This window comes from Hemitrygon akajei, unplaced genomic scaffold, assembly GCF_048418815.1.
Source record: "Hemitrygon akajei unplaced genomic scaffold, sHemAka1.3 Scf000146, whole genome shotgun sequence".
NCBI lineage: Eukaryota > Metazoa > Chordata > Chondrichthyes > Myliobatiformes > Dasyatidae > Hemitrygon > Hemitrygon akajei.
In genome coordinates, this window is record NW_027332032.1 from 1,162,076 (window position 1) to 1,234,164 (window position 72,089).

Here is a 72,089-nt window from a genome sequence, read left to right on the forward strand (position 1 = left end):
TGTTGAAGACTTTGTTCAGAGATTTGCAGACAATATGAAGGTCGCTGGAGGGTGAGTTAGATTTGTGGTGGTGATAGGCCACAGAATTACAAATATAGCTTAGGAGAGTGGACAAAAAATGGCAGATGCATTACAGTTTTGGTTAGTATGTGGTCATGCCCTTTGGTAGAAAAAAAGGAAATGTTTGTTTCCTAACTGGAGAGAAAATTGAAAATCAATCAATCAATCAATCAATCAATCAATCAATAGATGGATGGATGGATGGATGGACGGATGGATGAATAAATAAATTAATATATGAAGCGCAAAGGTTCTTGGGAGCCCTTGCGCAGGTTTTTCCAATCGATAGTTCACGGGTGCAAGTCGATGGATAATAAGGCAAATGCAATAGATGTAATTTTGAAATTATATGAAGCTCTAGTGAGACCTCACTAGTAATACTCTGCGCAGTTTTGAACCACTTATCTCAGAATGGATCTGCTGAAAATGGAGTGGGTCAAAGGAGGTTCACTAGAAGGTATTTTCATAAGAAGAGCGTTTGATGGCTCCGGGTTGTGTTCACCAGAATTCTGAAGAATGAGGGTTGACCTAATCGAAACCCATCGGATGATGAAAGGTTTTGACAGAGTGGATATGCAGAGCATGTTTCCCATGTTGTTCGAGTCTGAGACCAAAGGATACTGCTTGAGAATATAGGACAATACAGTTGTGTCATTGTTGATTATCAGCGAGGAGTAGATTTTTTGTTCATTCTAACTGTGGTCCTCAAAGAGGAAGTCAATAATCCAGTTTCAGAGGGAGGAACAGAGACCCAGGTTATTGATCTTGTTTATTAGTTCTGCGTTTTCAGTGCAAAATAAATCCATTATCAAGGTACGTATATGTTCCCAAAAACGACGCTGAAATTCGCATATTTAGTAAATTGCTTTTCACTTCGTTTTGTAGGATTTCCCTTCAATAGAATTGAAGTTTCCATACTAAGCTGTGATATAGCTTGTTAATATACTTTCTAACTTTCTTTCGAAGTTTGCTAAATACCATACCGAATCTTCGAAATCACCTAAGTAACTCGGGACTCTGCTGCAGTTTCACTGTAATTGCAGTTATGTGTTGCACCTACGACAGGTTCGCCGAAATTAGAACAGGAGGTAATTGAAATTGCTGACCTTCTCCGCATCTGCTGCTCCGTTCAGGCCTGACTCATGGACTGGTGGTTTCCTCCTCCTGAACTCAATACCTACTATTTGTCATGCTGATTTGAGAAGGAGGTTGGTGCTGTGGCATCACTCCTCCTGATTTTTAATATCCATTCACAATGCAGTTGTGTCACCAACTTTGATTCGGCTTTCGTCAGTGGTGTGGTCAGCAAATTTGAGTATGGCAGAGGTGTCGTTTAAAGCGAATCACCAGTGCTGACGGAGATTTTAGGGTAGACCGTGTTGTCATTCAGAACATATTGCCGGGGTCTGCAGTGCAGGATACAATTGTATAAATAGTTATTGGGGTACCGACTTCAACTTTCTGATCAGTTGTAAGGGGATGGTGGCATTTTATGCTGAGCTGCAGTGAGGAAGCAACCCTGTAATGTGTGTATCTTTGCTGTCCAGATGTCCCTGGATAGTATGAAGAGCCAATGAAATGATATCTTTAGTGGAACTATTGCTCTGGTAGGCAAATTTGAGATGCCATGGTCCCTTCTGTCAATTCCCCACGTAGCTATTTACCTCCGGAATTGGGCCTCAGTCCCCTCGTTTAACTTCCAATCATTCCCAGGTTTCACTAACAACACACTCCTACTGTCCATCAGAAAATGCAGGATAAAGACAACGAAAGCGCTTGCAATTCGTTGGTCGACTCCGGTGTGACCTCGTTTTGCTGTTCATAGGACTGACAGTTCTAAGCCTAACATCGCTCCTGGATTCTCTCCAAGCCCTGGACTCCGGGTAAAGACTCTCTTGGATACTGAATTCACGCTCGCTACGTCAATAACGCCTCCCAAATCTGCCTCTGCGCCCGTGTTCTGCACTTGGTTTCGTCCACCGCCACGCCTGTGTAACACGGACTTGTCTCCTCTGAGGCAGAGGTTGATATGTTCCATTAACAAATTCTCAAAACACTTCCTCATTGTTGTTGCCATTGTAACTGACCGATAGATCTTCAGGCAGATCATCAGGTTCTCATAAGAAATCGGTATGTGAAGTTTACTTGTGGCTCTATCAGACTGCAGAAGCAAGATGCTGACGATCCCCCTGAGCACGCCAGGCAGTTGATCAGCTCAGGTCTGAACTACTTGGCCAGATATCCCTTCTAGTCCGGATGCTTTTGGTGACTTTGCCCTCATGAATGCTAATTGCATGTCAGCCTCTCAGACTCAAATCACAGAATTAAGGGGGGTTTCGGGAATTCTTGATGTCTCGTCCAGATTTTGACAGTCAAAGCGGGCATAAAATGGATTGAGACCATCTGGAAGCGAAGCTTTTTGTCCCCTACGTCGCTTGATTTTACTTTGTTCAAACCTTGCCTAACTTGTCAAGCTTCCTTCATGGATTTCAGCAAGGCATTTAGAAAGGTACACTAAGCAAGGCTTAATGAGAAAATAAGGAGACAGGAAATCCAAGGGGACATTGCTTTGTGGATTCAGAACTGGCTTGCCCACAGAAGGCAAAGACCGGCTGTGGACGAGACCTATTCTGCATGGAGGTCGGTGACCAGTGGTGTGGCCGAAGGAACTGTTCTTGGACCTATACTCTTCGTGATTTTTATAAATGCTCTGGGGAGGAAGTGGAGAGATGGGTTAATAGTTTGCTGATGGCACAAAGGTTGGGAGTGTTGTAGATAGTGTGGAGGGCTGTCAGAGGGCACAGCCCGACACTGATAGGATGCAAAATTGGGCTGAGGATTGGCAGATGGGGTTCAATCTAGATAAATATGAGATGGTTCATTTCGGTACGTAGATCAAATACAATAGCAGGATATAGTATTAATGGTAAGACTCTTGGCAGGGCAGAGGATTGCAGGGATCTTCGGGTCCATATCCATTCAACAATCAAGCTGCTGGACAGTTTGACTCTGTGGTTAAGTAAGATTACGGTGCATTTGGCGTTCATAAATCGTGGGACTGAGTTTAGGAGCCGGCAGGTAATGTTGCATCTACATAGGAAGCTGGTCATACCCCACTTGGAGGACATTTCTCAGCTCTGGTCGCCTCGCTACAGGAAGGATGTGAAAGCCATAGATGTTGCCTGGATTGGGGAGCATCCCTTATGAGAACAGGTTGACTGTTCTCGGTCTTTTTCCGTTGAAGAGCCGAAGGATGAGTGGTCACATGATTGAGGTGTATAAGATTATGAGAGGCTTTTTTTCCCAGAACTGAAATGGCTAGCACGGGAGGGCACACTTTTAAGGGACTTCTAAGTCGGTAAGAGGAGATGACATGTGTATTTCTTTTTAACGGAGAGAGTGCTGAGTGTGTGGAATGGGCTGCCGGTGACGGTGGTAGAGGAGGATACGTTAGCGTCTTTCAACAGACTACTGGACAGGTACATGGAGCTCAGAGAATTAGAGAGCTATAGGTAGCCCTAGGTAATTTCTAGGGCACTGCTTTGTGGGCCGAAGAGGCTGCATTATGCCCTAGCTTTTCGATGTTTCTGTGATTCGTGCTTAATATCCTGCTCACCGGTCTTGTTTTCCTCTTATCTGGCCCTCGCCAAATTGCGAATCTCATCTTTCATCTAATGTTTCGTTTTGCGAAAGATTCTGTGTGATCTTGTACGTCCACACTGGTCTATAATTAATTATATGAAGTATGTAAGAACCATGGTGTTATCATTCAGATCCACAGATAAGTTCCTGAACTCAGCTCAGTCCTCCGAAGAGAAGCATCCCGTAGCCGTCGCTCCTGCCTCCCTCGACGTCCCCTTTGCTGTCCAATTAGATAGCGCTTATCTACTTGTCTGAAAGTAGGAGAAGGGCGACCACTAAATCAGATTTACCGAAATCCGGTCTGGTCATGGAAAGATATTTTCCACAGTTATATATGCGAATATACAAGCTACACGTACGACACATTAGGAATTGCTCAGGTAGATCGCAGGAAGATTCTGGCAGCAGACCGCAGATGAGTAAAGGCTGAAATTTCTGGGCAGTATAGGTAGGATAGATATGTCCCTCAAATGAAGAAATACTCAAATGGCAGGGGTAGGCAACTGTGCCTGACTAAAGAAGTGATGGACTGCGTAAAATCCAAGAAAGTGATATATGATGTAGCAAGATTGAGTCAGAAATTGGATGATTGGGAAGATCTTAAATTCCAACAATAGGCATCCAACAAAAGCTCTAACGGAAACATGAAATATGAGAGTAGACTAGACAATAATATAAAAAAGGATACCGAAAGTTGCTGTTTTCTTTCAGTTGTCTGAAGAGGGAAAGGGAGATGAACACTTGTATTGGACCACGGGAAAATGACGCCGATGAGGTAGGAATTTGAGACAAAAAATGGCAGATGAGTTTAATCTGTATTTTGCATCTGGAGTGTACTATGAAGGCACCAGGACTGTACTAGCAACCAGTGGGTGTCAGGTCGCAGGAGAGAGTGATATTTCAAAGGAACAATACTTGGCAAACTCAAAGGTCTGAAAGTAGATGTCAACTGACGAAATGGACTAAATCCCGGAATTCTGAGAGAGTTTACAGAAGAGATAACAGATGCATTGGTCGTGACCTTACAAGAATCAGTTCATTCTGGCATGGTTTTGGAGGACGGGATGATTGTAAATATCACTCTAAGAAAGAAGGATGGGAAAGGAGAGAGAATTATAGTCCAGTTTACCGATCCACAGTGGTTTGGAAAGTGTTGGATTCTATTACATATGATGATGTTCCAAGGTATTTGGAGAATAATGATAACATAAGCCAATGTTAGTATGTTTTCTGCTGAGGGAAATCTTGTTAGATTTCTTCGAAGAAGTAATAAGCAGAGTAGACAAAGGTGAGGCAGTGGATGTCATTTACCTGGACTTTCGACGTCGTTTAATAAGGTGCCACACATAAGGTTGCTTAACAAGATTAAATCCTATGGCGTTTAGGAAAGGATCGGAGATGGATAACGGAATGGCTGATAGGCAAGAAGCATGGAGTGGGAATGAAAGCGGCCCTTTCTGCTTAGTTGCCAGTGACACACGGTGCTCCTCAGGGGTCAGTATTGGGACCGCTGCTTTTCACATTGCTTTCAGTGATTCAGACTATGAATTTGATGGTCAAAGCTTGCTGATATTACGAAGAAATGTGTAGTGGTAGGTAGTGCTGAGAGTGTAAAGTGCTGGCAGCAGGAGTTAGGCAAATGCGAAGAATGGGCAGAAATAATAGCAGATGGATTACAATGTAGAGAAATGTATGATAACACATTTCGATAAAAAGCAGCAATATGCGTACAATTATCTAACTGGGGAGAACTTGCAAACATTAGAGGTGCAGAGGGACATAAGAATATACGTGAAAGTCTACCAGAAATTAATTTAAAGGTTCAGTCTTTGGAAGCAAAAGACCAATGTATTGTTGACATTTCTCTCGTGGAATAGATTATAAAAGCAAGGAGATAATATTGTACCTTTATAAGACACTTGGAGTATCCTCAGCAGTTTTAGCCCTATCTCTCTGAAAGGGTGTGCTCTTATTGCAGAGAGTGCGGAGGAGATTGACGATGATGATTCCGGGAAGGAAGGTGTTAACATAAGAGGTGTGTCCGGCAGGTGGATCTATACTCACAGGTATTTCATTGAAATTTACTGAATGTTGACGGGACAAGATAGGGTGGGTGTGGAGAGGGTGCTTTCTATGGTGTGGGTATCCAGAAGTAGATGACGCAGCCTCATCTTTGAGGTGCGCCCGTTTAAAAGAAGGGTACAGAGGAATATGTTCAGCCATCTAGAAGTAAATATTTGTAATGATATGCCACAGACGTCGGTGGAGGCCAAGTCGGTACGGAGAGTTAGGGTGGAAGCTCATCGTTACTTGATCAGACAGAATATCAAACGATATGGTCAGAAGGCAGGTGCATGTTTTAGATTGGAATCGGAGGTGAACCTTGCGTAGCAGATTTGATGGCCTGAATAGCCTAATTATGTTCCTGTGTCTTTTTTAATGCGATAGCATCAAATTTGCTCACAACCTGCTGCAACTTTCAGGCTTAACCTATCAAAACTCAATGTGCAGCAAAATATCACTGATGGAACAAATGATGCATTCAAAAGTCAGTGTAGTGACGGCGACAAGTTATAAGTGAGTTAAACAGGAAGAAATCTATCGATCACACTACATGAAAATCAGCTAGAAGGTAAGACACACTTTCGCTAGATTCAACCCATGAAGACGTAAAGGACAGCATTTCTGTTACAATGGTGTTGAACGATGAAATGCAATCGCCAAACGTCAGCTGACCTGGGTATTGCTACCACTTGATGTGCGGACCTCGGTAAGTCTGATGCAATTTGCATACTGAGTGACGTCGCTTGTGATTGAACTATGTCACATCTCCAGTCAGGTTGATATTAAAAAGGGTTCTCAATTTAATTGTACAATTGGCAGATTGCGTCCTGCATTGCCAATGGGTAGCATATATCTGGGCATGGAGAATATCAGTAATACAACTGCATTTGTCACACAAGCTGCACTGAGCTACAAGCCAGTTAAGAGTCTATGCATTGTAGCGATGTATTTCGTCTCCTCTTTCTGTCACTCCCACGCCCTGTCTACCGCAATGAAATAAAATTGATTTTGCAAGGACGTATCGTTTAGGTAGCTGAGTGCGTAAAAAAGACAATACCTGCATTTATCATGATATTTATAACGGATTGTCCTATTAAAGTGTCATTCGTTCATAGTTCATTTTCCCTTTGTATACCAATTGATATTCATCACATTTATGCCTAGGGCAAGTATCACTTTTATATAAAAGAATAGCACTGAATGCACCAGTATACAAACAACCAATTTCATTCCATACATTGACACAATTAATGTTGGTTCATAATGAATATCACAAAATTGATCTCTTTCATACACTCCTGGTGACAATCTGACGCTCAAAATAATAATAATTCCATGAAAATTGTTATTAGTGCATGGACAAAAATATCACCAAATTACTCCATTAAAAGTTGTAGCGAAAAATATTAGAAGTAAAAGACAATTACTTCCGTCGTACTTAAATGTTTATTTGAGTCCTTATCTCTAATGGTTCCGATCAGAAATAATGTCAGACGTCAGTACCATCGCTTTGTTTTGCACTTTCCTGCAAATTTCTTCTTTCAAATTCCCCCTCCAGAATCTCTTCCTTGCGCAACTGAATGCTCAATTTCCATTTTTTGGAACATAGACCAAAGAACATAGATGTGCCCAGCGTGTAACCCACTCTATAAACTGCATATAAGTGCCCTAACACATAGCACTCTACTTTTCTAAACTCAAAGTATCTATTTAAGTCTCTTCAAAGACCCTATTGTATCCGCTTCCAACACTGACAGTGCATTTCATGCACCCACCACACTTTGTAAATACATCCCCTCTATATCTACTTCCAAGAACATTAAAACAATGCCCCGTTATAGTACCATATCACTCCTATGAAATGACCAAAGTACAATTCCTATAATCCTTGTATGCACCTCTATCAGGTAGAGTCATAGAACCGTAGGACCATAGAACAGTACGGCACAGTACAGGCCCTTCAGCCTTCCATGTTATGCTGACCCATATAATCTATAAAAAAGCACTAAACCCACACTAACCCATAACCCTCCATTTTTCTTTCTTCCATGTGCCTGTCCAAGAGGCTCTTAAATACCCCTAATGTTTTAGCCTCCACCACCATCCCTAGCAAGTCATTCCAGGCATTCACAACCCTCTGTGTAAAAAAACTTACCCCTGATGTCCCAACTAAACTTCCCTCTCTTAATTTTGTACCTCTGCCCACTGGCATTTGCTAGTTCTGCCCTGGGAAACAGGTGCAGAGTATCCACCCTATCTATGCCTCTCAAAATCTTGTACACCTCTTTCAAGTCCCCTCTGATTCTACGCTCCAAAGACAAAAGTCCTAGCTCTGCTAATCTTGTTTCATGTGAGTTGTTCTCCAATCCAGACAACATCCTGGTAATCTCCTCTGCACACTCTCCATAGCTTCCACATCCTTCCTATAATGAGGTGACTAGAATTGAACACAATACTCTAAGTGTGGTCTCACCAGAGATTTGTAGAATTGCAAAATGACCTCTCTACTCTTGAACTCAATCCCCCTGTTAATGAAACCTAGCAACCCATAGGCATTCTTAACTGCCCTACCAAACTGTGCAGTGTCCTTGAGGGATGTATGAGTTAGAACCCCAAGGTCCCTTTGTTGATCCACACTCTTAAGTAACTGACCATTAATCCTGTACTCAGTTTTCTGTTTTGTCGTTCTAAAATGCATCACCTCACACTTGTCCGGATTGAAATCCATCTGACATTTTTCTGCCCATCTCTGCAGCCTATCTATATCCTCTTGTAACATTCGACCACCTACAGCGCTATCTACAATTCTTCCAATCTTCGTGTCATCCGCAAACTTACTCATCCATCCTTCCGCTTCTACATCCAGGTCATTTATAAAAATCACAAATAGCAGGGGTCCCAGGACAGACCCCTGCGGCACAACACTAGTCACCGACCTCCAGGCAGCATACTTTCCATCCACAACTACCCTCTGCTTTCTTCCTTTAAGCCATGTTTTTATCCAAACAGCCTAGGTTCCACTTATCCTGAGCCTCATGACTTTCTGGATGAGTCTCTCATGAGGGCCCTTGTCAAATGTATTGCTAAAGTCGATGTAGACCCCATCCACTGCCCTACCCTCATCAATTTCTTTTGTTACCTCTTCAGAAAACTCAATCTGGCTTGTGAGGCACGATCTTCCCTTTACAAAGCCATCTTGACTATACGGTAACCTCTTATGCTCCGTCACTCCAAGAAGAAAAATCCGAGTTCACTCAACCCACTCTCATAAGGCACGCTCTGCAATCTAGGCAAAATCGTTGTAAATCTCCTTTGCACCCTGCCTACAGTACCCGCATTTTCTCTGTAGTAAGCTGACAAGAGCTTAACGCAGTACTCCAAGTGGGGTCTGACCAAGCTGTAACACTACCTCACGGCTCTCGATTGTGCCATTGCTATAACTTAAATCATCATGTATTGAGACCTGAATGGAAGTCTGAATTTGGAAAGGATAAACAAGGAGACTGGCAATAACACAGAGGGAATAAGCAAGGGTTGTGGGTGGGGGGGTGAGGGGAAGAGAGAGAGAGAGAGAGAGAGAGAGGAGAGAGAGAGAGAGAGAGAGAGGAGAGAGAGAGAGAGAGAGAGAGGAGAGGAGAGGGGGGGGGGGGGGGGAGAGAGAAAGAGAGAGAGAGAGAGAGAGAGAGAGATAGAATGCAGGTAGAACCCTTGATATTTAATTGTAATCAATAGCAAAATTGTCGAACTGCCAGGACGATGCCGTTCTGTACATATGCCAAATTATGGATAAATCGTTGAAAACATCTGCACAAATTTCGTAGTCCTAGCCAAGCACAATTGGTGAACTTCTATGCGAAGTTTGCACATTTAGTACAGATAAATACATTTTTATTCATTCGTGCTCAGTTTTCTATGCACCTTCCCAACTTGTACTAGCCACTAAGTTAATTGAGTGCAATAAATTCGTTCGTATGTTTTAGGAGCTGGGCTGCCGTAAGACTTGGGCTGCCGTAGGAGCTGTGGGTGGGTATATAATTGGAAACCCTGCAAGAGGGGATATGATTATTAACGCCGATTTGATTAAACAAATGGAGATTTAAATATCGTCAAGTCTCAGTGTTTCTAAATTTATCTGTATATAATTAATAGCAACACGATATTAGAAATTAAAATTTCCACTTCTCCATGCTATTCACCTGAACACAGGACGCCGACGCCGATGATGTCGGAGGAAGACTGATTCAGTATCGATGTCCTGCAATTTTGGAGATGCGATTCGCTTCCTTCACACTGAATGTCGGTCACCCACACGGGCCCTTCTTTCCCTCTGTGCCCCGAGGCGATGTAGGAGGATGTGGCCACACCGCAACGCAATTGATTACAGACAACGTTGGTTTCATTGATATTCCAGAAGTTATCCTGAATTCTGCTCCATCTGCCGTTATCATAAACCTCCACCTGGCCGTCGCAGCGGCTTCCCCCGTCGGTCAGCCGCAGAGACCATATTTCATCTACAATATGGATGGGATTGTGTAAAACAGTTAATAATTAGCTAATGTATCCCAGATATGTTCAGCTATTAGCGGGAAAGATTAATTTATCTACTGATTTCCTACAAGGTAAACACCCAAGAAGCCATTTAACCTCTCTTCTCAATCCCCGCAGAATTAAAAAAAACACACACATAGCGGTCCCAGGTATTATTCTTACTCGCCGAACATAAAGGAAACCATTTATTTTTTTTAATACCAGTCTTCGCTTTTTTTTTTACAACAGTTTATAATATGAGTTAACTCACCTGCAATTATTACATCTTTATTTCTACAGATTTTAAAATGTTACTAAAAATTTCTATCTTGACACCAATTGACATAATTCTCTGCACTTGCAAGTATTTTCTCCTCACATTTTATTTTTATTCACTGTGTACTCAGGGTCTAGATAATGACAATAAAACAGTTCAAATTGCAAACACAGATAGTTGCCTCAAAAATTTAGATTCGTGACATAGTTTTGTCGGAAAATTTTGGATACATTCATTTGTTATTTTTGCTTATTTTTGTCTTTGTTTGGATATCTTTACGACCAAAGAAAGGTTTGATTCAGACAAACGCTTCAACAACTCACCGGTGCAGATCAAGCTGGCGTCATCTCCATGCGAACAGCTGATCTGACTCCACGCTGTGACTTGACAATCAGCTAATCGGGACTCATTTCCCAAACAAATGTAGTCATCCTTCCACATTGGCCCGTTTCCTGAGCCAAAGTATGCATCTCTGGGAGTTGCCTTTACTGCACCACACTGTAGCTGTTCACAGACCACGGCAGCATCTTCCAAGCTGAAGTACTCATCACAAAGTGTTCCCCACTGGTCCCCGTGCCGAACTTCCACCCGGCCGGAACATCTGTTGTCCCCATCAACGAGTCGTGCTTCATGATTCCCTGTTTTATTCATAAAAGAAGTCAGTTAATTAATCGCAACATAAACTAATTGAAAGAATTTGCACAGGATAGGACCGCCATCCAGTGCGTCTGCTCGGCAGAGCGTCGCGAAAATAACACTGTATAGCACTATGCAAACATGTTATTTTTTTAAATCTGATTGACCCGCAATTATTTTTCCAATGTATATTTAAAGTCTTGTGAATAATCTGCATATACCACAGCAGGAATCTCGCATTTTTGATGGATATTTAACAAAATGAATACCATTGTTTCAAACATTGGGCCATGCAGGTGAAGAAGGGTTTCCTTGTCTGATTTCTATACAGTACTCCTGATTCTGTTGATCGTTCAGTTTCATGCCCATCACTCTAAATGTTATATTCTGTCCAAGTTGAAAATACCATTATTCAGCACCATATTCGACCCATGCAGTTCTTTCCCACTCAATGGTCGATAGGCATATGTATTATATTTATTTATTTTCGTATTTATATGTAATATTTGAGGATGCTTCATGCATTCAAATATTGTGCACTCACATGGGACATTTTCGAATTTCTTTTCCGTTATTGGTGATTAAATTGATGTTTGTCTTTACTTGTGATGTATATTTTCTTTGCACTTTTCCATTATATATTTCCATGTTTGTTTATTTCACTGACGACTCGTTTCATCGGTTCATAAGCAACTTTCGAACTGTTAATCATGTTATGTCCCAGCAAGTGTCCGCTGATGATTATAAACTGTGTGAATTCCAGGCTATCTTTCGTTCAACTAACAGCTATATAGTTGATATTTTATTTATTCTTCTGCTTTTTTATCATTTTACAGTCGTTATGTCTACATTTCTAGCAGCAAAATCCGAGGCTGTTGGAACAAGTTATCTCGCTGTAATCATGTATTTTCTATACTGGTGCAGATGCATGCTTGAAGTTCTGCGGCAAAATCAATGGTTTGTATTAATCTACAGGTCCGCACCAATTCATCTGTGTGGTTCCGTTCAGAAGAAAGGAGAATTGTTTCGGGCAATATTCAATAATCCATCAATGATTCAGTACTGAAATAAATTATATTTAATTGCTTTGTGTTATTAGATATAGCCGTTACAGAGCTACAAAACCAGCTACGCATTTTAACGTTTAATCAGTTTTGTGTCTGTATTCAGACATGTGACAAAATCCAGTATCATTAAATTTATTCGAATTATTAATTTTCACGTTCAGGTGTACTGTATACTTTGAAAGGTGTGCTGAAAAAACTTGCGACATGTACTTCACAATAAATTTCTAAAGGAAAACACCAGTTCACATTTTTAATATATTTTGCACTGCGATAATGTATTGTTTAATTTATAATAACGCTGCATGATCAACTGTTGTCCTACAAACATATAAATGCGTATTTCTCTGCATGCTTATCTTTGTGAACTTAACGAATCTTAACCTACACGTTTTTGTGAGATTAGTATCATCGTGCATAACGCCTGCCATTAAGTTCCCCGCTGAAACAAATTCCACGTTATTAAGGACACTCAGTGTCTTGATGCAGAAGTAAATGGGCGAATCTACAAACTTCCTTTGTTCTCTGCTTTGTGGTTTTATCAGCGAAATTGCTGCGCTATTGTTGGTGATTTTTGTTTTCAACTTATTAACAAATATCAAATATCGTAATTTCTTTTGCCGAAACCAAATTCAAGTCAATCATTATTTTATTCTTCCGGCACTTTCACCCTGTTAATCTGCCCGTCGATGTCAGATGAAAATCATATCGAACAGTGCTCTGCTGATGCATTTTGCAAATCGCTAATGGGAGAATTGTCGATAACAGATATCTGGATCCTAGGTACTCACCAGAGCAGATCACACCGACATCATTCTCATGGGTGCAACGATGAGTTCCTGAGGAAAATGGACAGTCCCATAGCCTCGACTCATTACCCTGACATTCAAAGGCATGAGTCGAAACTTGTCCTGTTCCTTCCCCAAAATAAGCTCCTCCCCGCACAGTAACAACGACTCCGCATTGAAGCTGACTGCACACCACGTTGGCATCTTTCATATCCCAGTGCAGATCACAGACCGTTTTCCAGGTTTCTCCAAATTGCACTTCCAGTCTTCCCGAGCATTCATCATTTCCGGACACCAATCTTGGAGCTCGGTGATCTGAGAACGATATGAAGCACAGTTAGGAAAATGAACATTTCAGCAATATGCGTTCATTGCATATAGTTTCAATTGGTTCTCAAACAGATGACATGGTTTTGCACGGCCCAGTTTCATCATGGGATATCGGATCTGAGTATCAAAATTACTTTCTCTCTTTGGTCGATAATTAAGGCCAGATAACAGATTCTTAACACGTTTATTTTTTTTAAATTTTTTATATTCTCTTTTTACTAGAGGAAATTATATTACCACTCTTATGTTATGATAACACAGGCGTGAAAATATCATTATAATTAAGAAAAAAAATAAGAACTTTATTATTGTTGTTTTATTATTATTATTGTTATTATCATCATCATCATCATCATCATCATCAGCAACAGCAGCAGCAACAACATCATCATCATCTTCAACCGTTTGTATCGGAATTCCAAAAGCATCATTCATTTTCCTCAAAGGGAGTACACGGAAATGGAATTTTTAAAAAACTGTAACTTCCCCATCGTCACCCTATTTTGGAGCCAAGTATTCACTGAAAAACATGTGTATAATAAAAAAAAAATGAAGTAAGAATTATATATAGGAGACAGAAACTTCAAACATGAAATCTGATGAAATTTAGTCAGGATTTTCGACTAAGAAACCTTGGCTAAAAATAGCAGTCCCCATTCAATATTTCTCATTCAGTATTCTATAAAGGTGAGGAATGCACACACGGTGATTAAGTTAAGTCAAGACTGACGGCATTGTGTCCTGGATTTGATGGGAAGAAGAATCTCCTGTTTATCCGACTGCACTGTAATTCAAAGAAATAATGGTTGGTGAATTTTGTCAGTTTGTTTACATTTATTCTATGTTCCACAAACTTTTCTACAAAAACGCCATTCCAAGAGATTCTCGAACTTCGTCCATCTGTACATTTTTGCTAGTCCCTATGTCATCTTATAGGTAGGTTCCATATTTACGGTGGCCCCTACCTTGGAAAGAAAATGCAGTGATGCTGTTCCCAACAGATGAAAGTAGGTAGCGCAGAGGCTTCACATCCAACTTATGATTTTCGTAACTTCTGCCATCTCTAAATGGACCCTACCACTAAATTCATTTTTATGCTTCCCGTCCTAAGCATGCACACGACGCTTTCCACAGGCATCACTCCGTCCGTAGTTCCCTTCTCCAATTATGCCTCCCCTCTAATCTCTCTCTCTGGGCATTTATTCCTACAAGCAGCCAAAATTCTGCACTTGTTCATTCACTTCCTTCCTGCCCTCCATGACAGGCTGCACCGAGTCCTTCCAGGTATTTAACATTTCCACTACGAAATGCTAATTTCGTCTACTGTAACTATTGTTTCTATGCTGCCTCCACTACATTAGTGAGACCTCATCAATCTGCAGCTCATATTTCTCACTCAGAAGCGGAACTTCCCCATAGGTCAACAATTTACTTTCGACTCCTCTTGCAACATGACTGTCCATAGCTCCACTTGTGCCACGATGTGGACACACTCGGGTTCAATTAACAACACCTCATTTACTATACTTGTAGATTTTATGCCAATGGCATAAATATGGTTTTATCCTTGAAGTTAAAAAACAGTCACTTCCCTCCCCTCGTCTTCAATTCCCCACTCTATCCTCTTATGGCGCCTCACCTACCTAGGACATCCCTTGCTATCCCTCCTCTTTCCATTTCTCTGAAGTGACACTACCCTCTTGTGGCAGATTCCTTCTACGCATCTCTATTGTTTTCCCACCCACTTGCTTTCACCTACCAACTTCTAGCTATATTTCCTCACCACCTCCCACTTTTCATTCAGAGGACTGCCCCTTTCCAGACTGTTCTAAGAAGTGTTCGCCGAATCGTTTACGCATTTGCATGGAAGCTGAAACCATGAGCTGTGTTCCAGCAGTGTTTTTGTTGGCTGCTGTAGACTTCCGGTGTCTTAATAGTTACATTTAATGCCACAGAAATGTCGACAATATACATCTTGAAATTATTTTTCTTCGCAAAATCGACGAAAACAGAGGAGTGTCCTAAAGTCTGAATAACAGTTAAAACGTTGGAACCCCGAAACACAACCAGCTCCCCCTCCCCCGCACAAGCAGCTGCAACGCAGCGATAACCCCACCCACCAACAAAAAAAATCAGCAACCTCTATCGACCACTCAAACGTGCAGCAAACTATCAATAAAGACCCAGACTTGCCGTATCCCAAAAACGACGTGCACCCGATAATGTGTCATATCACAGGCTCGCTCACTCCCTAATTAGGGAACAAGAGGTGTCCCCGTTTCACAGTGAGAGGGGGCATAACAAACAAATCGCTGACTGACGATTTTAGAAGTTTGTTGTGTCTCTTTTCCCGAGCACTCCGGCCACTGAGTTGGCAGCAGAAAGGTGTTGCTTTCCGGACAGACAATCCACGGCAGTTAACCCGCTGCCGAACTTGTTGTCTATGCAACGAGTCATGCTTTTATTTTTATATGCCTTATAAGGTAACATCTCAGTCTGCTTTAGTGAAAAATAGCTTTATCTATTGTTAAAAGATCTCAGGCTGTCCATGCAATATCATTCAGATGCTTTTCTACAATCTGTCAAGATTAATAGTAGCATTCACATATCACGTCGATTATAATTATCTTAAAATTTTAAAAGTGCATTGGCATGAAGATAGCGTACAGCCTTACCTCAGCAGAATCACGCTCAAATCTTCGGCCAATGATGCAAATAAATTATATTTATTGCCGGTAAGCAAAGTACTCACCCCGAGTTCTCTATGTTTAGCAAAATACCTCAATAATTCAATATTATCACATCTCTTCTAATTTCGTAAAATATAACAATATGCATCATTTCCGCACATTACCATTTGATCTAATGCCAACTGTAAATGCAGGCAATATTCTTAACCAAACAATGTATCAGTAACTGGATGTCATCAACAGAGCTATTAATTATTATATTTGGATAGTAACACAACTTGTTAAGCGGTACGACAGACGTAAGGATAATGATTTTCCTCGGTCGCGAAACTAAAAGATAAAAACAATACCTCAGTGTGTCTCTCTGTGTCCTATCAACAATAAAGCTTGGTATTGAAATAGCTGCCCCAGCAGCGATACCACGTGAGTTAACTTTATGGACCAAACTTCCATAAATTTCATGGAGGAAACATTTACCGCCTTGCCTCGTCGGTTCTCTTGTTTAGCTTTTCGAAAACCTCGTTTCATGACAGATGACACCTCAAGGAAAATCGTCAAAGCGCATAATACGAAATTTATACAAACACTCACATAGATTCCACTTCCAATATTGCACACTCTGTATGGCTTCACTACTAAGGCTAATGTAATGGCTTCAGAGTAATATTCTACTGTTAAGGTAATGGCTTGTCTGTAGCAGCAATGTTTGTGTTATGACTAGAGATAACGGGTCTTTGGAATTCAGGGGCTAGCCAATAAGAGATTGTTGCTGTGTCTTGTGATTCTGGAAGCAGTTGTTTTCGCGGGCTTTTGCCAAAGGGCGAGAAAGGGATGAACAGAGAAGACGCGATTGGGAAGATTCGGTAGGCCGCCAGACGGAGTGGACTCCGAGCGGGCGTCCGTAGGTGGGTGACGCTCGGAGTAGATCGGATGGTGGAAGGAAGACTACTGACTGAGCTCCAACGATTGTGCACAGAGTGTTTAATAAGATTGGCACACTTTTTTTCTATATATTTTCGCTCTACTAACCACATAGTTAAAGTAAAAGTTATAAACTTAATCATTTAATCGCATATTGTATACTGCTTGTTATTCGGGATACTGATTTGTAACAGAGGACACACTTCTCAGCATCCACCCAAACGAGATTTCCGAAGTTTGGCTGGACCGGGCAGTTATCACCCCCCTTGGCGAAGAGAGTGTTACACAACTTTCATACAGTTTACTGTTCTCAATACGCGTTTGTCATTGCAGTCAACATAAATAAAGTCTTTGCATTAAACTCCCCGAATCTTCAGCTGCATCTACTGTAACTAACGAAAATGCATTTATCTTTGCCAGAGTTTGATATCTCTGCGTTTGTTTACCACGCGTTTAGGGATAGCATTCCGAAATTGACCAAAAGAAAAATGGTTTGCAAGATATAACCAGATCAGAAGAGGTAGATTTTTTTTTTCCTACAGGGAATAGAGGTTATCGGGAAGAGGCTTTCACGGGTTTGCATATTTTCGCTTTGTCAGTACATTCAAGAGGTCATTCAGAGTCTGTCAGCAAAACATGTCCCCATATTCACATAAGATTAAATATTTGTTGTTGTGTGTTTTATAGCATTGTGAAGTCCAACTATCTTGCCCTCTTTTAATATATATGCATTAATCTAACCACGTTTCATCTTGGGTCACACGTTGGCGTAGCATTTACTGTAACTCTGTACAGCGCCAGTGATCAAGATCCAATTCCCTCCACGGTCTGTACGGTGTTTCTCCGTTCTGCCAAAGACCGCGCAGGCTTCTTCAGGATGTTCCGGCTTACTCACATTCAAAATATGTTCAAGTTATTCAGGGTTGGTGAGTGGTGAACAAGCTGTGTTGTATCATGGCCGAAGTTCGACTTCAACTTATAAGACGCGTTTCACTGAATGTTTCTATGATTCAATCTACAGATGATCAACAGAGAAACTTTTTTTTAGAATTACTTAATTTGCTGAATATAACGTTTTCCCAGGTTATCCAATCTGTCTCCATTAAGTTACTCAATTCCCAGCAATATTTCTGTATCACAAGTGTGGATCAAGCACAGCTGTATAAAGTTCTGATTAGTGACAATATTCTCGTTTTATCCATATCCTGTTGTACTATATATTAGATATCGATCAATTTCGTTTCCTCTGTACAGTTGATCATCTTACGACAAGCATTTATTTCCTAGTTATTGATACAAATCGTATACACGGAAGTTCAAGCACCACCCTTTGGATGCAACATTGGTCACAGATTAACAATAAGACAAACATTGTTCTATCATTGGATTCTGTCTCCTGCAGCGCAGCACAATATCAAAATCATTCAGCTTGCCTTGCAACCCGTGTGCCTCACCTTTACGAAAGCCTGTTATGCAAATCCCTGTGCAAAATATTTTTAAAGTGTACTGCGGACTTCCGGTAAGATGGCGATTGTTTAGCTGCTCCGAACTTTTGTTCCGTTACTGTAGCTATCTTTACACTAAATGTCTCCATTTTTTAAACCTTAGTTAGGATTCTTTTCGGTATCTCTTACTTGCCTGTGAACATATCTAACTTACAATGTCCAGCAAGAGTTCTAAATCCAGGAGAAAGGAAGCTATCGCTCCCTCAGACGAGACCCTGGTTGCGCTCGGAAAGCTCCGAGACGAAATTTTAAAGGAATTTAAAACCGCTTTCAAACAGTTGGAAGACAAACTGGATCGGATCAACGATAAAGTGGACAAGCATGCCGAACACATATCTCGCATCGATTCGACTTCTGAGGATTTAGAAAGTCGTGTTCGATACTTGGAGACTCTCTTTTCCAGCTTAGAGGAAAAATCTAACAAACTTCTTTCCAAAATGGTGGATCTCGAAAATCGCAGCAGACGCTGCAATCTCAGAATTCTTGGATTGCCAGAGGCGACCGAACAGAGATCAACCGTGAAGTTTTTCGCCAAGTTTCTCTGTGAGATATTCGGGAAAGATTTGCTTCAGAACCCGCCCGAGCTCGAACGGGCACACAGAGTCTACGTTCCCCCCGGAATTCTGGGCTCCCGTCAGCGACCAGTAATCTTGTGTTTCCATCAATACCAGGTAAAACACAGTCTGATTGTAGAGGCACGTCGCAGGGGGTCTTTTTCTTTCCAGGATACAACCATTCGCTTTGTTGAAGATTTTGCACACCAGACCATAAAGATGCGCGCTGAGTTTAAAGGCGCAATGAAAGTGCTTTTTGATAGTAGTTTTAAACCCTCTCTTCGCAATCCTGCCGATCTACGAATCAAGCTTAATACCGGAAAATACAAGTGGATCAAATCAGTGAAGGAAGCTGAAGCATTTGTGGCAAGTGTTCCGGCTATCCAGTCATCTTCGTAATCTGATCGGATCTCCTAAAATGGTGGATAAATACTCCTCGTAGTAAAATTAATTTTTCTGGACTCAGACTTGACTTGAATCACTCAGACATTATTCATTGAAACTCTAAGGGCTGTTGACAATCTCTCCCGGGATTTGGTGTGTGTGTAATCTATTTTCATTCTTGTATAACTTTATCTACAGAGTTCTACAACTGACTCTAACTTGTTTTGGAGGTTCGAAGTCTTTAGTGAAGGCCTCCCTGTTTGTTGGTTCACAGTTTAATTGCTGATTTATTTTTCCTGTTTTTATATTTATTTATTTTATCTTTTTTTTCTTTTCTTCACCCTTTTTTTCTAATCTCTGAATTTTTTTTTCTCTCCTCTCTGAAAATGGTTGATAAATACTCGTCTTGAATGTATAATTTTCCCCTTCCTCTCTTTTTTTTTTTTTTTACCTTTTTTCCCCCTTTCTCTTACTTTATTCTTCTACAATTTTTCGCGGGTAGGTTAGTTTTGGTTTTCTTCCGATTTTCTCTGTATTAAGTTTTATATTTCTGCAGAAGGTGTTCTAATCTGTAGTTATGTTTTCTAGTGCATAAACTAGTTACTATTTGCTATAGTATTTATACGGAACTGTTGTTAATGACACAGATCTGGAAGTTGTATTTGGGTTAATTTTTTTGGTAGAGCTAGCTACTTGTTTTGGTAGCCGTCTAGTTTTGGGTTGTGTGGGTGGGGTGAGTTTTCCAGTTCCAACATCACTCACTGTATTTATTGTTTCTCTTTATTGCTCAGGACATGTATATGTTTTGATTTTACGAATCTATGTTTACATCTCTGCTCCCAGACTGCTATTGTACTGCTTGACTTTTTATATGCCTGCTGCCTTTTATGTATTAGTAATTGATAATGGCTTGTGCACTTAAATTCGTGAGCTGGAATGTAAAGGGATTGAATCACCCTGTTAAAAGGAGGAAGGTATTCTCACATATCAAACAACTCAAAGCTGACATTGCATTCCTTCAAGAAACTCATATTCATTGTTTTGATAACTCCTGGCTTCTGTCAAAGTGGGCGGGTCAGCATTTTCATTCATCCTTTGCCGCTAAAGCTCGGGGAGTTTCCATTCTTATTAACTCAAATATTTCTTTTGAACTCCATAATAAATATCTGATACAAATGGCCGCTTTATTATTGTTTCTGGTAAACTATATAACACTAAAGTTGCACTAGCAAACCTGTATGCCCCCAACTTTGATTATGTTAACTTTTTTGAACGGTTTTTTCTCTCACTACCAGACTTAAACTCATACTCTCTTATACTGGGTGGTGACTTCAACTGTTGGTTGGATCCTAAATTGGACCGATCGTCCTCTGTTACCAGATCACCTACTAAATCTGCGTTAGCTATCCTCCATCCTACGGAGAGAGATTATTCTTTTTTCTCACTTGTTCACCATACCTTCACTAGAATTGACTATTTCCTACTCGATAACCAACTTATCCCAATTGCCCACACTTGTGACTATCAGAGTATACTGATTTCTGACCATGCCCCAATTATAATCTCTCTCTGAACTTTCCTGGTCTCCCTCAGAGGAAGAAACACTGGCGGTTTGATTCAACTTTATTATCGGATGATGATTTTGTAAAATTCATTAAGGATCAGATAACCTTTTATTTTAACACTAATACATCACCTGAAATGCCATCCCAGATTGTCTGGGATGCCATGAAAGCATGTCTGAGGGGTCAAATAATCTCTTACACAGCAAATCTCAACAGAAAATCCCGTGCAGATCGATCAGACCTCATTAACCAGATTAAAGATTTGGATCAAATATATGCCCAAACTAAGAACCCTGAATTATACAAGAAGCGCGTTGAACTCCAAACTAAATTTAACCTTCTGTCCACTCAACCTGTCAAACGCCAACTTCTCTAAAGCAAGAGTCGCTTTTACATTCATGGGGATAAGTCTGGTAAATTCCTAGCCAATCAGCTGAGGCGTTCCAAAGCCAAACAACATATTACAAAGATCCGGAAGCAGAACGGAGACTTTACATCGGATCATTTAGAAATTAATGACGTATTAAAAATTTTTTATTCTCGGCTTTATTCCTCTGAATCTCTGAATGACAATATTTCTGTTGATCAATTTTTACAGAATCTGAATATCCCCTCACTTTCATCTGATTTCAAAGCCAAACTCAATGCGCCTATATCATCAGAAGAAATATCTTTTGCAATTTCTGCACTGTCCTCAGGGAAATCTCCTGGACCTGATGGGTTCCCTGTAGAATTTTATAAATCATTCTCTTCACTTCTTTCTCCTCAGTTACTTTCAGTATTATCTGACTCGTTTAATTACGGCGAATTGCCACCCTCTTTCAATGAGGCAACTATGATTCTTCTTTTAAAAAAGGGCAAAGACCCAACTGAGTGTTACTCGTACAGGCCGATCTCTCTGCTCAATGTTGATGTAAAGATCTTAGCTAAAGTGTTGGCTCACAGATTAGAAACCGTTCTTCCCTCCATTATCTCTGATGACCAAACAGGCTTTATTAACAACTGTCTCCCTGTTTTTTAACATTCGGCGTCTATTTAATATTTTATACTCAGCTCCAACTGGGCCTCCTGAATGTATTATTTCCCTCGATGCGGAGAAAGCATTTGATCGTATAGAGTGGAACTACCTTTTTGCAATCTTAGAAAAATTTGACATCGGCCAAAGTTTCATCTCTTGGATCCAATTGCTGTACCTGTGTCCTACTGCTTCTGTTTTAACTAATTTTCAGAAATCCCAAGTATTTAATCTCAAACGTGGCACCCGTCAGGGATGCCCCTTAAGTCCCTTTCTCTTTGATTTGGCTATAGAACCTCTGGCGATAGCATTTCGAAACTGTCCTGAATTGACCGGGATTTGGAGAGGGGGTGTTGAGCATAAAGTTTCTCTCTAAGCTGATGACTTATTACTCTTTCTCTCAAATCCGTCTACATCCTTACCTCTAATGTTTTCACTTCTTGACCAGTTTAGCCAGATCTCTGGCTATAAACTCAATTTACATAAGAGTGAACTTTTCCCAATTAATAAAGAAGCACAAGAACTAATATTTCGTGATCTCCCTTTTAAAGTAGTGCATAATCAATTTACTTATCTTGGAATTACAGTCACGAGGAAGTTTAAAGATCTCTTTCGTGAAAACTTTGTCAATCTTTCATATGCTATAAAACAGAGTCTGGTACAATGGTCACCTCTATCTATGTCTTTGGTAGGTCGTATTAATGTTGATAAAATGTATGTTCTCACAAATGTTTATACTTATTTCAATCTATCCCAATTTCTATTCTTAAATCTTTTTTTTTGATTCCTTAGACTCTATTATTTTGTCATATCTGTGGCAGAATAAGCGCTCTAGAATTAATAAAATCCACCTCCAAAAATCTAAAAAAGAGGGTGGCATGGCTTTACCTAACTTTCGCTTATATTATTGGGCAGCTAATATACGTTGTGCTACCTTCTGGTCTTTCTTCCACGGTCAATCCGAGTGCCCTAACTGGGTTGCAATGGAGTTGAGCTCCACTAAAGAATTATCTATATCTGCACTTCTTGGCTCTGCACTGCCTAGTAGTCTGCCCAGATCAATAGCTAATCCTCTTGTTAGACACACTTTGCGTATATGGGCTCAGTTCAGGAAATGCTATGGTTTCCAGGGGTTTTCCGTTTCTAGGCCTGTCGCACATAATCACCTTTGTTTACCTACCACGTACGATTCAGCATTCCATGTTTGGTACAGGAAGGGCATTAGACATTTTGAAGATCTCTTCATTGATAATCGCTTCGCTTCTTTTCAGCAGCTCTCTGTTAAGTTCAACCTGCCTAACGCTCTCTTTTTCAGATATCTCCAAATCCGACACTTTATTGCTCCTTTAATTCCTAATTTTCCTGAAATGCCTGCGAAAAACGCTATGGGCCTATTTCTTTCTATTAATCCACTAGGTAAAGGTTTAATATCAATTATCCGAGGTAAACTAGCAGCCTTACGACGGGCCCCTGTGGATAAAATTAAATTGGCCTGGGAGCAGGATTTAAATATCTCCTTATCCGAGGAGAGCTGGGACTCAGTTCTCAAATCGGTTAACTCAACCTCTCTTTGTGCTCGCCATTGCCTTTTACAGTTTAAGATTGTTCATAGAGCCCATATGTCTAAATCTAAACTATCTCGATTCTACCCTGGCATTAGTCCGCTCTGTGAAAAATGCAAGAGGGGTGTGGCCTCTCTCATCCATATGTACTGGCTTTGTCCTAGCTTGGAGAAATTCTGGAAAGATGTCTTCACTACATTATCGGGTATTCTGAATCAGCACCTAGAACCAAACCCTTTAATTGCTCTGTTCGGTTTTTGGGGCGAGACAGATTTATGTCTGGGTCCGACCAAATGCCGAATACTATCCTTTGCCTCTCTCCTGGCTAGAGGCTTGATCCTCCTTAGATGGAGAGATGCTTCCCCGCCCACTCATGCGCAATGGCTTAACGACATTATGGCCTGCTTGGACCTCGAAAAAATTCATTATTCAGTTCTTAATTCGGATCTAAAGTTCCATAAGGTCTGGGGACCTTTTATCGAGTACTTTCATAACCTTCCTCTTGACTAGGGTTTTTTTTTTCTTTTTTTCTTCTTTTCGGTCCCTTGCTTTCAGCTCCCTTTTTTTTTCTTGTAGTAGGCATTATTATCCTCTGTTGCTAAGTGTATTCACAGTCTGGGAGTTTGACTGTCCTGACCTATACTCTTTATATTGTGTTGTGGTCGGTCTGGAGTTGTTGTTGTTTTTTTTTCTTGTGTTGTGGGGCTGGGGGAGGACACTAAGCTTACTTGTCTTTAATTTAGGTGCTTTTTTGTTAAATTCTCTTCTTTTGTAGCATATTGTTATTGTATGCTTAATTTTGCACTGTATTAATGCTCCTCATTGGGATTTGGGGTTTTTCATTTGTAAAATATTTTGAAAAACTAATTAAAAAAACTTTTTTAAAAAAGTGTACTGCTGTGCCATGAAGAATATTCCCAATTACTTGAACAATTAATCAGGTATATTAGAAACACGGGGTTACCCCATCACAGCGTTATGCAGAATATGCAGAATCAGACCCTGCCTTTCCAACAATCTGTTTGCCCCAGTGAATACAAATATCGTCCTGCGGAGTTCCTGTCGGTTGACGACGTTAAGAGAAGGCAGAAACGGTTCCAGACGATGGAAGCCCAGAAGCCAATGAAATTATCAGTTTCAGTAAAAGTTTCTTAATAACTAAGGACCGCTCAAATTAACCAAATAGAGGCTAGTAATACCGAAGAATCATGTTAAAAAATAATCGCTAGGCGGTATATTAATATATATCAGGTATGCTGTCCGGATTTTATGAGACCAGATTCCCTTGACAAAGACGGAGAAATCACAGCTGAAGATGAGTATGTAAACCATAGTAAGGCTCGGTTGTAGAAATTGCTACTGCGTAAACCGAGTTTGCTTCATGGGATTTGATGGAGAGAACATTGCTTGACCGCAGTCATGAAGAATTGATTTGAATATCTTTCAATCCATTACAATACACACAAAGTGCTGGTGGAACACAGCAGGCCAGGCAGCATCTATAAGGAGAAGCACTGTCGACGTTGCGGGCCGAGACCCTTCCTCAGGACTCCAGACGAAGTGTGTGTGTTGTTGAATTTCCAGCATCTGCAGATTTCCTCGTGTTTGCTTTTCAAACCATTAAGTCCTTCTCACCGTCTGCTACAGAAAGGATCTCGTAAGCTGCAAAAATATGTAAATTTTGTCAGTCCCATCATGAGAACTGGTCTCTGTAATATCCAAGATATCGTCAAGGAGTGGTGCCTCAAATAGGCGGTGTCAATCATTTAAGAGACTCCCTTCACGAAGGACATGCCAATTCCCATTGGTAACATCAAGAAGCTGGTACAGAAGCCTGAAAGCTCTCACTCAGCGATTCAAGAGCAGCTTCTTTCCATCTGCCATCCAATTTCTGAATGGTCATTGAACCCATGATCACGACCTCACAATTCTTCTTTTTTCTGTTTTTGCACTCTTTTTAATTTAACTATTTCACACTCACACACACATATCATGTTACATGTGTGTGTGTGTGTGTGTGTGTGTGTCTGTGTGTGTGTGTGTGTGTGTGTGTGTGTGTGTGTGTGTGCGCGTGTGTGTATATATACACGCACATACATCCACATGGTTAGACATATGTGGATCAAATGGATCAGCTGTGATGATGTGGTTGTGTGAACTTGATGTGCCGAATTGCATAATGTTGCTCTATATTATATACCTAATGCAATTCATATTTTTTCTATATTTTCTTGTATTGCATTCTACTGCTGCTACAATGTTAACATATTTCAAGACAAACACCGGTAATATTATTTCCGATTCTGATTCCGGATACCCGATAGTCGAAGCAGTATCTCTCTAGAAACGGCAGCATGTACTACAGTGCCATTTTCTTTTCCACTGTTCATAGAAACCCCTTTCAGCCGTATTTCTAGTTTTATGAATTCGAGAACTCCCTGTGAATCCCTTGCTGTTTGTTTCCTGTTCAGGTTATCTACAGTATTGTCCCGAAATGCAACGATGTTTTTCATATATTTTTCTCTGTACAGGATTGGTGATTAATCCATTTCATCCAGCGGTGTAATTTTGTTCAAGTTTCCTACAGTCCCGATAGATTTTGATCCCCTCAAGTTTGACAATATCTGGGAATAATCTTCTATGAAAAAGTAATTTCGGAATGCATTAACCTTATTTTTTCACATTGTTTTCATACACTGTAGGCTTAATTACTGGTTCTGCGAGACAATAGCAGTTGCACAACGGCAAAAAGTGTGTGCATTTGAAACTTGAAATGCAACGTTGCAGTTAACACACATCTGAACCAAATAGAAAAGAACACAGAAGCACACAGACGGCATCATCAACGCAAATAGGAGTACACGCATGTTCTGAGGTCGAAGATACTTCGTTATAACTAAAATGGCAAACGGTTCTTTGTAATGATACCAAGCAATAGCGATGGTCTGAAATCATGTTCATATTTTCTCACAGAATGAATGCGGAATCTAATCCGGAGGGACACTGGCATTCACAATGCCGTGAGTGTGATCATAAGACCATGAGATATAGGAGCAGAAGTAGGCCATTCGGTCCATCAGTCATGGCTGATCCAGTTTTTTCCAGTCATCCCCACTCCCCTGCCTTCCCCCCAAACCCTCTGATGTCCTGATTAATCAAGAACCTACCTATCTCTGCCTTAAATGCACTCAATGACTTGGTGTCCACAGCCACTCGGAGCAACAAATTCCACAGATTTACCATCCTCTGACGAAAGTAGTGTATCCGTATCTCCGTTTGAAATCGCACTTCAATCTGTTCAGGACTTTTAACATTCCGAATGTTTCTATAAGAACCTCCCTCATTCTCTGTATTCCTACGAGATCCAGTGAGCACAGCCTAAGTGCCGCCCTTCAATTTCAGGAATCATTCTCACGAATCTTCTCTGAAACCTCTCCAATGTCAGAATATCGTTTCTAAAATACGGAGGACAAAATTGCGTGCAATACACTGTGTGGTCTGCAACTAACTTATAGAGCCTCAAAATCACATCCCAGCTCTTATATTCTGCACCTCTAGAAACGAATGGCAAAATTGCATTTGCCGTCTTCAGCTCCATCTCAGCCTGAAGGTTAACCTTATGGTATCCAGCACAAGGCCTCCCGAGTCCCTTTACATTTATGCATTTTGAATATTCTCCCCATCCAAATAATAGTCTGCCCGTTTATTTCTTCCCAATGCACTTTCCAACATTGTATTTCATTTGTCACGTATTTGCCCATTCCCGTAAACTATTTGTCTCTAAGCACTACACGCTCTCCACCTATCTTTGTATCATCAGCAAATTTAGCCACAAGTCCAGTAATTCCATAGTTCAAATCATTGACATACATTGTAAGATGCAACGGTGCCAACACCGACTGCTGTGGAACTCCACTGCTAATCGGCAGCCAGCCAGAATAAGATCTGTTTTCTGCCGATCAGCCAATGCTCCACCTATGCTAGTAACTCCCATGTAATTCTATGGCTCTTATCTGGCTAAGCACCCTCATGTGCGGCACCTTGTCAAAGGCATTCTGAAAATCCAAGTACACCATTTCTACTACATCTCCTTTGTCTACCCTGCATCTAAATTCCTAAATAATTGCAATAGGTTCGTCGTGCAGGATTTTTTCTTTCAAGAAACAATGCAGGCTCTGGCCTATCTTGTCAACTGCTTCCAGGTATTCCGTAATCTCATCCCCATCAATCGATTCCAACAACTTCCCAACTACTGATATCAGCTAACTGGTCTCTGCTTTTCTCTCTGCTGCCACCCACCCTTCTTAAATTGCAACGTAACATTTGCAATTTTCCAGTCATGCTGTGCAATGCCAGAATCGTTCGATTCTTGAAAGATCATTGTTAAAGTTTCCACAATCACTCCAACTAATTCCTTCAGAACCCGAGGGTGCATTATATCAGGTCCAGAAGATTTATAATCATACATTAAGCTTCCTGAGCACCTTCTCAGTCATAATTTTCACTGCACATACTTCACTTCCATAACACTCTCGAATGTCCGATATACTGCAGATGTCTTCCACTGTGAAGAATAATGCAAAATACGCTTTTAGTTCCTCTGCCAACTGTGTGTCTCTCAGTACAATATCTACAGCGTCATTTTATTGGTTCAATATCTACCCTCAACTCTCTATACTTTTCAATACTTAATAATGCTTTTAGTATTTTTTTATATAGTCGCCAGCGTCCTTCCATACTTCATCTTTTCGTTCCTAATGACCTTTTCTTTTTCCTTCTGCAATCCTGATCTCCGCTGCAGCTTTGACCTCTTTGTACGTACTCTCTTTTGTTTTTGATTCGGCTCTCACTTCACTTGTCAGCCTGGGTAGAGTCCTTCTTTCATTTGGATTTTTTTTTTCTTTTTTGCCATATATCTGTCTTGTCCTTCTCTTATTTTTCGCAGAAACTCCAGCCATTGCTGTTCTGCTGTTCTTTCTGCCGTTGTCCATTTCCAGTCACCTTGTTCTGTTCTCTTCTCATGCCATTGTAATTTCATTTACTTCACTCAAATATCAACACATTAGGATTTAGTTGCTCCTTATGAAATTGCAAAGTGAACTCCATCATATTCTGATCACGTTTCTCTAAGGGTTACTGAACCATAAGGTCTCTTATCACCACCAGATCATTGTGCAACACCCAATTCAGCACAGCCGATCCCACAGTGCGCTCATCAACAAGCTGTTCTAAAAAGCTATCCTTTAGACATTCCACAAATTCCCTCTCTGGAGGTCCAGTACTGACCTGGTTTTCCCAATCCACTTTCATGTTAAAGTACCCAACCAATATCATGACATTACTCTTCTGACACTGCCTTCAGATACCTCCTGCTTCAATTTGTAATCCACATTCTGGATGTTGTTTGCAATTCTTTGTAAAACTACCAGTAGGTTCTGTCATACGGGAGGCGTTGGAACGGACCCAAATGCCAGACACAGACACTTAAGTACTAGGGAGAGGACTAGGTGGATCAAGAAAACAAGGGAAGTGTGGTAGAAAAGACGCTGGACAAGACACAGGTTCTGGACGAGACTAGGATACAGGGCCTGGGCTAAAACCAGACTAGGAAAGTGGGACTTGGACGAAGAACTAGGAACGAGGAACCTGGATAAGAACTCCGATCCAGAGACTGGACAGGGACCCCGGACTTGGGTCTTGACTCAGGCTCGGAGGCGAAGACTGGACGTGGTAAGGCAACAGGACTGGACGCCGGGGCAGGACTCGGGACTACCAGGCCTGGACGAGGGCACGAAGCTTAGACTTGGTCTTGGTGGAGGGAGAGCAAAGCAGAAGTGGGGAGAGGCGTAGCTGGACACGGACATTGGCCCTGGACGAGACCAGGGCTCAGGGCCTAGGCTACGACTTGGACTTGGACATGGACTGGAATCTGTTCGGAACCTTGGACAGGGACTGGAACCTACTTGAGCCTGGGACACGGACTGGAATCTGTTCGGAGCCTTGGACAGGGACTGGAACCTACTTGAGCCTGGGACACGGACTGGAATCTGTTCGGAGCCTTGGACAGGGACTGGAACCTACTTGAGCCTGGGACACGGACTGGAATCTCCACGGAGCCATGGTCACGGAGCACAGGAAAACCGAGCTTTGGTCTGGAGCACAGGAACACAGAACACAGAGCCAGGACCCCTCCTTGCGAACAGGACATAGGACCGGGGCTTTACACAGAGTCAGGAAACCCCCTTGGGGCAGGACTTAGGGCCGGGACTCATACACGTGCCCGAAACACAGGGACACAAAGATATAATTCCAAGCTCAACAGAAGCTTCCTTCTGTTGGCGTGGCAAGGCTCCGGTCTCACTCCGACGGCTGAACTTGACGGCGATACAGGCGGGGATGCAGGCGAGTTTGCCGGCAAGGCTTCAGAGAGAAGGAAGACTTCAGGGTAACGGCAAAGACGGCCTGACTTACCCAACCGAGGCAAGTACAGGAATGTACAGATCCAACCGTAAGGTAACGGCAAGGATGGCCTGACTTACCTCACTGAGGCAAGGACAGGAATGATCAGATCCCACCACAGGGTAACGGCAAGAACGTCCTGACCCCACAGAGGCAAGGACGGGATACCAACGAGCTGAACCAGCAAGCACACTCGAGCCCGGGATCGCTTTTATTCCAACCACAATATGAGTGTCAGATGCCTGATTAAGCACAACTGAAACAACGGTCAGCCAGAATACTGGGAGTCCGGTTTCCACGGACCGGACCGTGAATCGGAATGCGGATTTCACGGAACGGACCCTTCTCATTTCTTAACTCACCCCAGAGAGACTATACACCTTCCGATCCTATATCATCCCTTTCTAATGATTTAATATTATTTTATATACACAGAACAACACCACCTGTTCTGTCCACTATCCAATCTTCCCGCTACACCATAGACCCTTGCCAGATGTGAGGGCAGTTTCCTAATCCCTTACTTCCTACAGGACCCATCACATTTTATTCATACTTCTCAATTAGCTGAAGTTTACTGACAACTTCGAAATAAGACGGAACGCAGGGGGACTAACAACAGCTGTGGTGAAGAGAAATTGCCAAAATATCGAGTTTGGTCTATGTTAGTCCTGATGACAACATTTTGCATTTTGTTACCCACAGATGTCGCTTGATCCGCTCAATCGTTCTGGTGGCTGTGCCGGCTGTCACGTATTTACGATTTATGTAGGGGTTTGAAATCAGAATGCTATCTCATCATGACAGTAATAATATCTAAACAGATAGATTTAGTACCCGATCTCTCGCAGCGAGCGGTAAGCTTGTGTTATTTCGATTCTCGGACAGCACGGATCAAGAAAGAGAGGGCGTACCCAGAGAAAAGGGGCTCGATTTACCTGCGCAGATAACTCCGGCATAATCGGGTCGACAATGGGTGTAGTAACTCCATTCTTCTGATTTACATTCCCGCAGAGCAGGCTCAGTCCCGTCGCAGATAACATTATAGGTTATAATGCTGTCAAAAACCTTTCCAAAGTGATATTCGTGTGGGGCTTTCAGCGCGGCGCCGCAGCTCAACTCTCTACACACCACAGCTGCATCCTTCAGATCCCAGCCCAAAGCACCGACAGGTCCCCAGTATCCCCTGAAGTTCACTTCCAGTCTCCCGGTGCATGGACTGTCTCCTTTTTCCAGTCTCACCTTCATACTTTCTGGAATAAAAAAAAAAGATTAACCGTTAAAACAAGAGTTTTTGAATAGGCTAGAAATGTTGAGCAACAGACAGAAAATGCTGGCGGATCTTTGCACATCAGTCAGCAACCATCGAGAGGTGCAAAGTACAGAGAATACGAACATTGATTGTTCATGCTGAGGAATGGCGTCAGTCCGAATCATCGATTGTTTGTTGATTTCCACATATGTTTCACTTAGATACTGTATATATTTGTTAATTAAGTAGGCAAACAAACAAATAAATACATATATAAGCAGTTAAATTGATCAATTGGTATTTCATATAGATATTCATTGGTATGTTAGCATATCTGAAAACAGGTTGAGTGAACTCGGCCTTTTCTCCTTGGAGCGACGTAGGATGAGAGGTGATCTGATAGAGATGTATATGATGATGAGAGGCATTAATCGTGTGGATAGTCAGAGGTTATTTTCCAGGGCTGAAATGGCTGCTACAGGAGGACACAGGTTTAAGGTGCTGGGAAGTACCGAATATGTCAGAGGTAAGTTTTTCACGCAGGGAGTGGTGAGTGCGTGGAATGGACAGCGGTAATGGAGGCGGATACAATAGGGTATTTTGAGAGACTTTTGCTGCTCAGAGAAACAGAGGGCTATGGGTAAGCCTAGTAATTTCTAAGGTAGAGTCATATTCGGTACAACATTGTGGGCCGAATGGCCTGCATTGTGCTGAAGGTTTTCAATGTCTCTATCTGTCCATTTATCTGCCTATTTTGCGTCAGCTATATGATTATTTGTTTATTTACTTGCTTGTTTCCTTATTTCATGCTGTCACCATTATTTATTATCATTTATTTGTTTATTTGATGCGCGCAGTGCTTTTGTAAGGAAAATGAATCAATATTTGAAAGCATAGGTGTATAATTACAGAGGGGAAAAATCAAAAGCACCTGAGAGGCACAACCTCTTAACCCCCATGGCCGTAGGTGCGCCAGCGAACAGCGAGAGAAAGTAGTTGAAACAGTTAAAGACACGCAACTATAAATCCACTTCGACAGCTATAAAGATAGAACATGTTAGCAGAGAAATTGGACACCATGTGTCAAATCAAATCAGATGATCATGTTGGCTCTCTTGTATAGTTTAGGGGAAAGAACTGTTGCGGTGCTGAGTTACACTATAATCACTGGCTGCAAATTATGGAATTTGGGGCAACTGAAAACAAAATGTGGACGAAATAAAGAAACGGTCATCATCTGCTTCACATTGAGTTTGACTTTGATCATCACATTCCAGACATTTCTGGTTCGAGTCTGTGCAGTCCAGACGGCGATAAATTAATGCGCGGCTGAGATGATGGCGCAGGGGATAGGGCTTCAGGTTCTTTGGTGATTGGGATCACTGCTGGGGGATATATGACTTGTACCAAAGTGCGGGGTTGCGCCTGAACCCGAAGGGTGCCGACATCCTCGCGGTGAGATCATTGGCTGACTGCCAGAAGGCAGCGAGTGGGAAAAGCCAGTTCAGTTGTCTGCCATTGTCTAGATGTGTTTCGCAGGGTTGGGTTTCTGGATTGCTTCTTTTGCGCTGTATGTCAATGATTTAGATGATGAAATAGATGGTTTTGTTGTCAGTTTTGCAGATGATATGAAGATTGGTGGAAGGACAGGTAGAGTTGAGGAAACTTGTAGGCTGCAGAAGGACGTCGACACATTTGGAAAACAGGGAGGAAAGTGGCAAATGAAATCCAATGGTGGAAAATGTATGTTCATAAACTTTAGTAATAGAAATAAAGGTGCAGACTATTAACTAAACGGGGCGAAATACAAAAGAAAATCTCAGCTGTAAAGGGACCTGGGAGCCCTGGTGCAAAACACCCGAAAAGGTTAACTTGCTGGCTGAGTCGGTGGTGAGTAAGGCAAATGTATTATTTTGCTCTAGTTTCTTCATTTCCAGACAACTAGAAAATAAAAGAGCAGGGATGTGATGCTGAGGCTTTATACGCACTGGCGAGGCTTCACCTTCAGCACTGTTAACAGATCTGTGCTCCCATTCTGAGAAAAAGATACGCTGGTATTGAAACATCTTCAGAGGAAGCTGCGACGACGAGTCCACGAATGAAAGGATTCTCACAGAAGAAGGTTTAATCCCACGGATCTGTACGGGCTGTAATTTAGAAGGATGGGGAGGGGATCTCAGTGAAAATTTCGGATATTGAAAGCTTAGTCGGAAAACATGTAAAAAGGACGTTTTTGTCGTGTCGGAGGATTCTTGGACAGGAGGGAACAGCCTCATGAAAGAGGGACGTCCAGATAGAACAGAGATGCTGAGATATTTATTTTGCCAGAGGGAGGTAAATTTGTGAATTCATTACGGAAAACTGCGCAGAAAGCCAGGTCGTTGGGGATATTTAACACAGAACATGATGGTCACGGCAAGGGAAAGTCCGAGGAGTGGACTGAGGAGAGGGGAAATGATCAGCCGTGACTGAAAGTGTAGCAGACCCGCTGGATGAAATAGTCTAATTCTGCTCCTGTGGCTCAGGGTCTTACGGAGAATTACTATCCCACCACAGATGCTGTTCGACCTGGTCATATGATCGTGTACTTGTGCAAACCGACAAGTTTTCTGCATTCTAGTTAACAACAGTAAAGGATACGATAACACGAATAGTAATTGCAACATGACGAAAATAATCCCGACACAAGTTGGATTTATTTTGTCGCCGAGGACTTTCTGTTCGAGTTAGTGATATGCGGGAGGACATCAAGATCGCGACACCGCAGATATAAAACCGGACTTTTACCTTTACAAACAACACCAGCATCCTGGCTGTGTGAATAACCAGTGTCACCCCATGACTCTGATTTACACTCCTGAAGAGCGGACTCGCTCCCACCGCACTGAACATCCGTCGTGAAAACAGGTCCGGATCCTTCCCCATAGCGACCATCAGCAAAGACGTTCACTGCAGCGCCGCAGCCCAGCTGCCGACACACCACATTCGCGTCCGGCATATCCCAGGAATTACCATTCACAGTCCCCCAGTTTCCTTTGTAGTGAATCTCCAATCTCCCATCACATCGACTGCCGCCATTCACCAACCTCAACTTCACGCTTTCTGGAAAATATCAGAAAATAACCACCTGCGGTAAACAGTGGTTTAAGCTGGGGGCAATTGACGCTCGGCGCATCGCGTTCGCTACTAAACGACGCCTGAATGTTACAAACACTGCATGCAAAACGTGTGATCAAGCGGGAGGTCAGGATAGAGAAACCCCTTTTGAGCTGCTTAACGTGACAGAAAGACAAGAAACTCGTTGACGACTGAGAGCTAGAGGCAGTCTGTCGTCCCAGGAGAAGAATCGGGTCGCTCCCCAAAAGACAAGGTCATATGCATTCTTCGGAGAGCGGCAGATCTGCTATTCTGTCATTGTCAGACTGCACACAGTCCACATTTATTGGGTAATATAAACCAAAATTTGTTGGAAAGTGTCGAACTGAGACTTCGCGTATCGTCAGCATCAGAGGTAAGAGGATGAATTTAAGAACGAAAGCTTATTTAAACTTGGGGAAAAATAAAGTCAGGGGAAATACTTTTTCTGCTATCTGCCCTGCCTGGAGGTGACTGATTATCATCCCAAGTAAAAATAAAATCCTATTTCCTTGCCGGAAATATACTGGCATGGGCAGAGAAATGACTGAAATGCAGTTGGCAGCGTCTTGGAACAAAGGGTGTCTTTTATTTTGGCTGCCTGTGACCAGTGGTGATAATCGTGTGTCAGTATTGGGGCCGCTACTTTTCACATTGTTTCGCAATGAATTAGAAAATAGAAGTTATGACTTTGCAGCAAAGTCTCACGATGATACGAAGATAGTATGAGGAGCAGTTAGTGCCGAGAAAGCAATGCGATTGCAGCAGAACGTAGACAAATTTGAAAATCGGGCAAAAAAGGAAGCGGATGAGACGTCATGTTGGGAATTGTATGAAAATGCATTTTGTTAAAATGAACAATGGTGCAAATTATTACCTAAATGGTGAGAAAACTCAGAACTCAGCGTTTTTACAAGACTAGTGCAAGATACCCAGAAGGTTAATTTACAGATTCAGTCTGCTGTATAGAATGCAAATAGGCCGTTACTTCAAGGGTATTAGAACAAAAATCAATGAGATAATACTGAGATTTTCCAAGACACTAGTGAGGTCGCACATGGGGTATTGTCAACTGTTTGGGCCGCATGTCTCAGAAAATATATATCGTCATTAGGGAGAGTTCAGATAAGGCTCACGAAGTTGATTCCCAACTCATGATGGGCGTTTGTGAGGAGCGTTTGGTAGGTTTCCGTCTGTACTGACTGGAATTGAAAGGAATGCGGAGCGGCAGAATCTCTTTGACTCGTACCGAATGTTGAATGGACGAAGTTGGACGAGCAGAGGATGGTTATTATAGTGGTGTATCCAGAACTAGAGCGCACAGCCTCAAAATTGAGGGACATTGTTTTAAAAGAAAGGTAAGAGGGCATCTATTTAGCCAGACGGTAGTAAATCTCTGCCATACTCTGCCACAGACTTCGGCAGAGGCCGTTCTTGGTTATATTTAAAGAGGAATATGATAGTTTTCTGATGAGACAGGGCATCAAAGGTTATGGCGAGGCAGGTGTATGGGGTCGAGTGTGATGCAGAATCAGATGTGATGGAATGGCAGAGCTGACTCGATGGGTTTCATGAACTAATTGTGCTCTAGTGCAATGGTGCAGTCACCTATCAGCTGGAGTTTCCATAGCAATTAGTTATAATTGCCCAGCCCTCCGCGCAGTGAAAAGTTAGCAAAGTTACCTGACGGTTCTGGCTGACAATCCCCGAAGCGGCCTGAAATGAGAGATGCAGAATTAGATGTGTTTGTGAAGTAGTGGGATTAGACTGTGTGGTCATAGGATGTTGGGCGGGGAATTCAACAGAAGAAAAATAAAGACAGAAACTCAAGACAGATTAAGCTGTATCTGCGGACCAGATTTATCTGGATTTCTTTTCTTATCAACACTGCGTAATCATAACGTTATTTCTGTGCTTTTCTTTCCATTCCACCCAATATTCAGCAAGATTGCTATAAACCTGCACATGTGAACAGATTATTAATAATAATAATATATATCTCTACATTACCCAATAACTTCCATATTCTTAATATACTCACTAGTCCAGATATGCATCATCGTCAGTGCCACGACAGTGTGCAGCATTATAGCGGTGGTCATTTAGAAAGGTTTCTGCAGAATATTAAAGGAGCCGGAACTGCAGACAGCTGAGAATCTCTCCAAAACCTTCTCACGCTTCACTTGATCTGAACGGTGTACTCAGTATTTCTCTCTGTACTGTCAAATTTCACATACTGAGTTGTGAACTGCAATTTGCTGAAACGCACCAATGAGATAAATCTTGCCCTTTAATGGACATGATGGGGCCATCTTCTTTCATTGGCTGTGAGAAACCAATGAGCTGTGAGAAACTGAAAAGGCCATGAATCACCGACCCGATGTGTGCATCGAAACATATTCTGTCCTGTAACTTTGTTTCAGATCTGGTGAGCTTTCTCTGAGACCAGATTACTGAACTCCTATTTTCCCAACACCATGTTGATGGGCACATTGACAATTTGCTCAGCATTGCTGTCCCGACTCACACTATCATTCGTTGCATGACAGTATCACACCTTGGTGAATGCTTCTTTAATTCATGTTCCTTGCTGATCAGCTTCCGGTGCGGAGATGGGGGTGGGGGTTGCAATACAAAAATACTTCATTCTGTCGTCAATTTGTCCATTTATGTCTCTCGAATTCAGGCGGAATATTTTATGTTATCTCCATGCAAAGTCCCAAAGAAATAATAAAGGAGTGTTGTATACCATTTTCTGATGATAAGTGGAATTATCTGAAACAGATGTCTCCAAAACGAAGATTCTTTCGCAGTAATTCATAAATCTCTAGGAATATTAGAACGGATTCCAGAACTTAGTATGTTTTCTTTTCGCGTCTTAAAATGATTGTGAGTCTATAACACTGAGTTCTCAGTTTCCCTCTTTTTTTTTGCTCGATGCTTTATTTCCAGGCAGTTTACTCCATGGAGATGCTCTCTCTCAATCAGTCTCTCACCCGAATCAAGTTTCTCATATGCCCCAGTTCACTGACTTAGTACTTCGCCATCGTTTAGCGTGAGCGGCAAGCTGATGCACAGAAGAATTTTGAAACAGGCTGACGACAGGCATTTTTTTCAGTGAGAGAATTCAGAAAGCGAGGAAACAAAGAGGCACCAATGCGATTGAAAATGATGAATGCAGCAGGTATAATTGACATTATATAATTATAATGTAAGTAAGACTTGCTGGTAATCAAAACAAAAGGGAAGGTCCGCGGTATAGTGGCAGCTATTTTGATGAAGTTCCGATAGATATGCGGCTAGTAGGTTAAACTGCGGCCGTTGATCAATACCAGGCGTCACTAATGACATCAAGGTTTCAACTGTTTTCATTCCAGCTACATCGTGCTGCCTCTGAAGAGCTGCAACTGGACATATTTCATCAGGCATCACCTTCAGGGACACCAGGAAACCAGATATCTGTTATCAGATACCAGACTTCATTGTAATGGGCAAGGTGCAACAACCAAACAGCAAAATAAGTTGGGTTTTTTTTCTATTTATTTGTTCATTTAGTTGAATTTTATTTTGTTGGATGAACAGTAATTACACTCTGTATAGTGATATGATTCTTCTGTCGGGTTTGGGAGAAGACGGAGCATTCAAGCGTCCCTGAAGATTATGTCTGAAGATGTATCTTCAGATGCAGCTCTTCGGAGGCTTGATGCGGTGGATGGAATGAAAGCTGGAGCCATTGACCAGCTGGAAGCAGAGACAATTGTAGTTAGTCAGTTCAGGTATGTAACAGGCCAGTATAGATTTGTGTCTGCCGGGGCATGTGTGCGGCTTGCATGCATTGTTGGGGTGTCCTGGGGATATGCAGATCAAACAAATATACCATTTATATGTTGTTGAGTTACAGGTCACCTCAGGAATACTAGCAGGGAATTGTGCAGGGAAAATGGGCTGCAGCTAAACAGGAAGGGTTCTAAGTTTCACTGATTGTATTTGTAAGTACAGTCGGCCTGACAAATAAATCTGAAATGAAAGGCAGGCAGGGAGCACTTAATGAATATAGTGAGCATTATAGATTGACGTAAGTTTATCTCTAATCAACGAGTATCATAGGTTAGGCTGATGATTCAGAACCGAGATAAATGCTTTCAAATATAGCGTTCACTCCATAATACAGCCATGATGATATTGGGACTAAACTGCCAACTCAACGTCCCATAATGTTTATATGTTAGAAGTGATAGGATGGGAAATAAAAATATTAGAGAAGTTTTACGGGTAATTAGAGAAAATGTTACTGCTCTACTCAGAGAAGACATTCATCCCCTGAGGCAAAGTGAGTAAATCTGAAATGAGTTACACTGGTGTGATTATTTTATTAATTCCCAATATCCAGTAGAAGCATGGGAGCAGATCTGCAGACAGATTATGACTGATTTAAATGAGTCAAATGTGTTGTCGTGATTAATTTTACTTTACCAATATTGGTGAGTACCGCATTGCTGCAAAACCAAACAGCAAACAAATCAAGAAACAAACTTTTTTTGAGGCAGAGTTTTTCAGCTACATCCAGGAGTGTTTTATTTTTTTAAGCGTGTGACAGTACTGGAGTTTCCATTTGGGAAATGAATGTGTAAGGGTGACTAATATTTCTGTGGAAGAACACATCAAAATAGGCGGTCATAATTCATTATATTTTAATGCAGTAAGAAATAAGCGCCAGTTTGGTACCAACCAGAAGAACTGAATTGGCTCAAGGTAAATTACAGCAGTGGCTGAGGATTCTGGAAATGTAAATTGCGAGCAGGTGACATTGGAAAGTCAACATTTGACTTATGGGAAACCATTGAAGACGATATTACCAGCAGTCAGGTAAGGCACGTTCAGTGAGATTGAATGATACAGATGGTAAAGTAAAAGGCCTTAGGTGACAAAAGAAGTTGTGGTTTTAGTCACTAAGGGGGATAAAAAGAAAAACATAGCTCATGAAATCGGACAAGGTATTCGGAGATATAAAGAGAACTTAATCAAGTAAGAGAACCACCAAGAGTTTCGGAACGATCTTAACATCTTGCTCAAGAAGAATACTAACTACATATGTTGCAGATTCAGTACAAGAGACTGACTATGGAGAGGGTATTACTGCTGAAGGAGCATGGAGGTAATTTGTGCTAGGAGTCAGAGGATGTCGGCAAAGTACAAAATCAATTATTTGCATTTATATTCACTAAGGGAAGATACAGGGAAAGTGAGATCGGAGTGTGCTATTAGAATAAGCTACTGAATTGTGAAACAAAGAGGTAGATGTTATTAAGAGTTTGAAGGACATTAACATGGACACATTCCCGTGGCCTATTAGGACGTATCCTACCTTATGGAGATGCACGTGGGAAGAATGTTGTGGAATCGATGAAGATTTCTGTATTTACTGTCTATTCAGCAGAGCTGGCAGTGAATAGTGGAGATGAAAAGCAGAAAAGATTTTTTTATTAGAAAGTTCAGCATTCTATTTTTAGAAACTAAGACTTCAGGGAAGTCCGGGAATATTGGAAGTATTTGTGCAGAATGGAAGATGAATGTCCAGCTGGATTAGACGCTGCCTCAAGCTGTGTTTTCCCTATGCCAAAGTTCCTTTGATAATGATCTGATCATATTAATTCTGGATTGTATGCAGTGCATCCATATACAGAACAGCGCTAATAGAATGAAGCCTGTGAACATACCGATAAACACGATGGTACTGTATCATAACATAATGAAAAATAAGGACACACAACATATGACAATGGCCTCGTCTTCGACTCATTTCGAAAACTAAATTTCCGCATGTACTATCTATCTTTAACATGTCACCACTGATTCCAATGAATATTGTTTTGCTACTCCAAACCCAGATAACCAAATGCTTTTTCCCCAATTTCAAAACATTATTGGTGTTATATGCTTAACTATACTCTTGGTATTTCTCGCACCAGTCATTCCTGAGTACAGCTTTGAGACGACAGCAAGCTATATAAAAATTTAACATAATTCAGCCGCTGTTTATGTCTTCAATCAGATCTTTAATGTTAAACTGTTCGTTCTGTTAATTTACAATAGCAATTTGAAAAATTCTGCTGCATTCAGATTGAGCTAGTTATTTATTATCAGATCCTGCACTCGAGTTATTTTTCTGTTCCGGCTGTTAGAAGAGATTGCATTGATTCCAAAATTTGCCAATGCAATCAATTTCTCCTCTCCCTCCCCCAACACTGTTGACACTACGAACATCTGTGTTTTCTTTCAGTTTTCGTGGCATCTTGCCACGAAATGTAGTCACTCCTACTTTAAAATAGCATTTCAAAATGTGTCTTGCATTTCTTGCCCCGAGGAATCTCCAGAAAGAATATTTGCACAGTAATAATTGAATATAGTGCCTAATATTTATTCATTCATTCTCTGTATATATAAACTATCCTGTCACATTCTGCAGCAATGTCGCTAAAAACTGTTTTTCTGTTGAGCTCACAGGAAACACCTGTTGTTGCACATATCTCTAATACATCTTCTCCTCTGAAAAACTGATACGCGGTTTCTACATTTATTTTGTAATTACATTCTGACATACGTTTATGGGCCTACTTTTTATTCCAGACTCTTTATCCAATTCGTCGCTGTGCGAATGTTTAGTTTGAGTTTCTGAATAGTTATTGAGGAGAACTTACTGAGTTGCTGGAGGAGCAACATTACATTTATCGACAATTTAATTCTGAAATGGGATGAATCTTGGAATGAAAGTCATTTGCAGCCGTATTGTTTCAAGAGTTAAATTATACGACCAGTGTCCAACGGCCTGGAGCATTGTTCTATTGGTGCAACTGGGCAATGTTATTTCACGTAATCACATAATTATTGAATGAAAACCTAACTGTATTCATGAAAATTTTGAAACAAATTTACTGTTGATGAAACCCACCTCACTACAGAAAAGGATCTTGGCGACTGCAGGGATGACAAAAAGCGGACTGAAAAGCCTGAGCGTATGGATATTAAGTATATTAAGAAACAGGATATGCTGGACCCTCATGTGACTCTGTGCTATGACCCTTCAGGGTACTCAGCTGAGGAAAGCCAATATTATGCACCCCTCGAGGGACAGAGGGTCCCACTCTCGGTGCTTGGAGAGGTTAAAGGAAGAGAGGGCAGTGCATTACTGACCGAATTTCCGAATTTCCTTTGGTGACAGTCAGGACAGGTGGTTCCCCATACCACCGGGAGGCTTTACTCTGGGTTCAAGCCAAAGAGCCTAGGGTTCCATGCCTACACCCGGACGAAACAAGCCTCCAGCCGAGGGAGACTGGCAAGACCTGGCCGGGGGCCAACTCCGATACTGGAAGGAGTCAAAGGTGAAGACAGGACATCTGGCAAGACACTCTTTAATATTGACCGTACCCAAGACGTTGTACTACATCTCTGTGAAATTTCAGGCCATGGAGTCGACCGCAACAACAGCCCACCCCCCCAACCCTCGTCCGGATCACCGTGAGAGAAGGACATACTCTCCCATCCCTTCCGCAATACCCCTTCCAGCCCGAGGCAACGTTTCATGAGGCTGTAAGCTACTTTGTGGATCCAGCAAGAAAACGATGTTCTGGCTATGCGATAAGTGACGACAGTGAAGTAATTGAGCAAGTCTTCTTTGCAGCAGCTGTCTCCGCCCAGAAAGCTGAGCGACTTGCTCCGACTCGTGCCTGTATCCTAGCAACAGACTAAAGTGCAGTCTAACCGCGTACTCAGTTCTGACTTTGAGAATCCACCACAGAACCAGTTCTTGCTAGAAGACCGTCAACAAACAACGCAAAGCCATAAATGAAGATGACTTTCAGGAGGGAGTTCACAAGTATTTGGAACAAAGTAAACAGAGCCTGAATGAGGGTTTCAGTAGAGGAGCCAAAAGTGCAAGCCGAAGCTGGATTCCTCTTTGATTAACGTTTCGAATTTTAAAATGTAAAAGCCTGTGGAAAAGAAATCACAAACAGATTAAAATGCGAACGTTTACATAGACCCGTACCCCACATTTTCAGTTCCCTCGGGAAACGAGCAAGCTCTTATTAGACAAATTCTAAATACAGGTATGACAGACATGGGGGGAAAACGTAACTGACATTGGGGGAATATATAAGTTCCGGGCGATGTCCCTGAAGGAGAGCACAAACTACCATCCCAAATGGATTACCACCTTCAACCTCAGACAAATTTCTGGGTGACCCCTGCATGACAGGTTTGTGTTCCCTCTGTGTTCTTATCTACCTTGATAGATTAGGAAATAATTCTACACACTTGGGCAAGGAGGGAATGGTTAATATCTTGGTGGCGCCCTGATTTCCAGGAAGCAGCTGGAAAGCGAGTCACAGCATGAAAAAACACACGAATGCTGGAAAGGGAATGTCTTGTGTTTCCGGAACGGGGGGACCTTTTTCTTCTCTACAACTTGATTTTATAGAACTACCTAGACTACATTGTTCTAAACATTGCTTGGTAATAGTATATGTATTTAGCAGATAGATAGACGCTATACCCACCAGTGATAATGCCGTTGTAAAAATATTACTAACAGAAGTGATTCCCTGTTTGGGATTACCTGAATCAATAAGCTCAGACAATGGGCCTCATTTTATTGCTAATATAAATGAAAAACATCTGTAAAGAACTGGCAATAATACAGCAATTTGACTGTGCACACCATCCAAGAGCAGCTGCTATAGTGGAAAGATCTTAATCTTAAAGAATAAGCTAACGAAACTTATGCAAGAAACTGGACTAACCTGGCTTAAGGTTTTACCTTTGGAATTGTTCAATATGAGAGTTGAACCCTAGACTAAAACTGGATTATCCCCAGCAGAAATCATCCATTGAAAGCCTATGCGCACACCATGGACACCGGGGTTAACTCGACCCCTCCCTGATAAAATAGAGATGCATACTCTAGGGGAGGAAATGGGAAAGTATTTGTGTAAACTAACCAAATATTTTCCAAAGTTTGCACTTGCAGATTCGCCAGACCCACCAAGAGTACGAGCATTAAGCTAAAGGGGATTGTCCCACTGTTAATCCTTGACTCTTTGTCTTGATAAAGAATTGGGACAGAAATAAATTGGACACTCGGTGGAAAGGACCCTACCAGGTGCTGCTGACCACACCCACGGCCGTGAGGGTGGAGGGGCACCCAAGGTAGATTCATCGCTCCGACTGTAAACCCGTCTTTAATGAAGTAGAATAAACAAAGGGGGAATAATATCATGATGGCTGTACTAATGTTACTTTTTGTACTATGTGCCCCAAGTCTCCAAACAAATACTCCCCTTTCTCTGTGCCACACATATGCAGAACGAAAAAGACAGTCGCCCTTTTGGGAATGTGCCAGGTTATCCCAGCATGCGGAACCAGGATTGCCCTTGGAAGAAGTACCTTTGAATAGTAGTGAGATGTTATCTGTGAGAATTATGAATTCTTTGAGTAAATCCTGAGATTATTGGATCGATGGTGGATATCAGGATGTAGAACAACCCAGAATTGTGGGTGTCTCTGTTTTAAGGGATGCCATTTACGAATATCTACAGAAGTGACCTGAGAGATCTCTGTAGAACTTACCCATACTCTGAATAAGGTAAGTGGGACCTGTTATTGTCGTACTGGAAGAATAGAGGAAACGTTTTTGGGAAGTAGCTCTTGTACAGAAATTAGGACTGATCCCCCTCCGTACAATGTTAATGGAACTTATTGTGCATGTGGTAAGAAGGCACATCCGTGGCTCTCAGGGCCTTATGATGACAAGGGAACTATCATGGTGAGAAATTGGACGGGATGTTGCTACTCAGCTTATGCAGTACCCTCTCTATATTCATTAGCCAACATTTCTCATCGTACTCAGCTAGAATGAAATAGGAGAGGAATTCCAGAAAGTGAGAAATTTTGTATGATATATTTTCCTTTCTATGGGATAGACCAAAATTCGTGACGTATACAAGTTGGCAGCTGCACTAGAACAGTTGGCGAATAGCTCTGCGAAGGTGTTAACTGATATCCAGACCCAGATTAAGGATTTAACTACTGAAATAGTAGCTCTGGAGATGGTAGATTTACAGAAAAGGATGCCATTTGATTTATTGCCAACAGAGAAAGGGGTGATATTTGCTGTCATAGGAAAGGAATATTCCAGATGAGGCGTCTAATGTTACAGATCTACCTCAGCATATCACTCAGGAAATCCAGAAAATTAAGGGAATTAGAGAAAAGATGCATGGGTTCACCGATAGTAAGAGAACCTGGCCATGGACTTTCAACATTTCTGGAGACTTCTGGGGAATGCTTCTGCATGCAGCTATGATAATAGTGTTAATTATAACCATAGTAATTCTTATAAGATAAATAACGGCACTTTGGAATTTAGTCCCTTAGACATTCGACAAATTCTCTCTTTTGAGGTCCAGTAGTGGCTTGTTTTTCCAAATCTACCAGCATGTTAACATTTGTAATGATTATCATGATATTGCCCCCTGACACACCTTTTCCACACCCCGGCTGCCGTTTGGAAGCCAGTATACAGATACCATTAGAGTATTTTTACCCTTGCCATTTCTTAACTCAAACCATAGAGAACTCTACAGCTTCCGATCCTATGTCATCCCTTTCTAATGATTTAATATCATTTCTTAAACACAGGGCTGCACACCACTCCCCTGTCTACTAACCTATCTTTCCGATACACCGTATATCCTTGGACATTCAGCTCCCAATGGCAGCCATCCTTTAGCCATGTTTCGGAGATGGCCACAACGTCATACTTGCCAATGTGTATCTGGATTTCAAGATCGTCCATTTTATTTCTCATGCTGCTGTATTCAAATGCAACACTTTCAGTCCAGGATTTACTGTTTTTACTGCACCACGCCTCTATTACCCTGTAACTCACCCCACTGGCTGTGATTAAGCTTCATCTCCTGCCTTTGCTTTCTATCATCTCTGTTGCACGTTATCTCTGATTTATTTCTGTTTTCCACTTCCTCAGTCCTATCACTCCGGATCCCAAACTGAATTCAAATTAGTTTAATCTCTCCCTAACAGCTCTATTAGAGCTCCCCGCTAGGATTTTGGACCGCTTTGGGTTCAGCTGTAATCCGTCGTTTCTGAACAGGCCGCACCTCCCCGAAGATGCCCCAAGGATCCAGGAAAACAAAACACTGTCCCCTACACTGGTCTATTAGTCACGCAATGATATACCTGATCATGCTATTCTTGCTCTCGTAATCCTGAGATTACTACCCTGGAGGTCCTGCTTTCCAGTTTCCTACCTAACTCCTGAATTCTCTCTTCAGGACCTCCTCTCTTTTTTCTACCTATGTCATTGGTACCGACGTGTACCAAGACTTCTAGCTGTTCACCCTTTCCCTTCAGAATACACTGCACCCGATCCGAGACATCCCGAACCCCGGCACCTGGGATGCAACACTATCTCTATCAGGCTGACAGAACCGCCTGTCTGTTCCCCTCACGATGCGATCCCCTATGACTACCGTATTCCTCATCTTACTCCCTCCCTTCTGCTTCACGGAACCGGGCTCAGTGCCAGAGACCTGCAGGAGTTGGACCTGCAGGACGGGCTGCAGGAGTTAGATGAGTGGGTGATTGTCATGGAAAGAATGGGAAGAGCTGAGATACTAGAGAGCACCCCTGTGGCCATCCCCCTCAGTAATCGTTATCTTGTGTTGGATGCTGTTGAGGGGATGACCACAGGGGGGCTCTCTGGTATCTGAGCTCTTCCCATTCTTTCCATGACAGTCACCCACTTATATAACTCCTGCAGCCTCGGGGTGACTAACTCCTTGTATCTCCTATCTATCTCCTGCTCACGTTCCATTACAAGCTGTAGGTCATCAAGCCGCAGCTCCAGATCCCTAACACGTTCTCTCAGAAGCTGCACCTCGGTGCACCTGGCACAGATATGGCCATCTGGGAGACTGGAAGATTCCCGTGATTCCCATATCTTACACCCACAGCGAAGTACTAACTCAACAGACATGCTATCGTCCATGCTTATATGCTCAGTAAATTTGTTCACTGCTTAATCGCCTAGAGGAGGAAATGGGATATGAGATGTCCAATCTGCTGAGAACACAGAAACAGAGGAAGGAAATCTAATGACGACGAGGTGATTCTGCATCAAGTAGTTCAAAATGCAGATTTCAAGTAGTAGTTCAAATGGCATTATCTCTAATCCCCGCACAAGGAGTAACATTATGTAATGGGTCGGTGTAGGTACCATCGTACAGGGTACTAATGAGGCTACACATCGAATTCTATGCACGGTTTTAATCCCCAAGCAGAAAGAAATCTTAAGGGTAGCTATGGAGCCAGTCAGAGCGGTTTTACCAGGGTAATACATGGGATGGTTTATCAGCAGAGGTGAGCTAATTTGACCCTGAATTTAGAACACTTTCACAAACAATAGGGTATTTGTGCAGCTTCCTGATAAAGTATCTCTCCTTGTCAGTTAGAGAGGCACAGAAAGGGTTCATTTCAAATGGAGATGTGTGAAAATTCCTGGAATTTTATATTTTCTCTTTAATTTCGCTTTGTGATGAATGAGGTATCTGTCTATTTGAGCGTACAATCTTTGGGATTCACTGCCCTGAGAGTGTGAAGGCCGGTTGGCTGGGTATTTTTGAGGTGGAGATAGATAATTAATTAAGGGCAACGAGGGGAATGGTCACAGGAGCTTTGATCATACACGGTCACAATGAATAATCCTAAAATCATAAAACGCAGCAGGAGAATTTTTCCTGTTGTCTGTTCTAAATGGAGGTCCCGCTAATCTGTCGGCGTGTTCCCCTGGTCCCCAACTACAGGAAAAATACTCTCGACATGCACTCTTTCTCGGCTTTTCAGTATTCGAGAGCCTCCCTCATTTTTTTTCTAAACGCTATCGGATACAGGCCCAGAGACATCGAATGCTCCTCATGCGTTAACCCTGTCAGTCTCGGAATCATTTTGATGAGCCTCCTCTGGACTCAGTCCAATTCCAGCACATTTTTCCTGAGATGAGTCCCTACACTGGTCATGATAGTCCGTGTGGTTTATCCAATGCCTGATAACGTCTCAACATTGTATCATTATGAATAGTCCTCTGGTAATGAACCCTAATGATGTATCTTGTTGTACTTTCCCCTCTCGAGGATGGTCCCAAAGAGGGTGCCAAGCCTGCTTCACCAGAAAGGGGAAAAGCCCGCGCGCCGGACGGGACTGTGAATGCGCGCCCCCTACAACATTCCCGCCCGGGGAGGGCGGGATCAGGAAGGCTTTAAAGCGAAGCCGCAAAGTTTGAATAAATGTCTTTTGCAACTGCAGCTCACCGACTACGTGTCGTTATTTCAGCGCAGCGTGTAGCACACCGCTACATCCTTATGAATAGTCCTCTCGTACTGAATGGTGACATCACATTTACATAACTCTAAAGGTGCATGGCCAGAGTGGAGAGTAGGAGAGGCGATGGGCAGTGATTTTTTTTTTACTGGACGGAGAAATCAATATTCATGCCTTCAGGTTGAAGCTGCGCAGGTGGAATCTGATGTGTTTCTCTTCAACCCTGAGGCTGTCAATTTGAGCAACTCCAGCCATTGCTATTCTGCCATCATCCCTGATAGTGTTCTCCCATACCTCCGCAGTTCCCCTCACTCCACTAATAATGATGACTTGTTGAGCCTTTCCCATCTCAAAGTGCAGGGTGAATTCTAACATGTTATGATCACTGCGTTCACATGATTCCTTTACCATAAGCTCCCTAATCAAATTTGGTTCATTACACAGCACTCAATACAGAATTAACTTTTCCTTAGTTAGCACAATTACAAGCTGTTCTAAAAGGCATCGATTAGGTATTTTCCAAATTTCCTCTCTTGAGATCAAGCACCTACCTGATTTTCATCATGTAGCTCCACCCATCCCGCTCATGGACTGTTTGTCCTACTCCCATCGGGGGTAGACTAGGCAGCATCCTCACCAGGACTACCAGACTCTAAACAGCTACTTTTCCTAAGCAGTAAGGCTGATAAATATCTTTACCCACTAACCCACCATTCCACACGACCTCTATTTTATAATTTCCTGTCTGTCATCTTATCTTCAGGCATTCTGTGCCGAGTGTCACTTTATGGATATACAATCCATCCGTGCACAGTATATAAGCTGAAGATATATGTTGTTACATTATTGGTTTTGTGTTGCATTGGAGCCGGAATAATAATTATTTCGACCTCATTTACACGTGTTTGCTAAAAGGGAATTAAACAACCTTGAATCTTGAATAAACATTTCAGCAGGCTGCAGCGCCACATTTCTGTCTCTCAGCGTTATTGCGGCAGAGCGCCACCTGGTGACAATAGAGTGAACAAATCAGGGGGTCCTGTTATTGTGGCAAATCACCACCAAGTATAAGAGTTGTCCACGAAAGAGAGAGTTTTACAGCGATAAGGAGAGGTGTAGGGGCTGGAAGCCAACTCTGCAAGTGGATGAAGTGCTAGATCTGCCCCAGACCACTCTCCTCACCACTAGTCAGGGTCACAAACAGTCCTTCCATATGAGGCAACTTTTCAACATCGTGCCTGTCGGGTCATTTACTGTTTCCAGTTTTCCAGGTGTGGCCTCCTCGACATTAGTGAGACCCGATGTAGGCTGTGCATTCTGCACTCTGTCCTGATGAGATTCGGCAGATGTTGGAGATGCAGAGTAACATACACAAAATGTTGGAGGAAGACAGGAGGTCAGGTAGCTTCTATAGAGGAGGATAAAGCAAAACAGAGATTTCCTGCCGAGACCCTTCATCGGGACTGGAAGTGGGGAGAAGCCGGAATAAGATGGTGCGGGGAGTGGAAAGAGTCCAAGCTGGTAGATGATAGGTGAAGCCAGATATGACTGAAGCTGAGTGGGTGGGAGATGAAGTGAGACGCTGTGAGGTGGTAGGCGGAAAATGCAAAGGGATGAAAAGAAGGAATCTGATAGGATAGGAGAGCGGACCATGGGGAAAAAATAAGTAAAAGATGAACCAGAGGGAGAGGATCCACAGTGGAGAAGAGAGAAGTGGGGAGACAGAATGGAGGAGACGGGCGTGTGGGCTGATGAAAAGAAAAGGTGGAGGTAGAAGTTAAAGACATCGATGTTCATGCCATCGGGGAGTAAACTACCCGGATGTTCATATGAGGTGCTGCTCCTCCAACCTGAGAGTGAACTCATCGTGTTAGTTAAACAATGAACCGGAAAGGACAGTGGATTAATAATTTTACCCTGGAATCCCTATTTAATCAATCCTCTCTCACCTTAAACCGGTGCCGTCTGGTTGTTGATTCCACAAAAGTGGGAAAAGGACTGCACACATTCCCCATTTCTGTACACTCAAAGCTTGGAACAAGGTCAGCCTCAATCTCCTGTACTTCAAGGTGTGAATTCCCAAACTTCCCAAATTCTCTCCAGAACCCAGCCCCTCGAGTACCGGCACCATTCTCGTAAATCTCCACTGTACTCAGTCCAGCTTGACGTCCTCACTCCTGTAGCAGAACGACCAAAACTGAATACACTAATCCAGACATGGATACCCTAACAGTACTCTAACCCTAATGTAACCTCACTAGCCTCTTCTTCAGACCATGAAGCATGAGATATGAGACAGTGGCTGCTCAGCCAATCGAGTCTGTTCCGCCATTCCTTCATGTCCAATTGATTATCGATCTCAACCCCATTATCCCGTCTTCTCCCCACAATCTTTCACCATCCATTTAAAATACACTCAATGACTTGACCTTTACTCCGTCCGTGGCAATGAATTCCAAATATTTACCAGTCCCTAACTGAAGAAATTCCTCCTCATCTCTGCTTTCAGTGGACGCCCTGTATATTGAGGCCGTGGCCTCTGGTCCCAGACTCACACAGTGTGAGGTGAATCTTCTTCACAGCTACTCTGTCAAGGCCTTTCAATATTTAATAGGTTTCAATTAGATCCCCTCTCTTTCTTCTGGACCAGCGAGTACAGGGTCAAAGCCATCTAATTGTCCTCATACATTACCTCTTTCATTCCTGGAATCATTCTCGTGAACCTTCTCGGGATTCGCTCCAATACGAGCACATCTTTTCTTAGATAAGATGTCGGAAACTGCTCACAATACACCAAGAGCGATCTGACCAATGCGTTATAAAGCTACAGTATCACATCCTTGCTCTTACATGCTAACGTTACAGTTGTCATCCTTAATCAACTCAATCTGCAAGCAAACGTTTAGGGTCACCTGCTCAAGCACACCCAAGTATTATGAACATCTGATTTTTGATTTTTCTCTCATTTATTTTTTTCTACGCCCTATCTCTTGCATTGTACATGAATGTACACTTGCATACGCGGTATTTCTCTGCACCTTCGTTGCCTGTTCTCCAAATCTATCGAAGTCCTTCTGCATAATCTCGATTTGTTCTAAAGTACCTGTCCCATACCTATTTTTGTATCAACTGCAAAGTTCCTCATAAAGGTATCAATTCCGTCCTCCATATCATTCAGACTTTACAAGAAAAGATGCCGTTTCAATACTGACCCCTACGGAACACCATTAGTTACCGACAGCAAAACAGAATTGTCCACATTATTCTGACTCTTTCTCCCTTGTCAGTCAGCCAGTCTTCGATCCAGACAAGTATCTTTCCCGTAATTCCATGAGCTGTCATCTTGTTAAGCAGCCTCACGTGCAGCACCTTAGAAACATAGAAAATCTGCAACAAAATACAGGCCCTTCGGCTGTGCTGCAAGACAGCAGTATCTGGACTAATTCTCCTCCTGGGGAGGAGTGAAACACTTTGTAGTTATAGCAGAGACTGAGACACATGAGAACAGGCTGAAAAAACTGAGGCAACGAAAGCTGCGTTCGCACACGTCCGACTGATCCGGCCCGCATGAAGCTGCATTTTGCTCAATCCGGCCCGTGCCCTAAAATGAGTTTGACACCCCTGGACCACAGTGTCTCTGCGACACTACCTTCGTCAGGTCCCTGTAACATAACATCACCGATATAGTGGTGTATTCTGACGTTAGTCTCCAAATCACGCACCACTATCCCGTGGCATAAGATAGGACTATGAACATACCCCTGTGGCAAACGAGTAAAGGAATACTGCCAACTGTTCCAGGTGAACGCGAACTGCTCCTGTGATTCCTCCTTCAAGAGAATCGAAAAGAAGGGGTTGGCAAGATCAATAACAGCATATCATCGACCATCTGTATCATCCGTAATATGATCAACCATCGTCCCTATGTCAGGCATAGCGGAACTCGGCGGGGGAGAGTATCGATTCAATTCTCTATAATCAACAGTCATTCGACAGGACCCGTCTGTCTTCTTTACCGGCCAGACCGGGCTATTGTACAGGAACGTGGCAAGTCTTAATACCACAGCTTGCTACAATGAGGCAACAGTATCAGTTATTTCGCTGTGTCGCCCCGGTATCCGTAATTGTAGAATTGACGAAATCTGCGTCGGTGGGGGGATAATCAGGGGCTTCCACTTAGCCCTTCCGACTACCACCTGCATGCTCCAGATCCCAAAATTAAAGGACCCTTCAACTGCATTCCGCGCAATGCATTCATTCCTGAGATACTTTCGGAGGTTTCATCAATCAGGACAGATACAGAACGCGGTGCGTTGTCGGCGATCGTTACATCCCCTATCCCTTCAATATTATACTCCAGTCCCCTCCACATATCGGGATCGCCCGGGATCACAGTATGACCTGCTCCCGTATCCACCAGAGCAACAGATCGTAGATCATTTCCCTTAGCCCAGTGGACACCCAGAGGTACATAAGGCCTAGGGTCCTCCCGGGTCCACATCAAATTAATCTTCAATGTCGGAGGAACGCGGACAGCCCCCTAGGTCCGGAAGAGGTTGTGAATACGCCATTTCCCGGTCTCCTCCTGTATGGCCTTCTTTCCTACGTCCTGCAGTTCAGCTAACGATGGTACAGTGAGGAGGCAGGAGGAGCAGGAGGGGCAGCCGGCGGCTTCCGAGCTTTCATGTGCTCATGATACACAGCATACAATACACTAATCGGTAAACCGCCAATATTGTCTTTACTGAGGCCTGCTTTCAAAAGAGTCGTGAAAATCTCCCTGAACGTTAGGGCGGGTTTCTGTCATGGTTCTGGTTGGCTGTACCTCTTTAACGCTTCTTTCGCCCTGATTATACCCTAATTTCAGTCATTAAATTTCCATTTACAGCTGGTTCACTTAATTACAGCACACCTGGTTTTCATCAGAGACTGCAATAAGTCCGATGGCGTCACTATCCCGGGTTGCCAGTTTGTTGGTCTATTCTCGTGAGCTACTTCGTTCCCTTGTCCGATTAGAACCGTTAGTTCTTAGTTCAGCCCTAATTTCAAGATAGTCCCTGTAAATCCCGTCTCCGTGTCAAGATTTCTCCGGTTTGCTGTTCTACGTTCACGTCTACGCCAGCCTCCCCGACTCAGCCGACGTGCCGGTGACCTGCACTGGGGTTCTCCTCAGTCGCCCCGTGCGACAGAACATACTGGCCACAATGAACCCAGCCAACGCGAATTCCTTGCAACAAGCCCTCGCCAGCCAGGCCTCCCTCTCCGGCATGTCATGGAGAACCTCCGTTCCCTGTCAGTGAACGTAAGAAAGATCAGTTAACAGATCGACCGATTATCTACCCATCTGACCCCGTCGTCTCCGGGAACTCTGTCTGACCAGCCCAGACAGCCTGTACTGACGACGCCCAATGCGTCAACAACACGTCCGCTAAGAGAGACACACGTACCTGAACCAGAACCCTGCGCCGGAGATCTGGGGAAGTGCCGGGCTTTGCTACTGCAATGCTTCTTGTTGTTCGAGCAGCAGCCATCCACGTACGCCATGGACATATCAAAAATAGCTTACGTTATGGGGTTGTTGCAAGGAAATGCCTTAGCATGGGCCACCGCGATTTGGGATAATCAGCCAGAGACCTGCTCTTCCTTCCCCAACTTCATCTCAGAAATAAGGAAGATTTTTGACATCCCGTCCGCGGTAAACAATAGACAGTAGGTGCAGGAGTAGGCCATTCGGCCCTTCTAGCCAGCACCGCCATTCACTGTGATCATGGCTTATCATACACAAGCAGTACCCCGTTTCTGCCCTCTCCCCATATCCCTTGACCTCACTATCTATAAGAGCTCTCTCTAACTCTCTCTTGAAAGCATCCAGAGACTTAGCCTATACTGCCCTCTGGGGCAGAGTATTCCACATATCCACCACTCTCTGGGTGAAAAAGTTTTTCCACTTCTCTGTTCTAAATGGCCTACCCCTTATTCTTATACTGTGGCCTCTAGTTCTGGACTCACCCATCAGCGGGAACATGCTTCCTGCCTCCAGTGTGTCCAATCCCTTAATAATCTTATATGTTTCAATCAGATCCCCTCTCATCCTTCTAAATTCCAGTGTATACAAGCCCAGTCACTCCAATCTTTCAACATATGACAGTCCCGCCATTCCTGGAATTAACCTTTTGAACCTACGCTCCACTCCCTCGATAGCAAGAATGTCCTTCCTCAAATTTGGAGACCAAAACTGCACACAGTACCCCAGGTGGGGCTCACCAGGTCCCTGTACAGCTGCAGAAGGACCTCTTTACTCCTATACTCAATTCCTTATGTTATAAAAGCCAGCATTCCATTATCTTTCTTCACTGCCTGCTGTACATGCATACATGCTTTCATTGACTAATGTACAAGAATACCTAGATCTCGTCGTACTTCCCCTTTTCCTACTTTAACTCCATTTAGATAGTAATCTGCCTTCCTGTTCTTGCCACCAATGTGGATAACCTCACATTTATCCACATTCAACTGCATCTGCCATACATTTGCCTACTCACACTACCTGTCCAAGTCACCCTCCGTTCTTATAACATTTTCCTGACATTTCACACTGCCACCCAGCTTTGTGTCATCAGCAAATTTTCTAATGTTACTTTTAATCCCTTCATCTAAATCATAAATTTATATTGTAAATAGCTGCGGTCCCAGCACCGAACCTTGCGGTACCCCACTGGTCACAGCCTGCCATTCCGAAAGGGACCCATTAATCGCTACTCTTTGTTTCCTGTCAGCCAGCAAATTTCCAATCCATGTCAGTACTCTGCCCCCAATACCATGTGCCCTAATTTTGCCCACTAATCTCCTATGTGGGACTTTATCAAAAGCTTTCTGGAAGTCCAGGTACACTACATCCACTGGCTGTCCCTTGTCCATTTTCATAGTTACATCCTCACAAAACTCCAGAAGATTAGTCAAGCATGATTTTCCCTTCATAAATCCATGCTGACACGGACATCGTTCTACTGCTATCCAAATGTGTCGTAATTTCCTCTTTTATAATAGACTCCAGCATCTTTCCTTCTACCGACGTCAGGCTAACCGGTCTATAATTCCCTGTTTTCTCTCTCCCTCCCTTCTTGAAAAATTGGGACAACATTAGCCACCCTCCAATCAGCAGAAACTGATCCTGAATCTATAGATCATTGGAAAAAGATTACTAATGCGTCCACGATTCCTAGAGCCACCTCTTTAAGTACCCTGGGATGCAGCTAAGCGTCTACTCACTCTCCGTCAAGGCTGACGTAGTGTTGCCGAATACTCCGTGGAGTTCTGGACGCTAGCAGCCGACTCGGGTTGGAATGATGAGGCACTGCAGCAGCTATTCCGGCAAGGCCTCTGTGATAAGGTAAAGGACAAGTTGGCTGCTAGGGATGACACTAACAGCCTGGATTCAGTTATCTACCTGGCCACCAGGTTGAAAAACCGACTCGGAGAACGTCAGAGAGAGAGAGAGAAACGGTCGTCCTACTCCTTTGGCACCCCATGGCACGCTTTAACATCTTCTCCCAGCCCTACCTTCTCTCCTCTTCCCGTCCGTAGAATAGCACCCGACCCGGCCGTTTCCACCACCCCGGGAGAGGAACCAATGCAGCTGGGATGGAGCCGTCTTTCTCCCACAGAGCGACTCCGGGGATTCAGAGCTGGGGATTGTTTCTGTTGCGGTCAGTCTGGCCATTTTCGTGCTACCTGTTCCCTTTGGCCAAAATGGAGGGCTCACCAGTAGAAAGGGGGATGCTGGTGAGTCAGACAATATTAGCTTCTGTTCCCCAATCCGGGATGCAGATCCAAGCTACTGTAAGCTACAGCCAACAGTTCCTGTACTTGAGAGAATCCGGTGCTGAGGGGAATCTGTTGGATGAAAAAATTGCTTCCTAGGCTGGAATTCCTCGGGAGCCGTTGAGTACCCCTCTGGAAGCCCGGGCACTGGACGGAAGACTTCTGGCCCGAATAACTCACCGTACACCACCACTGTCTTTGATCCTCGCTGGGAGCCATCGGGAGCAGGTACAATTTAACTTAATTTCCTCTCCTCAAGCTCCTATAGTTCTTGGGTACCCTGTTAAGCCGGCATAATCCTTATATTGATTGGTCCGCCTGGAAGGTAGCCAATTGGAGTCCGTTTTGTCTCTCCACTTGTCTACAGTCGGCCCTTTCCCCTGTAAGAACCGCCACGACCTCATCTGCCGTTGAACCCCCCGACTTGTCCATGGATCCAGCGGAATACTACGACCTGGGACAAGTGTTTAGTAAACAACGCGCCCTTTCCCTGCCTCCACACCGACCATACGATAGTGCAATCGACCTTCTCCCCGGAGCCCATCTACCCACCAGTCGGCTGTATAACTTGTCCCAGCCAAAGAGGATTGCAAAGGTGGGTTTCATCAGTGAATCTCTCGCGGCGGGCATTATCCGACGCTCATTCTCCCGGGTGGGCGCAGGGTTCTTCTTTGTGGGGAAATAAGGATGGTTTTCTCCGTTCCTGCATCGACTACCGAGGTCTAAAACATATAACCATAAAGAACAAGTACCCACTGCAGCTTATAAGTTCTGTGTTCGAACCACTTCACGGAGCCGCCATCTTCTCGAAGTTGGACCTGCTAAGCGCCTACCATATGGTCCGAATAAAGGAAGGGGGCGAGTGGATGACGGCATTCAATACCCCTTTAGGCCACCTCGAGTACTTGATTATGGCTTTCGACCTCACCAATGCCCCCACGGTTTTTCAAGCCTTGATTAACGATGAACTAAGAGACTTTATTAACCGCTCTGTCTCTGTCTACCCAGATTAGATCCTAATATTTTCCAGCTGTCCCCAGCAACACTTTCATCATGTCCGTCAAGTCCTGCAGAGACTGGAGGAGAAAACAATATTCATAAAGCCGGAGAATTGCGAATTCCACGTCCCCTCGGTCAGCTGCCAGGATTATATTATCGACAGCGGACAGGTGATATCCCTGAACAATTCTAAATGACTCCCTTCACCGTGTATCTCTGCACTTTTATGTTTGCCGATTCTGTTATCTGTTCCTCAATGTGCCCCAGAGTATGAGTTTATTCGAGTGATGTCCCACTCGTAAATAATATCACAATCATTTCGATGTTCTTCGTTCACTCAGCTTCAGGAATAAAATCGGCTGATACCGCTGACACTCATTGCCCGGTGTGTTACCAGCACAACCATCAATACGTTTGCCTCTGGTGTAAATACTGGAGGGATATTTTTCTGTCATTTATGGATTCAACTCAGTAAACAGATGACTTTATCTGCTGCTTTATCATAAAATACCGGTTTACTTGGGGTTATCTCGAAACTGCCCTGGTGGAAGTAAACGCAGGACATTTAAACAAGGTGAGGCACCAAGTAATTTCAAATTAGAAACCATTATCACCAGAGAAACACATACAGACAGACTGACAGACAGAGACACACACACTTAGAGGCACACGCACACACACATACTCACGCTCACGCATACACATACACACAGACAGACACACACACACACACACAGGCAAACACACACACACACACGCACACAGACACAGACACACACACACACACATACTCACGCTCACGCATACACATACACACATTCTCCATCTTTCACTCGCACACGCACACCCTCTCACACTCATACACACTCACTTTCCATCTCCCGCTTTCTCTCCAACTGTCTCTCTCTCTCTGTCACACACACGCACTCACTTCCTCCATCTCTCTCCCTCTCGCTCTCTCTCTCTCTCTCTCTCTCTCTCTCTCTCTCTCTCTCTCTCTCTCTCTCTCTCTCTCTCTCTCTCTCTCTCTCTCTCTCTCTCTCTCTACCTCTCTCTCTCTCCCTCCCTCACACGCTCGATCTCTCGCCCCTTCATGTATTAAACTATTTGTCGATGTCTCTGTTCATGCCTTTCTCTCCCGACACCGAAGGCTTCAAACAAGATATTATACGGTTGAACTTGCAAGTTGATTAAGGGACAGAGAAAAAGAAAACAGAAACGTCATTTAAACGGTCGCACGGAATGCAACGGTAGCCTCATGAATGAAAAAAAAAATCATTGGGTTGGGGGAACAGAGAGTACGTTTCAATCCGGAAATGAAGAGAGGGCTGATTTGCAATCCACTTGAAATACAAATTATTGAGAGGAAACGATAGCAGTGCAGGGACAATCAACAAACGGGAGACATTCAGTCCGGTTATATGAGAGTGTGTGTTTCATTCTCCACCTGCCTGTCGCGGGCAGAGTGCGAAGAGGGGCGGTTCATTTTGTACCCATCGGTCTCCAGTGCAGTGTGAGACTGTACGGTTCATTTTGTAGATATCAGCCCCTGGTATAAACTGAGAGTGTGGGTGTCACTCTCTGGTTCAGTGAATTCATTCTATAAATACCAGTCTCTGCTACAGTGCGAGAATGTGGGTTTCATTCTGTATCTGTCAGTCTCTGCTGCAGTGCAGTGTAGATGTGTGGGTTACATTTGTGTCTGTCAGTCTCTATTGCAGTGTGAGAGTGTGGGTTTCATTTTGTGTTTGTCAGGCTCTGCTCGAGCGGAAGGTGTGTCGTCTCCGTCCAGAACCTGCGCACATCTGATACAGTGTGAGCAGGCGTATAATTTTCTCCAACTTTCCAGCTCTTCCTCAAATCAAGTAAATATAGTAAATCTAGTAAAAAAAAAAGAAGTAAAAAAAGATTCTGTATTCCCAGAACTATTTGTTAGGACAAGCGTCTTCTGCAGTCGGCTATGTTAAACGTGTGAGATGGACAGTGCACTTATGAATGATGACGTGTTATGGAGCAGTACGCCCTGTGTAATAGATTCATATGGCAAACAGACCGTTCGGCCCGTCTTCGTTGCTCAACCACATAGAGCCATGTGATTAGCGCCTGATCTGAAACTTTCTATGGCTTGGCAACACAAATCTGTACACGTTGTATGAAAATAAAGAGAATATTGAAATTAATTAATTTAAGTAAATAAGTGCCTAAGTAAGATCAGAATTTGGTAGGAACAAACCTCTGAAATACAGCGCGTGTCATGTTCCAGCAACATTTATGTGAATATATTTCACTGAGCAATTCGAAATTGCTACCTTCACCGTGTATCTCTACACTCTTATGTTCCGCGATTCTGTTATCCATTCCACTATGTGCACCTCAGTATGAGTTTGTTCGAGCGATGTCTCACTCATAAATAATATAATATTCGTTTATATATAATATGACAGCCTCAGCTAGTGCGTAATATGTTTTGTATATTTCTCATGGTGTGTGATGTGACGGTGCAGAAGAAGCTGCACTCTGTGCCTGACCCCGTGTGAGTGTATGATGGGACAGTGCCGAGGGAGTTTCACTGTTTTGGGACATCCGTGATATACTGTATTTAATCAAGGACTAATGCTGTCGAACCCCTGTCATGCTATCGCGATTGCGTTACTGCGCTGGACCTGCGCTGGGTCCTCGGAGATATTGTCGCCTGAGATTTTTACACTGCTCTCCGTGCCCACTGCTGAGCTGTGCAGGGCGCCCAAACTTTTGTTTCGGACTCTTTCCCTTTTTTGTCATTTTGAAACTGTAAAAGATGGAAATAATAAAAAAAAGTAATCTTGCTTAAAATATTCAATAAATGTGTCATCTTTAACTTTTTGTCTTTTCGATATCAGGTAATTTTTATCCGCTTAGCTGCTCACAGTAACATAAATTTTGACCAGGGGTGCCCAAACATTTGCATGCCACTTTATTTTGGTTATTTTTGTGCTGCAATTTATTCCTGCCACAATTTCTTCCTTTCACATTTCCCCCGACAAGTCAATCTCCGAAATCACATGCAGTGTGAATCATTTGTGAATGATTCCCTCATTCGTGTGTCTCCATCCATTTCACAGTTTCAAAATACATATATTTTAATATTTTAAACATGTGAAATTCCGCACATGATGTAATCCAAAGCAACTCACAAAACGCTGGAGCAACTCAGCAGGTCAGGCGGCATCTGTGGACATGAATAAACAGTTGACGATTATTCCATCATCTACCCGAGACCTTTCTTTGCGTCTGGCAAGTAAGCGGGGAGACGCCATAGTAAATAGCGTGGGGAGGGAAAAGAAGAAGCGAAATGCGTATAAAAGATAAATCACTGGAGCGGTCTCAATCTGTTAAGAGGGGACAGAGGAGCACAGGGAAAACGGAAGCAGGACGGCGACGACGTGTGAGGTGATAGGCGGGTGGGAATAAACATGAAGCCAGAGTGATGAATAGAAGTAGAGGGAAAGAGGAGGAATGTTTTTAACCGACACTCATGACATCAGGTTGTTGATCCTCCGTCTTGAGTTCATTCTCACCGTGGCACAAGAATAAGCCATGAACCGAGAATATCGGGTCGGGATAAGGAAACAGAATTCTAATGTCTGGACACCAGAAAGCTCCGCTTTTAACGGCTGGAGCGCTGGTGCTCGACGAAGTGAAGCCCAGTTCATCACGGGCCTCGCCAACGTGGAGACGGCCGCAACACATCAGGAGAAGTGTTACCTCACCTTGAAGACTTGTCCGGGGGAGCTGAATAGGAGGAGGTGAATGGCAGGTGTAGTAGGCTGACCGCTTGCAGGGAAAAGTACCGTGAGAGAGATCAGTCGTGAGGGAAAGATGACAAAGGGAAATCACTCCCGAGTGATCCCTCCCGACAACGGAGTGCTGGGGTTGGCAGGTAGTGATATGTGTCTTTGAGCGATCCCTTTAAAAATATGGTCGGCCTATCCGCGCTCACCTAACCTTCCCACCGCCTTAACAGCGACAGTGTTCCTTTTGTCCTTATCTAGCACACAATGTCAACCCGAATTCAACATATTCTACATTTCAATTTCCACCATCCTACCAGGAATCTTATGTTTATTTCTCCCCCACCCCCGATTCTCCGCTTTCTGCACGGTTCAGGTGCAAGGCCTTTTAATACTGTTTGGGAAGCCTCCAACCTAATGGCGTGAATATCGAGTCTCCTTCCCGTAAAAATGCTCCATCGCTGCTCTGTTCTATTCCCCACACTGGCCTCTTCTCTCTTTCCTATCACCCCGTCGTGGTCCCCTCCTTCTTCCCTTTCTCATATGGTGCATTTTCCTCTCCCATCCGAGTCCTTCCTCTCCAGCCCTTTAGCTTCCCTGTCCTGTTGGCTTCACCTGTCACCTTCTTGCTCTTCTCCTTCCCCTCCACCAGCTTTTCTATTCTGCCGGCTTCACCCTTCCTTTCCGATTCTCAAGAATGACATTGGACAGAAACGCCAACTATTTTATTTGTTCACTTCCGTGAATACTGTCTAAACAACTGAGTTCCTCCAGCATTTTGCGTGTGCTGCTTTTAATATTTGGTGGTGAGATATCGTGCCGGAGCTTCCGATTCGAATTTGTTATTGCAGTGTTCCTTCTGAGCCAGTGATGGCTCGCTGTATTTCAATGTTGAACTTGCGTTAAAAGCTGCTCCCTATAATGTTCAGGTTGGTAATGACTATGGAAACTCACACTCATATAATGAGTTTCAGAAGCCAGGAACTCCCATCCTTGCAGCTACAACAATTTGGAACTAGTTACTGTCATGAACACCAGGTTGTCATTGTTCTAACTATGTGATTTTGAGATGGTCATGTGTCTAATATTACATTGCAGGAAGACAGTATTGAATTTATTCGTCAGTTTTACGGCTCCGGGTTGTGACTCGGAAAGGAAAGGCTGCACCTGCTTGAAACAATTGGGCTGGCAAAGGTAATGGAACCGAATGATCAGAGTTGCAGATGACAACAGATGAGTCTGTATCAGGGCAGCGTGGGTGTCAGGAAGTGTTGAAACCAGGGTGTTGTGTCCGTCCATCTGGGAAGAATCTGGAGCGACACGGATAATCAATGGACAACATTCTGACCTCCTTCTTGAAAGTAGAGGAGACGTATGCTGGTCAGATGGACCGTCAGTTTCGGATCCGTTTCCAAATGAGAGTGAGAAGGGAAGTCAGCACCTGCTTCAGCTGCTGTCTGAACTTAGTCTGGCTGACGGCGTAAAGAGCGGTGTTCGTGCAGCAGCTCAGAAGTTGCAGCATGTAGCACAGATCATTGTAAAATGTAGGTATGCTCAACCAATATGGGGTGCGCACTACATAAATCATTCTGTTCCAAATTGCCATCACCCCGTACAACGCCCATAACAGGATGAAATTTCCCGAGACGACCAGCAGTAAAACGAGGGACTTTCGGCGGCTCTGCATCTCCGGGTCTCCGGAACTCTGACCACGGCTGGAAGCCCGGAGTCTGCCGCGGGCTCTACTGGCCAGTAAAACGTTCGTGATGGTGAAAGCATTGAGCAGGATAACAACGAGGAACGGGATCACAGTCGAAAAGGCAATACGAGCGACATCGATTACTGTCCAGAATAGTGACCCCAGTAATTCCCATCTCTGCATGCAAGGCCACGCTATGTTCGAGGAAGTATATACATCTTGGACCATGAAGAACCAGAAAACGTTCTTTAAACAACTCAGTGCAGTCACTGTGCTCAGAACCACAGTCGCCGTTCTCCCAGTGCAATATTTAGCATTTAGATCCTGGAAGCAAATGGCCACAAATCGATCCAATGTGAAGGCGACGGTGAACCAAACAGAGCAATCTGTGGCGGCCTGCAATAAGAAGACGTGTGTTCTACACACGCGGACGTAATACAGGAAGGAAAAGTCATCCGGAAAAGCCTTCGGAATTTTCATCAATATAACGTCCAGGAAAACGACCGCTAGGTCAGCCGCTGACATGGCCATCAGATAGCGGGTGACTGTTTTAGAGAGTCCGCACTTTCCCCGTGATAGTATGACAATCGTCAGCACGTTCACTGTGAAAAGCAGAAGTACAGAAATTATACATCAAACTGAGAGCATTGTTGCAAATTTTACTCAGAACAAAATCAAATACTTGCACGCTCCAGAGGTGGAACAATTTATCGGTAATTGGCAGCAATACTTTGGTCAGTCAGGGATTAATATTCAATGAGCACGCTAATTACTGGAAGTGACGTCATCCACCGGACAGAAGAACCTGTGGATTTCACGATTAGAGTGAGGACAAAATTGAGCAGATAGCGTCTGTATGCTTTTTCTCCACATAGAAATATACAATCTGAGGGAGGCAGTAAATATTGTGTTCAAGTTGAGCCATATTTCAGTCGAACAAATAGAGTTGATTTTCGCCCCGGTTCAGTACAGAGTCATCAGTCTCCGTACATCACGGTAACTCACGGTCAAAGTCAATAAAACAGAGGTCGTGCTTGTGGATCGAATACCGTGAGTGCACGCAAAATGGAACTGGGGTCAATAAAATCCATAACATTTCAGCTGAACAGGTTTCGGGGAAATGCCGCATCCTTTGCATCTTTCGCTGTTTTTGCACCTGCGTTATCAAATCAAACATTTCACCAAAAGGCACGGATCTGATCAGTATGTTATAATTGACCGACTACTCGGTCCCTTTGAAAGGGCAGTGTTTCCGATGCATAGAAAAGCTGAAAACAGAAGTGTACTGAAGACTGATGTTTCAGGTGGGAATGATACAGACAAGCACCCAAATATAGTTGCTGCTGAAACTGTCGGACGGTGATTCAACGCCTTGGCGTCGGTATTAGACCACAGGTGGAGTATATTTGTAAGTAATGGAGATGGTTGGAAAACATTAATTCCCAGTGAACACACGGGTACACAATGAGAGTTTGAGAAGGCTGCAATGGATCGAAACTGGCGGAATGAACAAGTGCAAGAATATTTCGGTCAACCCCAGGATTAAAATAAAATAGTCAGGTAGGGGTCCGGTGGAGAGAGTAAAGCAATGTGTCCAATAGTAACTCAGGAACGGATAGAGTCAACGTGCATTGATAACATTATCAGTGGCTGGGGTGGTGCATTTTAATTTCCGCAAAACCGCCGGATTAAGGCAAGAAGCTGAATTGCCATTATCACTGAAACAACAAGCACGAATTTTAATGACGCGGATGCAGATTACGTAAAATTTTCACAAACTGACGAGATCGTCTTGAAGTTTTCACTACATCTAAGCCTACTGATTTTCCATCTCACCGATTGTCGTCTTGCCTTCAGTTATCCGACCGGAATCTCGCAATCTCTCTCACTGCCCCCCCCCTCCCCGCACTGACAGAGCTGTAATTTCTCCGCCATTTTACTTCTTTCGCTGAGGTCATTAATCTATATATGCTGATCTTACTGATTTGTTCCGCAGATACTTTTTCTGCGGATAGAAAATGATTCCCTGTCTGGCAAAGGTGCAGATGTCATGTACTTTGTGTTGGTTTAAACGTGTTTTAGACTAACAAACGATAGAAAGGCAGAAGCGACTCATTTTTCCCTGATGACTCACTGTTCGGTCCGCGCTGAATGCATTGCGGGTCGAACTATAAACTGGCCTTTAGTGAGAGAGTCAAACATGTTCCAAGTGTGTGTGAGGAGCAGAGTCAGAAGTTCTGCACAAAAGTCGGTCAGAGCTTAGAAAGGGCGACAGGGAGTAGGTGAAATTCCTCTCTCCGAAGCCAGGGACTGAGTAGGGAATTATGGGTTCATCATGTCCGGTGACCGAGAGAATCAAAATCGTCGATTCTCCACCGGTGGAGCAGATTGGTGGGTTTTTCTTTGAATATTGAGTAATGGAGCGGACAGAAGTTTGCACTATCCTCAGATTCAATAATAAAAAAAACAGGCGGATGAAGACGTCCATTGCAGCTGTGTGTGATATTTATGGACGTTTAGGGTAGCGGGCAGGAACAGATTTTGCAACAGGCGCAATGATAAGTTTGCATTCTCGATATTAAAAGGAAAGACAAGAAAAAAGAACGGCGCTTACGGTTGTGAATCTGCAGACACTGGTGCCGCCTACAAGATACACTGAAGCAACTCAGCAAGACTCTTCAGCAGGCTCCAGTCCCGCGACCGCTGCCGTCTGGAAGATCAGGAGCAGCACAGCATGGGGATTGCGCTGTCTTGACATTTCCCTCTGAAATGCGCTGCAGGTGTGCGCCCATTAACGTCCATTCTGACAACGTCCTATCGTATATACGTCCGTAGTCCCGATTGTAGAAAACAGGTACACTACAGGACTCCAAATAGGTTTGCTAAGTATATAATATGGTATTCGTACAACTTTCAAATCACATAACGCCCGATTTCACAGAACGTATCTTGGACGTTAAGCGATGCATAAATTAGAACGTAGAAAATAATATCGCAATTCCTTCACAGTCTCCTGGCACTGTCTCCCCAGCATCCATGTGGAATATCTTTTCCTAAAGTACATCAGCCGCTCCACAAGACAACTGACACACCCTTTCTCAAGGACAGTTAGGGATGGACAATGCAATGCTGAGTCAGAAAAGAGAATAAATCGTCAGTCTGCCACCGACGTTTGCAACATTTATCGAATATAAACGTGGAATTACGAGTATTTATCAAGCAAGCAAAAAGAACATTGTGTATTTGTTGGTAACATGGGGAGGAGTGGACGTGACATGCGTGTTGTCTGCGATAATAAGACCATGGTACAGCTACCGCTCGAATTAGTTTCAACACAAGACTTTGACTTACCAAAGGTGGCAACAACAGCAAGAATTGGGTAGTAAACCGGCTCAAATTCCAAGAGCGCAATTCTGATCCGCTGTGATAATGTTAGTCCTTCTGGGTGAGATTTGAAGTAAGCATCCCCATTGAAACGTTCTGATCGATTAGTGTAAATTCCCACTGAACTGATCCCAGTTTCCGACCCATTGTTAAACTGTCCCACTCTACTCTCCAGTATCGGTGCGTCGGAACTCCGATCGCCAGGTCTGTTGAACAATGTCATTACCGGAGGCGTTGCTCGTACTGACAATCATTGTAAGAAACCCCTATTTGTACTAAAAAAGCACAAACCGATGACGTAATCAGACCTAGTGGGTGTTCACTTAATTAAACCGAATGAACGAACAAGTCCAGTTAACCCTTGCATATACAGTGACAGAAAACGTAAGGATAGAGTGGAGGGGACAGTATGCAGGGAACGGGGTTTAAACCTAGATGTCATGAGCATGCTGTAGAGAAAACTATCACCGGGACTGATTGGCCGAACATTTTCTCCAGACGGCTGGAGCATTACATCGATTTTATTTAATATACGCATTCTGTCGTGTATAAGCGCTCGGTGACAAACTTACGCAAGTTTGTGGACAAGATCAAATCCTCAACTTTTCAAAAGTACAAAACGATACAAAGCCACATCATACAAAAAGAGAAATGTTGGAAGCAACAAGGCCCCTGTGAAATTTCAATGTGGAAACACGGTAGAGCCTATGGCGGACCGTGATGCTCCACTAAGTATATTCCATTCTCCGGTTATAATTTGTCTTGTGCATTTGGATGTATACTCGGTATCATCCCCGCTTCACACCACGTTTGCTTTTCAGATATTAGGTTGCCATCTAATTATTCCGTTTAAATCACAGAGCGAGGGACAAGTAACAATTCATTGTCAATTACTTTGCACCGTCAGAAAGTTCCGATGATATTTATCCTCCCTGAACCCGCATAATTTACAAAGACGAGAAAATCTGCAGATGCTCGAAATCCAAGCAACACACACAATGCTGGAGGAACTCAACAGGTCAAGCAGCGTGTATGGAAATGTGTGAACAGTCGACGTTTCAGGCCGAGGCCCTTCACCAGGACTGGGAGCAGAAGCCCGAAGTTCCACACCAGCGGGCTCAACAGCAATTACTTCACTTTAACCATTCGACACCCAAATCTGTAATTACTGTGGTTCAGCAGCACTCTGACCAACGTGTCACTTTGCACCAAAATGGTTTGAGTTTTATTCTACTTGTCTGCTTGCCAAATCTGGGAATATGCTTATATTTGAAGCTGCGCAGACACGTAACTGTGCATACAACTTTAAACTCGGATTGCTACTTCCGAACTGTCACATACCAAAAGACTATAAGACAATGAAATACAATTAGGCCACATCCAGTCCGCTCCACAATCCCACCATGGATGAGTCATGAGCCCTCTTAACCCCAATCGCCAGGTTTCGACCCGATACCTTTGATATCCTTACTTCTCTGGAACCTAGAGATCTCCACTTTAAATATACGCGGTGATTGGGCGATAACGTCTCGCGAACTGAACTGAGCTTTTGTGGAGGTCAACAAGAATATTCAGGAATGTATGGTTCTAGGAATGTAGAATTTTGGAAATACAAATATGGTCATGCACTTTGGTGGAAGATATAAACGGGCAGACTATTATTTAGATGGGGAGAGAATTTAAAATGTGGATATACAAAGGTTGATTCGGTTGTGACAAAGGCAAATCAAATGTTGGCATCCATTTCTAGAGGTGTAGAATATAAGAACAGGGATGTGATGTTGAGGCTCTATAAGGCACTCGTGAGACTGCACATGGAGTATTGTGTGCAGTTTTGGGCTCCTTATTTTAGAGAGGATATACTGACATTGGAAAAGTTTCAGAGAAGATTCGCGAGAATGATTCCAGGAATGAGAGAGCTCCGGTGATTGGAAGGTCTGGAGGCTCTTGGGTTTTATTCCCTGGACTTCAGGGGAATAAGGGATATCTCATAGAAACAGTCCGAATGCTGACAGGTCTGAACGGATTAGATATTGCAAAGTTATTTCCCATGGTAGGGGATTCTAGGACAAGACTGCATTGCTTCAAAGTTGATGGATGCTCATTTAGATCTGAGATGCGGGTAATTACTTCAGTTAGAGGTTGGTTAATCTGTGGAATTTGTTGCCAAGAGTGGCTGTGGAAGCCAAGTCAAAGTTTGTTTGTAAGGCAAGATAGTTTTTTGTTTTTGTTTAGCCAGGGCATCAAAGGGTATGTGGTGAAAGCATGGGAGTGGGAATGACTCTATGAAGTGGATCATCCCATTATTGAATGGCGGAACGGACCGAATAGCCTACATCTGCTCCTATATCTTATGGTCTTGTAGTCTTGTATCACAACAGAGGAGGCTTAGATGTGAACTGCTGGACCTTTGGAATTTATACATTATATTGTCACTCATCACACTGAAAGATTAAAAAAAGAGAGAGGCACAGACCTAAACCCCACATCCCCACCCACGGTGCAGGATGGACAACAACAACATCTTTGGCAGAGTCAGCGTGCGTTGAGAAATGGATGAACAGATGGAAAATTGGAAACCGAAGAATGTGGTGCGGGTAGGATGTTAGAAATTTTCTGATAAGCGCATGGGATTACGGATAATGTACATATGTGGACTCAGAACTAATCAGCAGGTTAAAGGCAGAGAGACAGAATAAATAAGCCGTTTTCGATGTCGGAAGGCGTGACCAATAGTGTTACACAGGAATGAGACAGAGTTCACAGTCGTTTTCCCTTCTGGGAAAAGCACTCTGCGCTAGCCGGACATTCCTTGCTCTCCCAATCTCCAAGTGTCCGTGGGCTCCTCTTTATCGACGATGGTTGGTCTCTTGTTGCGGAAGAATTATTGTCCCGACATATTTGCAGCTCCTGGTTGTTATAATATTTCTCATCATGTGGATCTCCATCCCACTGGGTCACCGTCACCTGAGTTATCTGGGTCACCTTCTCACTGGTCATTTTACAGGGCTAGAGACGACACTGTGTCATAGCTCTGTTTATTCCGACATTGCTTAGTTGTGTTTGTTTTAACTCTGACTGGTCCAGACCAGTTAAATATGGTTTCGCCAGACAGACTCTAACGAGATGACAAATTCTTTCTTTTACAGGTCTGGCAGTTTACACGGTAAGTGTCTGCTCCTCCGAGAACAGCCTCAGATTTGGCAGCTCATTACCTGACATTCCTTGTGAACACAATTAGTTGCTTGGATTACATAACTACTTGCTTGAGAATGGTCTTGGGTTTAGCGGGCCATTACACGAAGCTTCTTGCCTCCACGTTAAATTGCTCTAATCGCATTATCCCAGAGCAAGAACCAGTTCAGAGACCATCAAATCGGTGGAAAAAAAGAAAACCTATTTGCCTGCTTCACGTCTCCTTGATCAGACTGTAGTTTCGTCTGGCCAACAGCTCCCTCCACATTATATCCCACTCATTCACTTGGCTGCCCAGAAGACTCCTATGAAACCCCAGTAGGTGTGGAACAATCACCTTCTATATAAAATATTAACGATTACCAACCGAATTCACCGAATTTATACTGACCGCATTCACTGCTAGTTTATTAAAGGATTATCCTCCATTTTTCTTTCCATTTGGAACAAGAAGGCAGCGGGAGAGCACATAAGGATTTCCTAGGACGAGGCATCTGAAAATGACAGTTGTGCGAAGCTGTAGATTCTGTCGGTCAGAAAGTAATGAAGTAATGACATTATTAGATTACCCAATCCGGAGCATTATTTGCAGGCTCTGATTGCAATAAGACCATAAGAAATAGGAACAGATTCAGACTATTTGACCCATGAAGTCTGCTCCACCATTATAAGACAATTTGATGCCTAATTCCTGTACGTACGGCGCGGCAGGGCAGCAGCGGCCTTTCAGTCCTAGTGTTACTGTAATTTAATTTTCTAATTTAATTTTGAGACACAATTTTTGATTAGGACACGTGGATAACAAAGCGACTACCTACCATCGCCAGATGCTGCTACAATACAGTGATCGCCCAAAAACAAACTCTCAGGAAGATCTGCTGCTTAAATTACACGACCTCGGTTTGCTACAGGGTTCGGTCCTGCAGTCCTCGGAGTCGCCTGATGCTGGTGGCTGGAGATGGGAACGTCATAAGGGGTGTGAAAGGAGGCGGAGGCGATGCAAGCGGGCAGGTGTCCGTGTCAGGCAAAAGCAAACCATAGCCGGCCAGCTCTCCCGTCCATTCTGATCTCCAATCTCCGCTCCCTGGACAAGAAATTGGACTACATCCGACTCAAACGAAACACTCAGCGGGAGTACAGAGTCTACTGTGCGTATGTTTTCACAGAGGCGTGGCTGACTGATGGGATTTCGGACGCCGCCGTTCAGCTGGACGGGCTCACCTTGTTCCGAGCGGACAGGGATGCAGCTCTTTCCGATAAGATTCGCGGTGGTGGCTTGAGTGTTTACATCAATACGGAATGGTGCAAGAACTCTGTGCTGCTTTCCAGACACTGCTCATCGCTAGTGGAGTTTCTTGCTGTTAGATGCAGACCATTTTACTTGCCACGAGAGTTCACCTCTGTCCTTATATTCGGTGTCTCCATTCCCCCCAGCGCTAATGCTCAGGAGGCGCTCTGTGAACTGTACGGGGCTATTAACGAACTGCAGAATCCTGATGGTATGTTTATTGTCGCCGGAGATTTTAACCACGCGAACCTCAAGTCTGTGCTCCCCAGATTCCATCAGTATGTGGACTTTGCAACGAGGGGGGAGAACGTGTTGGACCTGGTTTACACAAACGTCACTGACGCGTACCGGGAGGAGCCCCACCCGCACCTCAGTTACTCAGATCACATCTCTGTTTATGCTAATCCCAGGAAACAGACCGCTCGCCAGGCGCTCCAGACCAGTTCAGAAGCAGGTGAAAACCTGGGCAGCAGGAGCCATCTCTGCTCTTCAAGACTGCTTTGAGCGCACTGACTGGCACATGTTTAGGGAGGCTGCAACTGATGGCGACTCTACCAGCTTAGAGGTGTACACAGCAACAGTGAGCAGCTACATCAGCTAGTGCGTTGATGACGTCACTTTGTCCAATACCATCACTACACGCTCTAACCAGAAGCCATGGATGACCGCGGAGGTGCCTGCGCTGCTGAGGACCCGTCGCTCCGCCTTCACAGCAGGTCACAAGACAGCCCTAACAGCAGCGAGGGCCAGACTGTCCCGGGCCATCAAAGAGGCAAAGCGTGCAAACGCCCAGCGAATCCACAGCCACTTACAGGACAGTGGCGACACGCAGCTCATGTGGAAGTTCATTTAGATAGATAGATAGATAGATAGATAGATAGATAGATAGATAGATAGATAGATACTTTATTCATCCCCATGGGGAAATTCAACTTTTTTCCAATGTCCCATACACTTGTTGTAGCAAAACTAATTACATACAATACTTAACTCAGTAAAAAAAATATGATATGCATCTAAATCACTATCTCAAAAAGCATTAATAATAGCTTTTAAAAAGTTCTTAAGTCCTGGCGGTAGAATTTTAAAGCCTAATGGCATTGGGGAGTATTGACCTCTTCATCCTGTCTGAGGAGCATTGCATCGATAGTAACCTGTCGCTGAAACTGCTTCTCTGTCTCTGGATGGTGCTATGTAGAGGATGTTCAGAGTTATCCATAATTAACTACTAGGCAACATCACATGCCTGTGCTGGTGATGCATCCCTCCCAGATGTTCTGAATAACTTCTACGCTCGTTTTGAGGCGGAAAACAACGTGGCGCAGAGGAAGTCCACCCATTCTACAAATGATCAGGTGCTGTGTCTCACCGTGGCCGATGTGAGAAGAACAGAGGATGTGCAGACCAACTAGGAGATGTCCTCATTGACATCTTCAACATCTCCCTGAGCAGCACTATCGCTCTAACATGCTTCAAGGCCATCACCATCCTCCCCGTGCTGAAGAAATCTTCAGTGTCCCGACCAATGACACCGTCCATTTGCACTCACATCCATCAGCATGAAGTGTTTCGAGAGGCTCGTCATGAAGCAGGTAAAGACCCTGCTGCCCCCCTCACTGGACCCCCTCCAGTCTGCGTACCGTCCCAACCGCTCAACAGACGACGCAATTGCCATCGCCCTCCATCTGACCCAAACCCATTTGGACAAAAAAGACGCGTGCGTTGGAATTCTGTTCATAGACTGCAGTTCAGCATTCAGCACAATCATCCCTCAGAAGCTGATTGGAAAGCTGAGCCTACTGGCCCTGAACACCTCCCTCTGCAACTGGATCCTAGACTTCCTGACTGGGAGACGTCAGTCAGTCCGGATCGGGAGCAACATCTTCATCACCATCACACTGAGCACGGGGGCTCCCCAGGGTTACGTTTTCAGTCCACTGCTGTTCACTCTGCTGACCCACGACTCTGCAGCAACACACAGCTCGAACCACAGCATGAAGTTCGCCTGTGAGACCACCGTGGTGGGTCTCATGAGCAAGAACGACGAGTCAGCTTACAGAGAGGAGGTGCAGCGGCTAACGGACTGGTGCAGAGCCGACAACCTGTCTCGG

At 43.3% G+C, this 72,089-nt stretch overlaps 1 protein-coding gene across 1 annotated transcript; it reads right to left on the minus strand.

The window, feature by feature from the left end:
- Window positions 1-9,954: 9,954 nt before the first annotated feature.
- On the minus strand, window positions 9,955-34,293 carry LOC140723909 (scavenger receptor cysteine-rich type 1 protein M130-like). Its single transcript, XM_073038448.1, has 5 exons — window positions 34,083-34,293; window positions 30,982-31,296; window positions 13,245-13,373; window positions 10,894-11,208; window positions 9,955-10,277 (listed from the first exon to the last, which is right to left on the minus strand). The coding sequence occupies exons 1-5, from the start codon at window positions 34,291-34,293 to the stop codon at window positions 9,955-9,957; spliced, it is 1,293 nt and encodes a 430-aa protein (XP_072894549.1).
- Between the last annotated feature and the right edge of the window lie 37,796 nt (window positions 34,294-72,089).

Bases quoted from the DNA above. Each gene is read 5' to 3' on its own strand.
- LOC140723909 (XM_073038448.1), bottom strand. From the start codon at position 34,293: ATGCCGGACGCGAATGTGGTGTGTCGGCAGCTGGGCTGCGGCGCTGCA. The intron at 31,297-34,082 runs GTAAAAGTCCGG...TTTTTATTCCAG, and splicing joins TGCTGGTGTTGTTTGTAAAG to AAAGTATGAAGGTGAGACTG. The intron at 13,374-30,981 runs GTAAATCGAGCC...TATCGTTCTCAG, and splicing joins TGCCGGAGTTATCTGCGCAG to ATCACCGAGCTCCAAGATTG.